The following is a 72,089-nucleotide window of genomic DNA, read 5'->3' as shown; positions in this document are numbered from 1 at the left end:
AACAGTCTTGGAGGGATCTATCCAATGTGGGTTAGTGTCAGACCAATAGCGGTGGTTTTGTTTGTTATCTTCACCATTCACATAAAAGTTTCCTCATCACTGAACAAAATCTTCTGTGTAAACTGAGGGTCCTGTTCCAATTTTTGTTGTGCCCATTCTGCAGCACCGGAAACTACAGATACTGGAAGCCTGTGCTAGCATTTCTCCTGCGGTGTATATAGTAGTATATAGCAGTGTATATGAATACTGGAAGCCTGTGCTAGCATTTCTCCTGCGGTGTATATAGTAGTGTATAGCAGTGTATACGGATACTGGAATCCTGTGCTAGCATTTCTCCTGCGGTGTTGCTATCAGTGTGTGAAGAGTGGGAGAAGAGGGTTGCATTGACAATCCAACACAATGGGCAGCACATTGAACACATTTTATAAGTGGTCAGAAACTTGTAAATAACTCATGAAAGAATAAAGTTACGTTAAAACCAAGCACATCATTGTTTTTCTTGTGAAATTCCCAATAAGTTTGATGTGTCACATGACCCTCTTCCTATTGAAAAAACTAAAGTTGGGTTCAAAATGGCCGACTTCAAAATGGCCGCCACGGTCACCACCCATCTTGAAAAGTTTCCCCCCTCACATATCCTAATGTACCACAAACAGGAAGTTAATATCACCAACCATTCCCATTTTATTAAGGTGTATCCATTTATATGGCCCACCCTGTACTTGCTTCTCAGCATAATTTCAAAAACTATCAGGTTGTTAGTATACATTTTGATCAAAAAGTACAAGCCCACTCGCCACATCAAGGCCACCTATTTAGAGTGGGTCCCTAATGTCCCTAGCATAAAATGGCGTAGCACTGGGCGGCGACCACCACCGCTGTAACACCAGTGCCCACAGGGGGAAAGGCCCACTGGCAGAGCGGCCCCAATGCCACTCAAACCAGTCCCTGGGCCGCGCCCCCCACAATCACGGTGCCACGGCAGCAACAGACGCCGCACAGCACCACACCAGTGTGAACAGGGTCTAAAAGCTCACTTACCATATGCTCCCAGTCATACTGGGAGACTGCTAGAAAAGAAAAGGCCCTTGTGTAGCTACCTGCTACTTTATAGAGGGTTGGGCTGAGGGGGTGGGGCGGAGTGCTGTATACTAACAACCTGTTAGGTTTTGAAATTATTCTGAGAAGCAAGTAGATCAAAATACAAATGGTGGATGTGCGGCTATGTTTCTCTATTTGTGTAGTACATTTGTAGTCTCTCCGTTCTTCCATGGCCTGCACTCCACTCCACCCATTCGGCCCAGGCGTTATTAATTAGCAGGAGACTGCATAAGGGTTTCCTCCTAACATTCTCCCAGCCCTCTGGCAGGGAGCACATGGTAAATGTTCACACAGGCAGGGCCGGACTGGGTGTGAAAACCAGCCCTGGAAAAAATTACATACCAGCCCCATAGTGTTGCGTCATTATACCAGCACGTCGTCATTTTCTTGCTCATAAAATGTAAAATCATGCCTTTTAAAGCATATTAGTTTCCCCACATTAGGTGCAGTATAGTTCCCCCCACATTAGGTGCAGTATAGTTCCCCCCCACATTAGGTGCAGTATAGTTCCCCACATTAGGTGCAGTATAGTTCCCCCACATTAGGTGCAGTATAGTTCCCCACACATTAGGTGCAGTATAGTTCCCCCCACATTAGGTGCAGTATAGTTCCCCACACATTAGGTGCAGTATAGTTCCCCCCACATTAGGTGCAGTATAGTTCCCCCCACATTAGGTGCAGTATAGTCTCCCACATTAGGTGCAGTATAGTTCCCCCCACATTAGGTGTAGGATAGTTCCCCCCACATTAGGTGCAGTATAGTTCCCCCCACATTAGGTGCAGTATAGTTCCCCCCACATTAGGTTGGCAGTATAGTTCCCCCACATTAGGCTGGCAGTATAGTTCCCCCACATTAGGCTGGCAGTACAGTTCCCCCACATTAGGTGCAGTATAGTTCCCCCACATTAGGTGCAGTATAGTTCCCCCACATTAGGTGCAGTATAGTTCCCCACATTAGGTGCAGTCACTGAGGACAAGCAGGGCTCTGTACACCGAGGACAAGCAGGGCTCTGTACACCGAGGACAAGCAGGGCTCCGTACACTGAGGACAAGCAGGGCTCTGTACACCGAGGACAAGCAGGGCTCTGTACACTGAGGACAAGCAGGGCTCTGTACACCGAGGACAAGCAGGGCTCTGTACACCGAGGACAAGCAGGGCTCTGTACACCGAGGACAAGCAGGGCTCTGTACACCGAGGACAAGCAGGGCTCTGTACACAGGGGACAAGCGGGGCTCTGTACACTGAGGACAAGCAGGGCTCTGTACACTGAGGACAAGCAGGGCTCTGTGCACTGAGGACAAGCAGGGCTCTGTACACTGAGGACAAGCGGGGCTCTGTACACTGAGGACAAGCAGGGCTCTGTACATCGAGGACAAGCGGGGCTCTTTACACCGAGGACAAGCAGGGCTCTGTACACCGAGGACAAGCAGGGCTCTGTACACCGAGGACAAGCAGGGCTCTGTACACCGAGGACAAGCGGGGCTCTGTACACAGGGGACAATCGGGGCTCTGTACACTGAGGACAAGCAGGGCTCTGTACACTGAGGACAAGCGGGGCTCTGTACATCGAGGACAAGCAGGGCTCTATACCAGAGGACAAGCAGGGCTCTGTACCTGAGGACAAGCAGGGCTCTGTACACTGAGGACAAGCGGGGCTCTGTGCACTGAGGACAAGCAGGGCTCTGTGCACTGAGGACAAGCGGGGCTCTGTACACTGAGGACAAGTGGGGTTCTGTACACTGAGGACAAGCAGGGCTCTGTACACTGAGGACAAGCGGAGCTCTGTACCTGAGGACCAGCGGGGCTCTGTACGAGAGAGAGAGCAGCCAGGGTGGCGGGCGCACTGATCGGTGGCACAGTGAACTCCGACGTTGCGCTGCTGCGCTTAGACGTGAGGTCACGTCAACCCCACGGTGACGTGACCTCACGTCTAAGCGCAGCAATGCGCCACGCCAGAGCTCAAAGTGCCTCTCCCTGGCAGCCGACCACCCAGGGCCGTAAGTAAGAAGCAGGGCCGGCCTGGGACAGTGCAGGGCCGGCCCTCTTTGTCTGCTAAGATTTTTATTGCCGGCACCAGGCGGCCTATGCGGGCCGCCTGTGTAGCCCGCTATGGGCTGGTGCAAGGATTTTTGCGGCCCTAGGCGAAAGTTAATTTTGCCGCCCCCTTGACCCCGCCCTTTTACTCGCCCCACCATACTACTGGGCTGACACACTGTAACAAACCCTTTCCTCATGTAATCTCCTTACTACTGGGGTTACACACTGTAACAAACATCCTCCTAATGTAATCTCCTTACTACTGGGGTGACACACTGTAACAAACCTCCTCCTCATGTAATCCCCTTACTACTGGGGTTACACACTGTAACAAACCTCCTCCACATGTAATCTCCTTACTACTGGGGTGACACACTGTAACAAACCTCCTCCTAATGTAATCTCCTTACTACTGGGGTGACACACTGTAACAAACCTCCTTCTCATGTAATCTCCTTACTACTGGGGTGACACACTGACAAACCCTCTCCTCATGTAATCTCCTTACTACTGGGGTGACACTGTAACAAACCTCCTCCTCATGTAATCTCCTTACTACTGGGGTGACACACTGACAAACCCTCTCCTCATGTAATCTCCTTACTACTGGGGTGACACTGTAACAAACCTCCTCCTAATGTAATCTCCTTAGAACTGGGGTGACACACTGTAACAAACCTCATCCTCATATAATCTCCTTACTACTGTAGTGACACACTGTAACAGACCCCCTCCTCATGTAATCTCCTTACACAAGCATAGCATACAGTATAAAGGGACTCAACAACCAGTATCTGTGTATCTATAGGGGGATTAGATACACAGCTCCGCAGACAATATCTCACATAGAGCGATTAGATAAGTGTTTACCAACCAGGGCGCCTCCAGCTGTTGCAAAACTACAACTCCCAGCATGCCCAGACATCTGGAGGCACCCTGGTTGGCAAAAACTAATATAGAGGTATATACCAGCTGTATACAGATCTGTATACCATATAAGTGATTACAGTTACATTTTGGGACTCACAATTACATCTCTTCTGATCAGCGTCGTCCTCTTTCCTTTTCTTCTCCATCCGGCTCAGACCGCCATGGCGTCTTCTTTCAGCCAAAACTTCATCTCTTCAGCATCTGCAGGACAAACCTGTTAGACTCTGCATTTTTCCAGCGCTCTCTATTGCCGATCCCCCCTCCTGCCCCCCTGTGCGATTTCATTAACTCCCCCCCTCCTCTCCCTTACATGAGGAGGTTTGTTACAGTGTGTCACCCCAGTACTAAGGAGATTACATGAGGAGGTTTGTTACAGTGTGTCATCCCAGTAGTAAGGTGATCACATGAGGAGGGGGTTTGTTACAGTGTGTCACCCCAGTAGTATGAAGATTACATGAGGAGTGGGTTTGTTACAGTGTGTCACCCCAGTAGTAAGGAAATTACATGAGGAGGTTTTTTTTTTTACAGTGTGTCACCCCAGTAGTAAGGAAATTACATGAGGAGGAGGTTTGTTACAGTGTGTCACCCCAGTAGTAAGGTAATTACATGAGGAGGAGGTTTTTTACAGTGTGTCACCCCAGTAGTAAGGTAATTACATGAGGGGAAGGTTTGTTACAGTGTGTCACCCCAGTAGTAAGGAAATTACATGAGGAGGGGGTCTGTTACAGTGTGTCACCCCAGTAGTAAGGAGATTACATGAGGAGGAGGTTTGTTACAGTGTTTCACCCCAGTAGTAAGGAGATTACATGAGAAGTGGGTTTGTTACAGTGTGTCACCCCAGTAGTAAGGAGATTACATGAGGAGGAGGTTTCTTACAGTGTGTCACCCAGTAGTAAGGAGATTACATGAGGAGGAGGTTTGTTACAGTGTTTCACCCCAGTAGTAAGGAGATTACATGAGAAGTGGGTTTGTTACAGTGTGTCACCCCAGTAGTAAGGAGATTACATGAGGAGGAGGTTTCTTACAGTGTGTCATCCCAGTAGTAAGGAGATTACATGAGGAGGCAGGGGAGGTTTAATGAAATTAACACTCCTCCACCCCTGTACAATTTCATTAACACACTCCCCTTCCTCCCCACCTCTGCATGATTTAATTGACCCCCCACCCCTGTACGATTTAATTAACCCCTCCACCCCACCCCTGTACGATTTAATTAACCCCCCACCCCACAACGACTTAATTAACTCCCCACTCCACTAATCCCCCCTCCCCAGCTGCCGTCTCACCTGCTCAGATCAGTCAGGGCAGCGGGCAGGCAGGAGGCAGCGTGTCTCCTCACCAGTGTGTCTCACAGCTGGGCGCGCACTCCGGTGATGACGAGTGACGTCCCCCTGTGCAGCATCAGGGGCGTCACTCGTCCTCCAGTGCCGGCCCACCGCAGGCCAATTAGAATGGTGAGCACGGCGGTAGGGTGATGCGGGGGGGATGGGTGGTTTCTCAGTCCTGCTCCATTCCTGTATTAACATGCGGGACGGGCAGGGCATGTTTTGAGCTGGAGCGTGCGGCTTTTCGCTTGCCGCGCTCCTCAAACATGGGACAGGGATATTATATGGGCTTTGCTGGGCAGTTGCAGCTACAGGCAGAGCGGCGCGCTATAGGCAAAACCGGCCCTGAGCCCGCTGGACCTATTTTCATGTAGGGGCATGGAGCCCCTACGTTAATCCGGCCCTAAAGCAGCCCCAGGCCCAGCGGCCCACTGGGATAATTCCCGGTATCCCGGTAGGCCAGTCCGGGCCTGCACACAGGTGAGGTGCTCTGTGTCGACCATTGTCGACCAGCTTTGTCTGTGGGGCTGCCTGGCCACTGGGTCGCTCCCCCTGTGGGCATGGTGTCTCGGAGGCGGTGGTCGCCGCCCCCATCGCTACTCCACTGTCAGGTTAGGGACCCACTCTGACTAGGTGGCCTTGACGTGGCGAGTGGACTTGTACTTTTTGATCAAAATGTATACTAAAAACCTGTTAGTTTTGAAATTTATGCTGAGAAGCAAGTAGATCAAAATACAAATGGTGGATGTGTGGCTGTGTTTCTCTTTGTGTTGTACGTTATATGGGAATGGTCCTAACCTTGGAAGTGGGAACTTAATGCAGATTCCATTTCTTTGGAGACAAAAGCAACACGAGTCGTGTCTCATTTTCCTCCTCCGCTGCTGCTGAAGCCTTCCTCATCTATGCCATCTCCAGAGTTTTTGTGATCTGGAGTATTGTTATTGGAAGTCTCCTTGGAAGCTCTGGAAGACGGATATCATGGTAGAGGCGTCTGTACCAAGAAACGAAGTTCCAGAAAAAACTTTTTGAAGGAGATTTATCATTCTTTTCAAAGTTGATCCCCCACTCTGCCCGCCCCTAGAAGTCGGGCAGAGCGGAGGAAGAGGATCCCGGGAGCTGCATGGGGACGGCGGAACATACCTGTGGGGGGTGGGCACGGCTGTAAGGACTGGGACCGGCGGCAGGCACACATGGAGGTGGCGGCAGGGAAGTGGAGGTGGCAGCAGGTGGCAGGCAAGTGGAAGCAACAGTGAAAATCGCCGGAAAGTGATATTCACTGCTGCTTCTAGGAGTTTCAAAACTACAACTCCCAACATGCTGGGAGTTGTAGTTTTGAAACATCTGGAGGGCCGCAGTTTGGAGACCACTGTGCAGTGGTCTCCAATCTGTGCTCTTCCAGATGTTGCAAAACTACAACTCTCAGCATGCCCAGACAGTCCAGGCAGGCTGTGAGTTTTAGTTCTGTAACATCTGGCCCTTCAGATGTTGCCGAACTACAGCTCCCAGCATGCCTGGGCAGTCTGGGCATGCTTGGAGTTTAAGTTTTGCAACATCTGGAGGGCTACAGTTTGGACACCACTACTTAGCGGTCTCCCAACTGTTCTCCTCCAGTTGTTGCAAAACTACAACTCCCAGCATTGCAAAAACTAGAGGCACACTGGTTGGATAACATTCTTTCCTAACTCAGTGTTTCCCAACCTGTGTGCCTCCAGCTGTTGCCAAACTTTAACTCCCAACATTCACTGACAGACCAAGCATGCTGAGAGTTGTAGTTTTACAACATCTGGAAGAGCACAGATTTAAGACCACTGCACAGTGGTCCCCAAACTGCAGCCCTCCAGATGTTGCAAAACTACAACTCTCAGCATGCACGGACAGCCAAAGGGCATGCTGGGAGTTGTAGTTGTGCAACAGCTCGAGGTTTGTCCCGCCCCCCCAACCCCATGTGAATGTACAGGGTACATTCACATGGGTGGGGGTTTACAGTAAGTTTCTCGCAAGTTTGAGGTGCAGAAAATTTTCCGCTGCAGCTCAAACTCCCAGCGGGAAAATTACTGTAAACCTCCGACCGTGTGAATGTACCCTAAAAACACTACACTATACAAAATAAAAAGTAAAACACTACATATACACATACCCCTTCACAGTCCCCCCCCCCCCAATAAAAATGAAAAACATCAGGCACTGCACTGTTTCCAAAACGTAGCCTCCAACTGTTGCAAAACAACAACTCCCAGTATTGCCGGACAGCCATAAACTGTCCAGGCTTGCTAGGAGTTTTGCAACAGCTGGAGGCACCGTGTTTGGGAATCACTGGCGTAGAATACCCCTATGTCCAAGCCTATGCAGATCACTAATTTAGGCCTCAAATACGCATGGTGCTCTCTCACTTCCGAGCCCTGTCGTATTTCAAGGCAACAGTTTAGGGCAACATATGGGGTATTTCCGTACTCGGGAGAAAATGCCTAACAAATTTTGCAGGGCTTTTTCTACTTTTACCCTCTAAAAGGTAAGGTTGTGGTCTATTCCAGCATATTATTGTAAGAAAAAAGAAAACAAAAATTTACAGTAACTTGCTGGTACTGACCCATACTTTTTATTTTCACAAAAGGTAAAAGGGAAAAAAGACCCCTAAAATTTGTAACACAATTTCTCCTGAGTACGGAAATACCTTATATGTGGATGTAAAGAGCTCTGCGGGCACACAACAAAGCTCAGGAGTGAGAGAGCGCCATGTAAATTTGTGGTGAATTGCACAGGTGTGGCTGATCGTTACAGTGGTTCTGACTTAAACGCAAAAAAAAAGGAAACACCCACATGTGACCCCATTTTGCAAACTACACCCCTTAAGGAATGTAACAAGGGGTATAGTGAGCATTAACTACCCACAGGTGTTTGAAGAATTTTCGCCGAAAATTAAAATTTTATATTTTTTCACTAAAATGCTGGTGTTATCCCAAAAGGGGTAATAGGAAAAAAGCCCCCCAAAATGTGTTATCCCATTTCTTCTGAGTATATTAATATCCCACATGTGGATGTAAAATGCTCTGCGGGCGAACTACAGGACTCAGAAGAGAAGGAGCGCCATTGGGCTTTTGGAGAAAGAATTTGGCTGGAATTGAAGGCCATGTGTGTTTACAAAACCCCCTTCGTGCCAGAATGGTGGAACCCCCCACAGTCACCCCATTTTGGAACTACACCCCTCACAGAATGTAATAAGGGGTGCAGTGAGCATTTACACCCCACAGGTGTCTGACAGATTTTTGGAACAGTGATCCATGAAAATGAAAAATGTAATTTTTCATTTGCACAGCCCACTGTTCCAAAAGTCTGTCAAACACCAGTGGGGTGTAAATGCTCACTGCCCCCGTTATTAAATTCTGTAAGGGGTGTAGTTTCCAAAATGGAGTCACATGTGGGGGGGTCCACTGTTCTGGCACCATGGGGGGCTTTGTAAACGCACATGGCCCCGACTTCCATTCCAAACAAATTCTCTCTCCAAAAGCTCCTTTTCTTCTGAGCATTGTAGTTCGTCCACAGAGCACTTGACGTCCACACATGGGGTATTTCCATACTCAGAAGTAATGGGGTTACAAATGTTGGGGGACATTTTCTCCTATAACCTCTTGTAAAAATAGTTAATATAGGAAAAAAACAACATTTTAGTGAAAACATTTTTTTTTCATTTACACATCCGAATTTAACGAAAAGTTGTCAAACACCTGTGGGGTGTTAAGGCTAACTGTACCACTTGTTACGTGCTTTGAGGGGTGTAGATTCCAAAATAGTATGCCATGTGTTTTTTTTCCTGTTATGGAAAACCATAGGGACTTCCTAAATGCGACATGCCCGCCTAAAACCATTTCAGCAAAATTCACTCTCCAAATCCCATTGTGCACCCACAGAGCACTTTACTTTCACATATAAGGTATTTCCTTACTCGAGAGAAATTGGGTTACACATTTTGGGGGGCATTTTCTCCTTTTACCCCTTGTAAAAATTCAAAAACTGGGTCTACAAGAACATGTTAGTGTAAAAAATTGAGATTTTGAATTTTCTCCTTCAATTTGCTGCTATTCCTGTGAAACCTAAACCTAAAGGGTTAACAAGCGTTCTGAATATAATTTTCTATACCTTGATGGGTGCAGTTTTTATAATGGTGTAATTTATGAGGTATTTCTAATTTGTAGACCCCTCAAATCCACTTCAAAACTGAACTCGTCCCTGAAAAATTCTGATTTTGAAAATTTTGTGAAAAATTGGAAAATTTCTGCTGAATTTTGAAGCCCTCTGATGTCTTCCAAAAGTAAAAACCTGTCAACTTCATGCTGCAAACATAAAGCAGACATATTGTATATGTGAATCAATATATAATTTATTTGGTATGTCTATTTTCCTCACAAGCAGAGAGCTTCAAAGTTAGAAAAATACTAAATTTACATGAAATTTGGGAATTTTTTACCAAGAAATGATGCCAGTATCGACAAAAATGTACAACTATGATAAAGTAGAATATGTCACAAAAAACAATCTCGGAATCAACTTCATAAGTAAAAGCATTCCAGAGTTATTAATGCTTAAAGTGATAGTGGTCAGATGTGCAAAAAATGCTCTGGTCCTTAAAGGGGTATTCCAGGCAAAACCTTTTTTTATATATATCAACTGGCTCCGGAAAGTTAAACAGATTTGTAAATTACTTCTATAAAAAAATCTTAATCCTTCCAATAGTTATTAGCTTCTGAAGTTTTCTGTCTAACTGCTCAATGATAATGTCACGTCCCGGGAGCTGTGCATGATGGGAGAATATCCCAATAGGAACTGCACAGCTCCCAGGACGTGAGTCATCAGAGAGCAGTTAGACAGAAAACAACAACTCAATTTCAGAAGCTAATAACTATTGGAAGGATTAAGATTTTTTAATAGAAGTAATTTATAAATCTGTTTAACTTTCTGGAGCCAGTTGATATATAAAAAAAAGTTTTTGCCTGGAATACCCCTTTAAGGCCAAAATGACCTTAAGGGTTTAAAGCAGAAAAGTTTTCCCCTATGTTATTATCCAAGTTCTTTATCTACCCTTTATGACCAGTAGCGTTGCTAGAGAGTGACGGAGGGGGGGGGGGGGGGGGGGGGGTGTACTGCATTGGGTGACACCCTGACGGGCCTGCCTGGCACTAAAAAGCTGCACTCCAACTATCCTGCAACAACCCATCCACCCTCCTCAGAAATTAAAAAAGTATTAGAAACATACTATTACCCACCCCAAAATGTGCATGAAGCTGCATTACAATGAAGGTTTCTCTTTTTTTTTTTTTTTTTTTTTTTTAAGGAACATTTTCGTGCTGCATATGGGTTATTTACCTAGTCTGTAAAAATTCTTACACAATTATATTGTACCTTATTCTATTTTAGCACCACATTAATTTAAAAATTTAGTTGGTACGTCAGCATTAGAGATGTAACGAATTTTCCGCCAGCGAATGGTTCCAGGCAAACATAGCATGTTCGATCCGCCCCCTATTCGTCATCATTGAGGAAACTTTGACCCTGTACCTCACAGTCAGCAGACATATTCCAGCCAATCAGCAGCAGACCCTCCCTCCCAGACCCTTCTACCTCCTGGACGGACTCCATTTTAGCTTCATTCTGAAGCTGCATTCATAGTGAGAAGAGGGATAGTGTAGTTGCTGCAGATTTAATAGGGAAATCAATAGCTAGGGTAGTGTATTCAGTGTCCACCACAGTCTTGAAGGACTAATCTGATCTCTGCTGTAAGGACAGCACCCCTAAAAAAGCCCTGCCTGCCTGCCAGCGTGTGTTTCAGGTTCACAGCGTACAGTGTGCCCACTTGCCCAGTGCCACCATTCATATCTGGTGTCACAATAGCTTGCATTTTAAATATATTTTAATATAATAGCAGTCAATTACCTTCACACGTGTGTTTTGCAACAGCTGGAGGCACCCTGGTTGGGAACCACTGGTTTAAAGGCCTACTTCGGTGGAAAACTTTTTTTCTTTCAATCAACTACAGTATTCAGTGTCCACTACAGTCCTGAAGGACTAATCTGATCTCTGCTGTTAGGACAGCACCCCATAAAGCCCTTTTTATGGCTAGAACATCAGTCTGCATTTTTTTCCCCGTGTGTAATCTAATAGCAGTTGCTTGCCTGCCAGCGTGTGTTTCAGGCTCACATCGTACAGTGTGCCCACTTTCCCAGTGCCACCACTCATATATGGTGTCAAAATAGCTTACATTTAAAAGAAAATAAACTTTTTTGACTGTGAAATAATATCAGTCAGTTTCCTTCACACGTGTGAGTTTTTGGGCCTGCCAGGGCACAGTGTCACACCAGTGCAACTCATATCTGGTGTAACAGTAGTGTACATAAAAAAAAATACAATTTTGACTGTAATAGATTGAATAGCAGTTAGTTGTCTACAAGCGTGTGTGTCAGGCCTACAGCGTCTACTCTGCCAACTTCTGCCAGTGCACAGTGCCTCTCATATCTGCTGTCACAGTAGCTTGCACGCATAGTACCACTAATTGAAAAAAAAATGACAGACAGGCCTCTTCTTCATCGATGTCCGGACGATCCAAGATAGAATAGTCTCTAAGCCGGCTGTGGACCAGCCTGCGGCAGTCCTGGACGGACATGTCCTCCCTGTTGTAGATGAGGCGATTCCTAGCCAGCCATATAGCATCCTTAAAACAGTTCATAAGGCACCAGGCCTCCCGGATGGCCTCCACATCGTGAACCCCAGGAAAAAGTCCATAAAGCACCGAATGGTACGATAGGTAGTTCCTGGGTACATTAAACTGATAAGAATAGAACTACTTAACACACCACTCCTATCTATATGGCACATTAGATTGCACGCGCAGTGCCCCAAATTTGAAGTAGGAGGACCGACCAAGCATCTTTTTGCATCTCCCGGTTCCTAAAATCAATGCCATATACATGTCTCCTGATAGGGGACATAACAGGGATTAAAGTGATAGGAATAGTACTACTTAACACACGTTATAATAACGCAGAGAGAGGAGTCTGAAGAAGAGGAGTCAGAGGAGGAAGGTGGCTTTGAGGAGGTGGAAGACCAAACACAGCAGGCGTCCCAGGGGGCTTGTTGTCACCTTTCGGGGACCCTTGGGGTTGTACGTGGCTGGATGGAGGAAGAGACATTCAATGACATCTGTGAGGACAAGGAATGGGACATGGCTAGCTTTATATCCAACCTTGAGCAAATGGGGAGTTTGCGGTTGTGCAAATCGTCTGTTTGCGGTGAATTAAACGCGGCGTTTGGTCTGTCACTGCGAAGCGGGTGTAACCCCTACACTACCTGATCGATACAACATCATACCTGATGTTTTAAAGCACGTTATTCCAAACAATTTAGGAACGTTAGGTGATTTATGCCCTTTATGGATTAAAACCAGACTCTGCATCAACTATGTAATTTTCCATGGGATTTTTGCCATGGATCCCCCTCCGGCATGCCACAGTCCAGGTGTTACTCCCCTTGAAACAACTTTTCCATCACTATCGTGTCAGAAAGAGTCCCTGTGGGTTTTAAAATTCGTCTGCCTATTGAAGTCTATGGCGGTTCGCCAGTTCGTGAAAATTTTCGGAAATTTGCGTTCGGCGTTCGCGAACGGAAAATTTTATGTTCGCGACATCACTAGGCAGCATGTATGTGTCCTAAAATTAACAAGGTGTCCAGTGTGTATTTTCAACCTTAAAATTAATAGTTACATATCAGACAGGAGACTCATATCTTGCATTAATCTTTCTTTATTTAATGCCCATAGCAGAAATAACTTTATCCAAAACGTATTTAATAAAACATTTTAAACTACATATCCCAGCAGTCCCTTGTGAACTCCTCCTCCTATCCCAGCATGCTGGCTGCTATATAAGGGACTGCTTGAAGATCCTCCTCCTCTTTCTTTCTGCTCATGGCAGACAGATAAGTATTCATGGTGTATATGTTTTCTATATCTTTCTATGTGTATGTTTCTCTGTATTTTGGGAGGTTTTGTCTATTCTTTAGTGGTTATATATACCACTAGTTCGTTTCTCTATATATTTTTCTTTCTGTTTCAATTAGTTTTCTTATCTATTATTATTGATTCTTACTTATTATTGTTTTGTTCTATGTTCAGCACATCAGCGCTCAAATCTTTTTCCTTTGTGCCTGGTGCGTTGCTCTGATCCTCCCCCCCCCCCTTTTACTTCCCCTCTCTTCCTTACCCAGCGCTATTTTGTGGCTCTTCGCGCGTCTTCTTTTCCATCCTTCCCGCCCCTGACTCGTCTGTTACGGGGAAGGAGGAGAGGAGGGCGTGTCTTCAACGATGCGCGCCTGTTGACGCGTGTTTGCTGACGCCACACACCCAATTACAGCGCTCCTAGCCGTAATCTCGTGGGATTTCGGCAGGCTTCGCTGTAACTGGTATACGCCTCCTCTCTCCGTCGCATTGTTGTGCGAGCGGTTAGAGGAGCGCCAACGGTTCTTAGGTTGCGGTCAGTGTTATTGCTAGTCAGCTCTGGTAGAATTTAATACCTCTCTGCCTTCCTCATCAGTCCTGCCTTCACACACTATTACTAATAGTTCTTAGCTGTGGGGCTCATAGCTGGGGCTCATTACTTTGATAGTCTTGCTGGATACCAGTAGCTACTTGATAGCTTTCAGATAGTCTATTATGGCAGGGGATAACACTAAGGCTCCTTTCCCTGGCATGTCTAGTACTGCTGGTGAGGCGATAGAGTTAGAAGCCTCCCACATAATGTCAGCATCTCAGATACAAGACCTCATTAATAGGTCCGTCCGGGCCACATTAGCTTCTGCTGTTCATCCCTCTACTTCGGGGGAGAAACCTACCAGAGGTAAAGCGCTGAGTAAGCGTAAAAATGTTACTGGACACTCCAACTCCCCGGCAGGGGAAGAAAACAATATGCCCCAGACAGGACCCACTCCGGCCTGTCACACCCTGCATGTTAAGGAATATGACCGACCCTTGGGCCTCAAGGAGAACAACCCTAAGAGGCATAAGTCCACTAATAGAGCAAAGCCGAACCCTTTTGACACATCCAATGATGAGTCTTCTGAAGCCTCTGAGGTGGCTGGGGCCACGGACTCAGAATCTGACATAGAAGATGCGGGGTTCATGGCTGAAAATTCTGACGCCACTCCTGACATACCATCTGAGACACTTTTAGATTCGCTTGGCCAGCCATTTTTTAGCCCGGAAGCAATCACACATCCTCGCTCCGGGGACTGGACACCGTTACCGCAAGTTGCGGACTATATAAAGTTTTGGACCAGAAGGTCCCTGGACCGATCCAATCGCAACAAATTGTGAGCCGAGTGCCCCAGACCTTACGTGGCCAGAAAGGTGGCTTTTACACCGGAAATAGACCCGGTCTTACTGAAGTATTTGACTCGCTCCGGCAAATATGCAAAAAAGGGAATTGAACGATCTTTTAAATTGATCCAAGATCGTGTCTTGGACCTTCTAGGTCCGTTGACCAAGATACTTAACCTTTCCGAACAGGCCGCTTCCACTGCCCAACCTGTGGATCTGGTGCAGCTGAGAGGCTGGGCCCAATGTGCAATCTGCATGTTGGGCAGTGCCAACACAACTTGTTCCATTGAGCGTAGAAGGTCCATTTTGATGAAATTGGAACCCCAGTTATGACACTTGGCAGAAACCGATCCAGGCCCCTCAGCGGAAGGTCTGTTATTCGGAGAGGACCTCATAAAAAACATAAATAAATTTGTAAGCCTTTTCACTAGCCTAGATAAGGCTCAGACCTCGTTGAAGAAGGTGGGTCCAAGCACAAAGGTTTTTGGCAAGGCCGGCAGGGGCAGAGGGCGACCTGCTGGCCGCTCTGCCCAATACAGGCCCTACGCTAGACCAGCTACCCAACCGTACGCATTACCTGTGGCACAACCTGCTCCCTTCTTCCCTCTCGTGGACGACCCTGGTGAGGATGTGGAGGCCGAGGATTTCCCAGGTCTCGCCCGGCAATCGGTGAGTACACTCCCAATTCCTCTTCCACACACATTGTTGGGAGGCAGACTGAGGTATTTTATCCACGTTTGGTCCACGATTACGGCAGACGCTTGGATCCTCAATACGGTAGCAGGGTACTAGATAGACTTTCAATCTCTTCCAGAATTGAACATTATTCCACATCCCATTCAGTTTTATTCCCTAAACATTGCTCTCATAGACAACGAGCTTCAAGAAGAGCTTGTATCGAAGCAGGCAGTGCAAGAGGTAGATCCTCTCTCTCCCGGGTTTGTCAGCAACGTATTCCTTGTCAAAAAGAAAGATGGCGGTTATCGCCCTGTGATCAACCTAAGGGATTTAAATTAACACGTGACTTACCGTCACTTCAAGATGGAAGGGATCCATCTGTTGCGCGACCTGCTATGGCCGGGCGACTGGCTAGTAAAGGTCGACTTGAAGGACGCATACCTCACCGTCCCCATGCACCCGTCCTCCCAACCATTCCTAAGGTTTCTGTGGAGGGACCGAATGTGGCAATTCACTTGCCTGCCATTCGGGTTGTCATCGGCCCCTTGGTGCTTCACCAAATTGCTCAAGCCAGTAGTGGCAGCTCTCCAGAGCAGAGGAGTACGTTTGTTTATCTATCTGGACGATTTGCTAATCATGGCACACTCCAGAACGCAGGCCTTGTTGCACAGCCAGTGGACGGTGTCTTTGTTGGAGGAACTAGGGTTCCTGATCAACAACAAGAAATCTGTGCTGATTCCTTCGCAGAAGATGTAGTTTCTAGGTTTGCAGGTGGATACTAGGCAAGCCGTACTGCGTTTGCCCAACGCCAAGCTGGCCCTGATTCGCAAAGAAATCCGGGCAGTATTGCGCAAGGGTCGGGTATCGCTAAGAATGATAGCTCGAATTGTCGGCTTGCTGGCAGCCTCCATTCAGGCGATTTTTCCGGCCACTCTCCACTATCGGGCCCTTCAGAGACTCAAAATTCTTCATCTTCGGCAGGGTTTACGCTATGCGGACGAAATTTCCCTTTGTCCGGAAGCGGTTGCAGAATTACACTGGTGGCTTCGCCATGCCGTCAAATGGAACGGCAAAACTATATTCAATTCCTGCCCAGATGTTATAATAGAGTCGAATGCGAGCCGCCACGGTTGGGGAGCTCGCTGTGGGCAGGCCACAACAGGAGGGAGTTGGTCCGAAGAAGAATCTCTTCTTCACATCAACGCGCTGGAACTCATGGCGGCATTTTTTGCCATCAGGAGTTTTCTTCCGCACAAGTCCAATTGTTGCGCTTTGTTACGCATGGACAATGTGGCGGCAGTGCAATATGTCAATCGTCTTGGGGGCACGAGATCCAGAGTTTTGGTGGACATTGCATCCGACTTCTGGCATTTCTGTCTATCCCAGGACATCATTCCAGTGGCGGAATACCTACCAGGTGTATCCAATTCAGTGGTGGATTGGAATTCCAGATACCTGTCCGATTCCAATGACTGGACTCTGGATCGCTCGGTGTTTCTGGCGATTCGAGATCTATGGGGTCCGTTGCATACGGACCTTTTTGCTTCTCGTCTCAACTGGCAGTTACCCTGCTTTTACAGCTGGAGGCCGGACCCGGAAGCGTCAGCAGTGGACGCTTTTCGCCAACTATAGCCGGAGGGGATTCACTATGCGTTTCCCCCCTTCCAGATGATTACCAGAGTGCTTCTCCAGGTAGTGACTCAGAGAGCGACGGTGGTGCTGATCCCCCCTTGGTGGCCGACGCAACCGTGGTTTCCCCTTCTGCTGGGAATGTCTGTCGATTACCCCAGATTGCTTCCCCAGTCGCCTCAACTTCTCACGAACCCGACCATGGGGCTCCATCTGTTGGTCGTGGAAGGCAACCTTCCGCTCCTCGTGTGGTTGGTTTCGGGGTGCCAGACACAGGTGAGGATCTTTCACAATCAGCTAGAGACCTCCTCGCCTTGGCCTGGGCCCCAGGGACTAGATCGGCATATCGATCAGCCTGGGCCTTATGGGTTCATTGGTGTGATCAACGACAAGTTGATCCCGTTCAGGCACCTGTTTCAGTCATAGTGAATTATCTAGCGGAATCATTTGAGGCTGGGAAGTCTTACAGTTCGCTTAATGTTTACAGATCCGCTATAGCGGCATATCATTGCCCGGTAGATTCTTTACCGGTAGGCAAGCATCCATTGGTGTGCCGATTGTTACGAGGAGTGAAATTTAAACGTCCTCCTCGTCCTAGGTATCAATCGACTTGAGATGTCTCCCGGGTCTTAGACATGTTTTCCTCTTGGGAAGACAATGACTCACTGGGGGACATGTATCATTATTTGTGTATGGTAGAAGCATTTTACCCCTTTTCCCGAATTCTAAATTATGTGCAGAAGCGCTAAATTTATCAATCAAGTGCAATGAGCTTCATAAATTGCGGGTAAATATAGTAATCTCCTAAATCCACTCTTTGGAAAATAGAATCAATGATTTAGAGCATCTTGCTACGTTAAGTCCAAGATGGCTTATATTTGCGCAAAAAAAAATGCTCTTGCGGCAAAATTTTGGGTGTAAAAAAAAAGTACGCAGTTAATAAATCCATGTGTACTATAGATGTCACTCCAAGGTACCCTGATTAAGCCACATCTGGAGGACTTGCTCTACCAAAACGTGCGCAAAAAAATTGCGCAAAAAAAGGGCTTGCGCAAAATTTTGCGCAAAAAAATACACACAAAACAGGGGTAAAATCTTTGATACATGTCCCCCACTGTCCTTAGTAACATAGTCAATTTGAATGACAGGATTTTTATGTCTGGTTTCCATTAAGAGGGTGTCGGATGTTAGAGCTCTCGACATTTCTAGACGACAGTTTTCACATGAAGGGGTCCGGTTTTCTGTTGTTCGCAGGACCAAGACGGGACTACAGTCGGTCTTTTACCCCTTTTTTCCGGCGCATCCCCGACTTTGTGTGGTACGTTGTCTTCAGGCATATGAGACACGCACAGCATCTTTGCTATCTCTTACTCATACTCAACTATTAGTATCTTATGTTCAACCTCATCTTCCTGTCACCTCGGCCACTTTGGCCAGGTGGGTGCGGTCGGCCATGGAGATGGCGGGGATTGACGTTTCCCTGTTTGGCGCCCACTCTTCGAGAGGGGCTATGGCCACTAAAGTAGTTACTTCTGGTGGTTCACTTTCAGATCTCTTATTAGCTGCTGACTGGTCGTCTGAATCGAATTTTCGGCAGTTCTATTTCAGACCAGAAGAACATTCTCTGTGTCGGTTCTCTGATTTGTCTCTTTGTTGTCTGTTATTTTAGTGGTAGCTTTAAACTTGCAAGATATGAGCCTCCTGTCTGATATATAAATCGAGATTTTCCTAGCTTGTGATGGAAAATATAAGTTATATGAAGACAGGAGGCGAGTATCTTCCCTCCCTACCCTCCCTATTATGGTGTTTTTTGTTTTCCTTCCAGGGTATTGACAGAAGAAGACAAAGACATCAGCGTTTCGGTGCAGCCTGATATGCTCTGTTGCAATTGTTCCTTAACAGTTTTGTTCCCGTTTTTCGGTCCTGTTGGCCGGAGGTTCGGAGGTGCCGAAGGGGAGCTGTCCTGGATTCCGGTGTTCCGTGGTTCTGTTGACGGTCAAGCAGTTCGCATAAAGAAAGAGGAGGAGGATCTTCAAGCAGTCCCTTATATAGCAGCCAGCATACTGGGATAGGAGGAGGAGTTCACAGGGGACTGCTGGGATGTGTAGTTAAAATTTTTTTATTAAATAAGTTTTGGACAAAGATATTTCTGCTATGGGCATTAATTAAAGAAAGATTAATGCAAGATACTCGCCTCCTGTCTTCATATAACTTATATTTTCCGTCACAAGCTAGGAAAATCTCGATTTATTAGTTAAATCATTTATTTTTTCTATAATTAACATTAACATTAATGTAGTAGCTTTGTTTCATGATGCAGAACAAGAACAGTTGGTAAAGTTGGTGTTACTGTCCTTTTCTGCAGACGGATGCACTTTGTTAAGCCAGGTTGGACCTGGAATACATAAGCGACTTTTAAATGCTGATGCAACTTTTTTTCTTCATAAATAGCAACTATTGCATTTGATAAATACATGATCAATGCAAAGTAAAAAAAATATATATATACATGGGGAGATTTCAGAAATGTGCTTTGGAATAAGCAAAAATCAAAAAGTCGCAGCATGTATAGAAAAGTCGCACGTGCGTAAGTACGTAAAGCTTAATAAATCTCCTTCCTTGTGTTTACCTTGTGCTTTCCTGTTTTTTTATGTGGCTGGCATGGGATAGGATCTCTTTTGGTTTATGAATGCACAGTGATGTGGGTTGTGTAATGCAACCTACATTTCCCATGAATCCTCTGGCTTTGGGTGGGATGTTTGATCACTGCAGCTAGTGCTGGAGGTCACCCAGGTAAACTCAGACTTACAAGTGGGTTGAGGTCAGTTTACCTTGGGTGAGATATTTAAATATTACTGTAATTTCTGTTCCAGCGATAGTAATCACACCATTTTTTTCTCCTCACATTTTTAAAGGTCTCTTGTGCTGCTTTGAAAATATGAAAACATATGAGAGTTCATTTTCGCGACACTTTTCTTTTTTTTTTTTCCGTCAAAATTGCAGAGTTTGGCACAGAATTTAGAATCATGGAAAATTCTGGCGGAAGCATCTCACACAATATTCCATGATTACCAGTGTCCATAGAACCAATAACTATATGAATAAAACATGTCCAGGGGTTAAATGTGAGTGCAAGTGCAGTGACCATGAAAACATAAAATGATTTATTTTTAAACCCCTTTAACCCCTCAAGGAACAAGCCCATTTTCACCTTAAGGACCAGGCCAATTTTATTTTAGTGTTTTCGTTTTTTCCTCCTCGCCTTCTAAAATCCATAACTCTTTTATATTTCCATCTACAGACCCATATAAGGGCTTGTTGTTTGCGTGACCAATTGTACTTTGTAATGAAACCTCTCAATTAACCATAAAATGTACGGCAACCCCCCAAAAATATTTTTTTAGGGAGGAAATTTTAATGTAAACCACAATTTTGCATATTTTGGAGGGCTTCATTTTCACACTGTACAATTTACGGTAAAAATGACATGTGTTCTTTATTCTGTGGGTCAATACGATTAAAAGGATACCCATGGCTAGATACTTTTATATTTTTGTATCGCTTAAAAAAAATCTAAAACTTTTTGTACAAAATCAGTAATCTAAAATCTATAACTTTCATTTTTCATTTCCCCTATAACTTTCATTTTTCCGTATATAGGACGGTTTTAGGGCTCATTTTTTGCGCTGTCATCTGTACTAAGATACCACATTTGCATATATAAATCTTTTAGATAATTTTTTGAGATTTTTGGGGGGAATAAAATGTGACAAAAAAGCAACATTTTTTGACTTTTAAAATGTTTTTTACGTTTACGATGTTCACCGTACGGGATCATTAACATAATATTTTTGGACACTTACGCACGTGGCGATACCATATATGTTTATAAAAAAATGTTTACGCTTTTTAGGGGTAAAAGGGAAAATCGGACAATTTTCATTTTTATTGGGGGGAGGGGATTTTTCACTTTTTTTTAACTTTAAATTTTTACATTTTTCAACTTCTTTTTTACACTTTTTATGTCCCAGTAGGGGACTTTCTATAGCAATCATTTGATTGCTAATACTGTTCAGTGCTATGCATAGGACATAGAACTGATCAGTATTATCGGCTATCTTCTGCTCTGGTCTGCTCGATCTCAGACCAGAGCAGAAGACCCCGGGAGATGGACGGAGGCAGGTGAGGGGACCTCTGTCCGCTATTACAGATGATCGGATCGCCGCGGCAGCACTGCAGGTGATCCGATCATCTATTTTAACATGCGCATTGCCACAGATGCCGTGATCTCTACTGATCATGGCATCTGAGGGGTTAATGGAGGAAATCCGTGCAATCTCAAACCTGCTATGAAGCGAGCACTGCTCCGATGTTTGCGGTCATACACAGGACATAAATGTACGTCCTGGTACCACCAAACCAGGACGTACATTTACGTCCGTGGTCGTTAAGGACAACTTTTTTTTTTTTTTTTTTCATTTTTGCACTTTCATTTTTTCCTCCTCACCTTCTAAAAATCATAACCCTTTCAATTGTCCCCCTACAGACCCATATGAGATCTTGTTTTTTGCGCAACCTATTGTACTTTGTAATACTATCGATCATTTCTGCACAAAATCAATGGTGAAACCAGAAAAAAAAAATATTTGTGGGGCAAAATAAATCACCATTTGAAAATTTTGGGGGCTTCTGATTCTACGCAGTGTAATTTTTGTTAAAAATTACACCATATCTTTATTCTGTAGAGCCATACGATTAAACTGGTACCTAATTTATATAGGTTTGATTTTGTTTTACTTCAGATAAAAAATTATAACTTTTTGCACCAAAATTAGTAGTCATATTTGACTCATTTTTTGGGGCATGGTCTGTAGTTTTTATCGGTACCATTTATGTTTTGATGGGACTTTTTGATCGCTTCTCATACATTGTTTTTAAGGGTACAAAGTGACGAAAAATACGCAATTTTGGACTTGCGCGGCCATACCACATGTTTATGTTTATTTTTGTTTACATTTTTTTAATCAGAAAAAGAGAGTGATCCTAACTTTAACCCCTTAAGGACCAGGCCATTTTACACCTTAGGACCAGAGCGTTTTTTGCACATCTGACCACTGTCACTTTAAACAATAACTCTGGAATGCTTTTAGTTATCATTCTGTTTCCGAGATAGTTTTTTCATGATATATTCTACTTTAACATAGTGGTAAAATTTTGTGGTAACTTGCATCCTTTCTTGGTGAAGAATCCCAAAATTTTATGAAAAATTTGAAAATTTTGCATTTTTCTAACTTTGAATCTCTCTGCTTGTAAGGAAAATGGATATTCAAAATAATTTTTTTTTATTCACATTTCCAATATGTCTACTTTATGTTTGAATCATACAATTGACGTGTTTTTACTTTTGGATGACATCAGAGGGCTTCAAAGTTCAGCAGCAATTTTCCAATTTTTCACAAAATTTTCAAACTCTATTTTTCAGGGACCAGTTCAGGTTTGAAGTGGATTTGAAGGGTCTTCATATTAGAAATATCGCACAAATGACCTAATTATAAAAACTGCATGCCCCAAAGTATTCAAAATGACATTTAGTAAGTGTTTTAACCCTTTAGGTGTTTCACAGGAATAGCAGCAAAGTGAAGGAGAAAATTCACAATCTTCATTTTTTACACTCGCATGTTCTTGTAAACCGAATTTTTGAATTTTTATAAGGGGTAAAAATGTATACTTATATTTGTAGCCCAATTTCTCTCGAGTAAGGACATACCTCATATGTCTATGTAAATTGTTCGGCGGGCGCAGTAGAGGGCTCAGAAGCGAAGGAGCGACAAGGGGATTTTGGAGAGTACGTTTTTCAGAAATGGTTTTGCATTTAGGAGGCCCCTATGGTGCCAGAACAGCAAAAAAAAAAAAACACATGGCATACCATTTTGGAAACTAGACCCCTTAGGGAATGTAACAAAGAATAAAGTGAGCCTTAATACCCCACAGGTGTTTCACAACTTTTGCATATGTAAAAAAAAAATAATAATTTTTTTCACTAAAATCGTGTTCCCCCCCCCCCCCAAATTTCACATTTTTGCAAGGGTTAATAGCAGAAAATACCCCCCAAAAATTGTAACCCCATCTCTTCTGAGTATGGAGGTACCCCATAAGTTGGCCTGAAGTGCACTATGGGCGAACTACAATGCTCAGAAGAGAAGGTGGGAAATTTGACTTTTTGAGAGCAAATTTTGCTCGGGGGGCATGTCGCATTTAGGAAGCCCCTATGGTGCCAGAACAGCAAAAAAAAAAAAACACATGGCATACCATTTTGGAAACTAGACCCCTTGAGGAACGTAACAAAGAATAAAGTGAGCCTTAATACCCCACAGGGGTTTCACGACTTTTGCATATGTAAAAAAAAATTATTTTTTTTTGGGTGCAGTGAGCATTTACACCCCACTGGCGTTTGACAGATCTTTGGAACAGTGGGCTGTGCAAATGGAAAATTACATTTTTCATTTTCACGGATCACTGTTCCAAAAATCTGTCAGACACCTCTGGGGCGTAAATGCTCACTGTAGCCCTTATTACATTATGTGAGGGGTGTAGTTTCCAAAATGGGGTCACAAGTGGGGGGGGGGGTGTCCATTGTTCTGATACCATGAGGGCTTTTTAAACACAAGTGGCCTTCAATTCCTGACAAATTTTCTCTTCAAAATCCCAATGGCGCTCCTTCTCATCTGAGTATTGTAGTGCACCCATAGAGCCCTTTACATCCACATATGGGGTATGTTCTTACTCAGAAGAAATGAGGTTACAAATTTTGGGGGGCTTTTTTTATTTTCCCTTGTGAAAAAGAAAAATTTAGGGTGACACCAGCATTTTAGTGAAAATTTTTTTTTTCAATTTCCTATCCAACTTTAATGAAAATTTGTCAAACATCTGTGAACAAAAACCCATTATTGGGGTGTTCAGGCTCACTATACCCCTTGTTACGTTCCGTGAGGGGTATCGTTTCCAAAATGGGGTCACATGTGGGTATTTATTTTTTTGGGTTTATGTCAGAACCGCTGTAAAATCAGCCACCCCTGTGCAAATCACCAATTTAGGCCTCAAATGTACATGGTGCGCTCTCACTCCTGAGCCTTGTTGTGCGTCCGCAGAGCATTTTACGCCCACATATGGGGTATTTCCGTACTCAGGAGAGCGTTACAAATTTTGGGGGTCTTTTTTTCCTTTTACCTCTCGTGAAAATAAAAAGTAAAGGACAACACCAGCATGTTAGTGTAAAAAACATTTTTTTTGTTACACTAACAGGCTGGTGTAGACCCCAACTTTTCTTTTTCATAAGGGGTAAAAGGAAAAAAAGCCCCCAAAATTTGTAGTGCAATTTCTCCCGAGTACCGCGAGGTTTACAGTGAATTTACCGCTAGGAGTTTACGCTGCGGCGAAAAATTTGCCGCAGCTCATACTTGAAGTAGTAAACTTACTGTAAACCCGTCAGTGTCAATGTACCCTGTACGTTCACATGGGGGGGCAAAGCTCCAGCTGTTTCAAAACTACAACTCCCAGCATGTACTGACAGACCGTGCATGCTGGGAGTTGTACTTTTGCAACAGCTGGAGGCACACTGGTTGGAAAACCTTCAGTTAGGTTCTGTTACCTAATTCAGTATTTTCCAACCAGTGTGCCTCCAGCTGTTGCAAAACTTCAACTCCCAGCATGTACTGATCGCCGAAAGGCATGCTGGGAGATGTAGTTATGCAACATCTGGAGAGCTATAGTTTAGAGACCACTGCACAGTGGTCTCCAAACTGTGGACCTCCAGATGTTGCAAAACTACAACTCCCAGCATCCCCAGACAGCAAACTGCTGTGTGGGCATGCTATCAGTTGTAGTTTTGCAAGATCTGGAGGTACACAGTATAGAGATCACTGTGCAGTGTTCTCAAACTGTAGACTTTCAGCTGTTGAAAAATGCAACTCCCAGCATGCCTAAACAGCTCTCTGGGCATGCTGGGAGTTGTAGTTTTGCAACATCTGGAGGGTTACAGTTTAGAGATCACTATAGTGGTCTCAGACTGTAGCCCTCCAGATGTTGCTAAGTAACTCACCGGCTTCATCGCCCGCTGCTGCCGCTGATCGTCGCCGATGGGTAAGTGAATCTTCGGCGCCGGTACCTGTCGGTTTCCCCGTCCTGCCCCGCATATTGTGGGTGGGCAGGACGGGGAAACCGAAAGTAAACCCCTCCGCCCCCGATCTGCTATTGGTGGTCGCGTCTAGACCACCAATAGCAGAGATAGGAGGGGTGGCACCTCTGCCACCTCACTCCTATTGCTTCAAGGGGATCGTGGGTGTCTAGGACATCCGCGATCCCCTTTATTTTCCGGGTCACCAGGTCACTATAGACCCATATGACCCGGAATAGCCGCAAATTGCAAGTGTGAATTCACTTGCGATTTGCGGCGATCGCCGACATGGGGGGTCTGATGACCCCCCTGGGCATTTGCGCGGGGTGCCTGCTGATAGATATCAGCAGTCACCCCGGCCTGGTCCCCGCCGCGCCTATAGGTACGCTCTTGGTCCTTAAGGGGTTATAACAAAAACACATAGTAAGCTTACACACAGTGGCAAATGCCAAAAATTTCCTTCTAGAAAAAAAATTGTTCCTGGCAGAAAAAAGTCCAGCACAGACGATCCACTGATACAGTAGACTTAAGTCTGCCGTCGGCCATCGTGATCAATCGTTTGCGAATAATTTACAGAGGATGGCCGGACCAAATGGCCAAAATGGGCCATATCAGCTGACCATTATATTAAAGGTGTCAACAGATATTACCATACCTGAGTGGGGAGCTATACTTGCCTAGTCTTGTTGGTTTTGGCTCTAATTCCTCCTCCTCAGTGTGATTGACAGTTCTTATCACCACTCAGCTCTCTAAGCAGACAGAGCAGAGCGATGACGCAAGCTGAGGCCGGGCTGTCACTCAAACTGAGAGGGCGTGATTACAGCCAGAGAAGATTGGACTAGGTGAGTATAGCTTCCGACCCAGGGGATTACTTAAAGGGGTACTCCGCCCCAGACATCTTATCCCCTATCCAAAGGATAGGGGATAAGATGTCTGCCGCTGGGAACCCCCGCGATCTCTCTGCAGCACCCCCTGTCATCTGGTGGACAGATCGAGAAGTAGACCAGAGAAGTAGATTGTCAATATTATTGATCAGTAATAAAAATCAAAAAGATAGATATTAACTGTTACAGTTTAATAATGGGAATAAGTAACCTCTTACAAAATCTTTTCCCATTTTACAAACAGAAAATTGTAAAAAATAAAAGAAATCAACATGACTAGGGTATCATCCACCTGCGCTGTGACCCTTCTTCTTACTTACTCCCCCCATAAAAGACACGGACCACATACTTTTTGGTATAAAGGCCACAGCGGCCATTTTATTCAAAAACATCATAACTTAATCCTCAAATATTAATTAACCTTTAAATAACATTAAACATACTCATGTAACATTACCTGACCACAAACAAACTAGTGCAAATATCCTTTAACTCGACTCTACCACCTAGCCAGAGAGAGGACTTGGAGGCATCCCAAATTTTCCTCGGGTCTCCTACTTTGCCCTGGGTCGTCCCTTCCCTTAACCCCAGGGCACCGCCTTCAGAGACCCCCGCCCCTTTGGGCCTCTCCCGCAGGGTTTCACCACACGAGGCTGGGTACCGCCCCCAGCCTCACCATCCCATTCAGTGCCAACTCTCTCCAATTGTCTCCAAGTCCCCCTCTAGCTCCTGCCACCAACGGCCTCTTGTGACTCCTTACAAGCGGCCGCTCCCCCACAACTGAACCGCCCTCTCCAACATGTCTCGTATTTCCCACGCCCAAAGATCCGTCCCAATGGGATTCAAATGGACCCCATCAGGCCCCAAGAACTCGGAAGAGGCAACCTCCAGTTCCCTGTGCCTGACCGCCAGGCCCCCGTTCCTAGCCACAAAAAGACTGACCACTCTATTAACTTTCGCCCGCGCCCTATTCAGGCTAGCCACCGACCTTGCCCGCCTCCATTTAAGCCTGGCCACAATGTCCGACCATATGATAAAAATCCCCGGAAATGACGACCAGATTCTCAACAGGTCCAGCTTAATGTCCCTCATCAAGGACCTGGCCGTCCTGCCCCCCAAGTCGTTGCCCCCCACGTGAAGGACTAACACATCAGGGGCCCTATCCAGTTCGACATATTTCTGTAAAAACGGCAGAACTCCCCCCCACAACAACCCCCCTTGCCCCAACCACCTCACCTGTGCCTTTTCCCTGGAAAAACCCAATTGCCGCCCATCCGGGCGCACCGCGGCCCTCGCCGCACCCCTCACCACATATGAGTGTCCCAGGATCCAGATTAGGCACGGCGCAGCACCTGAAAAACACAAACAACAAACAAAAAACCCCTTACAGCAACAAACCCACCGAAATTACATCAAATGAGGACGCACATATAAACGAAATCTATCAGATTCCCACCGGCCTATCCGCCGTATAGCATCTGGTCCCAGCCCCCACCTTGCAGCCTCTGTAGCAGCCCCAATCCTGAATGAATGGGAACTAAAATCCCCACTACCCCTACCCAGTTTTTTCAATGCCAGCTGAAAAACTCGAATGAACTGAAACCTAGATAAAAATTCACCACCTTCGTGCATCAGCAATGGCCCCCCCATTGCCGGGCGAATAGCCACGTATGCCCTAAAACAAGACACCGGGCACATGCCCGACCCAGCCAACGGCGCCAATCTCACCACAAAACCCCGACCCAACTGATCTGTCTTGGAGCGCCGGACCACACATGTCAAATAACCCCCGTCATCAGTCACATCAGACACCAACAACCCTCCCACCGAGACCTTACTCGGCGCCACCAATTCTGACACCCGAAACGCTCCAAAAAACGCTAATGAAAAAGCAAGCCGAAACAAAACCAGCTCAAAATTCGAAAGACACACCCGGGACAAAACACCACCTAACTCCACTAACAAAGAAAAGGACACCGGCCTCCTGGAGTCCCTAACCTGCAAGCCCCTCCGAAACCCCCTGGCCGCCTTTCTAACCAAAAACGCCTTAGTAGCGTCCTGCATTCCCCGTATCTGAAACCAAAACGCCAACGCCGACAGCCGCCGGCTAAGTCCGGACCCGGACACCCCGTCCTCATACAACCTCCCCACAAAAAACAAGACTGCCGCCTCCCAATCCCCCACAGACTGCAACACACCCATACCTGCCACCAATTCTTCCCACTCTTTCCAGCACTTACAATAGCCGGCCCAGGTGCTCGCACAGACCGACCGCCTGACAAGCCCAAAAGCCGCCGTTAAACCACTCTCCACAGCTCCTCCGGACATGCGATCCCTTCGACCTCCGCTTCCGGTGCCAACGCCCGAAATCGACCCCACTGGAAACGAGAAAGGGAGTCAGCAATTTCGTTCTGAACCCCAGGAACATGCAAGGCAACAAACTGCGCATTAAGACGCAACCCCCTCAACACCAGCTGCCGCAACAAACGCACAACCGGCGGCGAATTCGCCGTCTGCGCATTAATAGCTTGTACCACCCCCAGATTATCGCACCGAAAGCATACCTTCTTGTTCCGGAGCCTATCCCCCCAAATCTCAACCGCCACTAGAATAGGAAACAATTCCAATAGAGCCAAGTTCCGCACCAGCCCTGCCGACCTCCACTCATCCGGCCATGCACCAACGCACCATTCCCCCTGCCAATATGCTCCAAACCCATGGCTCCCCGACGCATCGGTAAACAACTCCAGATCCCAATTAGACACTTGCCCCCCCATGATTACCGACCTACCATTATAGACCTCCAAAAACTCCGCCCACACCGCCAAGTCAGCTCGCAGATCCGCAGTCAGGCGAACATAATGCCGCGGCCTGGTCACCCCCGCGGTCGCAGCCGCCAACCTGTGGCAGAAGACACGCCCCATCGGCATAATGCGACAGGCAAAATTCAGCCTACCCAACAACGACTGCAAGTCCCTAAGTTGCAACTTCCGCATCCCCGCCGCCGACTCCACCGCCTCCTTTAATTCACTCAGTTTATCTTCAGGCAGCCGGCATTCCATGGCCACCGTGTCTATTACCAAGCCCAAAAACTTCAATTGAGTGGACGGCCCCTCCGTCTTGTCGGGCGCCAAGGGCACCCCAAAGCCGGCCGCCACCCTCTCCATAGTCTGCAATAACACCGAACACAACGCCGAACCACCCGGACCCACGAACAAAAAATCGTCGAGGTAATGTAGCACCGAATCAACTTGAGACTCGGCCCGCACTACCCATTCCAGGAACCTGCTAAAACACTCAAACAGTGCGCACGACACCGAGCACCCCATAGGTAAACATTTATCCACAAAATACTCCCCCTCCCAACAACACCCCAACAACCCAAAACTATCCGGGTGCACCGGCAAAAGGCGAAACGCCGCCTCAATGTCTGTCTTAGCCAAGAGAGCCCCCCTCCCATATTTCCGGACCCAAGCCAGCGCCGCATCAAAAGAGGTATACGTCACTGCGCACACCTCCGGATCAATCCCGTCATTCACCGAACCCCCCACCGGATGTGAAAGGTGGTGAATAAGCCGGAATCTATTCGGTTCCTTCTTCGGAACGAGCCCCAAAGGGGACACCCGCAATTCCGGCAAAGGAACCTCCGGAAATGGGCCCGCCATGCGGCCCAACGCCACCTCCTTCAACAACTTCTCCCTAACCACCTCCGGGTGCCGCAGAGCCGACACCAAATTCCTAACCACCCCTTGCGGTTTAACATTGGCACACGGTATACAAAATCCTAACTCAAACCCCTCCCTCAACAGTCGCGCATCCCCCCTATTTGGGTACCTGTCTAAAAACGGCCCCATCCTTGCCACCCTCACCGGTGTTTCCCCCCTTGTGCTCAATCTCCGATCCCCCTCTCTTCCCCTTTTTAAAACATCTGGACAAACTGTGAGCACCTCCGCAACCGGAGCATTCATGCTTAAAACGGCAACCCTCCCCGAATCGGCATTGCCCCTCATTAAACTGCCAGCAGCACCCTTTACTCGTCCCCGCCGGCCGACCGGACCCAGATCCGGACGCACTGGCCCCGTCCCGAAAGGACTGGCCCACACCCTTCGGTGCCGCCATCAACCTCATCCAAAGCCCAATGTCTTTATGATCCCAGCGTAAAGAAGGCCTAACCGCCTTCCGCTGCCGGAACTGTTCATCATACCGCAACCAAGCGGTACCCCCATAAACCCTGTACGCCTCCCCCACTGAATCCATGTAACAAAAAAGGCCTGAACAATTCCCAGGCGCTCTCTCCCCAACAACACTGGCTAGGATGGCGAAGGCCTGCAACCAATTGGAAAACGTCCTGGGTATCAACCGATACCGCCGACGCTCCTCCTCTTCCTTCTTAGACTCATCCGGCTTCACCCTGTCTAAATTAAATTTTTCCAGAGGCAAGAGAGAAAATATCTCCACATACTCATCCTTCCATATCTTCTCCCTGACCTCCGCCTTCAAATGAGCCCCCAGCGGCCCTTCAAAACAGACATAAACCTCCCCCCTAGCCTCATCCGCCAATCTCACCTCATCCCCAGCCTTAGCCGCCGGCGCCGCGGGCGCCCCCACTATCGCACCCCTCCCTATCTCGACCTCAGTACCAACCGCAGCCGTCACCACTGCAGACCCCCCACTCCCCCCAGCTGCCTTGTCCGCCGCCACCAACCCCTGCGGACCCTGTCCTGCCTCCCACACAGCAACCGGAGACCCCCTGCTAGACGCGGCCCTGTCCTGCAAAAGGCTTCTAACATCACGCAGCAAAGACTGTAGCCCCTCCCACAAACCCCCCCCTCCCCCCACATTGAACAATGAAGCAGACTCACCAAGCCTCTCCGGCCCCAGGTGACCAGCGGCTGTAGCTCCCGAATCTCCAACATCACCCGATGCAGCAGCTCCCGTAGATCCAGACGGCACGCGGTGGGCAGACCCCGCTGTTGCAGCTCCACGAACATCCGCTCCATCAGCAGAAACACTGCCTCCAGCTGGTGCAGGCGGCTCCACCACACTCCCAGCCACAGACAGCCTGCGTCTTCCTCCTGCCCCGACTTCTCTTGTCTCCACTCTCCTGACAACAGAGGCAAGTCTCTCTCTTGTAGCACTCAAGGCAGGGGAGTCCTGGCCCCTCCCCTCCCCGTCACTGCTCAGTTCAGCTGAGCTCACCTCAGACGTGCCCAGGGCCAGACCATTCCCCGACCTCCCCCGTGTAGTATCTTGGCCTCTCCCGTCGTCATGGTGCCCAGACCTCCGGCCCCCATAGTTCCTGGGGGCCTCAGCGATACCGGAAGCCTCTTCCTGGCTCCCTCCAACAGCCAGCCGCGTGGTTCGTGCGCCCCTCCGGGCCACTGGAGAAACACTGCGCCTCCTCCCCGACCTCCGGGCCCCCCTCGCTCTCGGAACATCAGAGCGAGAAACAGCCGCATCCTTCAGGTTCGCGTTGCGGCCTCCTCTCCCAGCAGCCGCGACAGCGCCGCTCGTCTCCGCCACCCGCTGCACGCCCGGTGGATTCCTCCCCGCCCCCCTGCCCTCAGGAGTGGGATCGGATGGTGCAGGGGTAGCGGGAGGGTCGCGCAAGGGGCTCGCATGGCGGCGGCGGGTGCGTGGAATTATCTCCGGGCTCAGACGAGAAGGGGGCCTGGATCGGCGGGCACTGGACCTGGGGGCCCCGGATCCCTCTGCAGCGCTCCCGGCCTGAAGACCCTGCAGCTGTGGCACCAGCCAGTCAGCGCCCCTCGCCACTACCTCGTCCCGGACCCTCCGCATCAGATCTTCCAGCGCAGCGTCCATGGTAAGCCCAACTTTCTCCCTCGATGTCTCCTCGGCCAGTGGTCACCGTCCCCACTGCCCCCTTTATTTATAACTTACCCTAACTCTCCGCCCCTTGTCCCCCATCTGCCCTCCCTGAACTTTCCCTGACCCCGGACGCTCCAGAGCTGTCCCCTGTCATGGACCCCCTCCCTTCCCATACTGTCCGGTCCGGGGTTGTCTTATTTGGTATAGCCATGTACAGAATAGTCCAAATTATTAAAATATAATGTTAATGGTTCCATACGGTGAACGGCATAAATCACATATACGCAAATGTGGTGCTGATAAAAACAACAAATCACAGATTAAGTGCCCATACAAGCATAACCATATGAATAAAACATGTCCAGGGGGGAAATGTGAGTGCAGGTGGAGTGACCATGAAAAACATTTTTTTATTTTTTGTTAACCCCTTCAGGACCACAGGTTTTTTCATTTTTGCACCTTCGCTTTTTCCTCCTCACCTTCTTAGAATTATAACACTTAAAATTTTCTACCAACAGACTCCTATAAGGGCTGTTTTTTTTGCGCCACATACTGTACTTTGTAATGACATCAATCATTTCACCACAAAATCTACGGCAAAACTAGAAAAAAACTGTTTGTGGGGCAAAATTGAAAAAAACAAGCGCCATTTTGAATTTTTTTAGAGGCTTCCGATTCTACACAGTGCACTTTTTGGTAAAAATGACAACTGATATTTATTCAGTAGATTCATACGATTAAATTGATACCCAGCTTATTAATGTTTGATTTTGTTTTACTTCTGTTAAAAAAAATTATAACTTTTTGCACAAAAATTAGTAAGTTTAAAATTGTCCTCTTCTGACCTCTATAACTGTTTTATTTTTCTGTATACAGGGATGTATACGAAAAAGAAATAGCCCTCATACAGTGTAAAACATACTAAGGCTGGGTTCACATAACATGCAATACAGGACCGCATACGGCTGGACCACGGTTTTAGGTCCGGTGGGAAAACCAAATATGGGACAAAAATGAGCCGAACGGAGTCAGCGCTTCACTCCAGTCGGCTCACTGAGATACATTACATACGGGCCGCATACGGTAAGGATACGGGAGCGCCCGGTTTTAGCTTCCCCCCAGCCGTATGAGGTTCCGTATTGCACAAAACGTGATGTGAACCAGCCTTATAGTGTTCAAAAAGTTTGAGGTATTTTTTAGAAGCAGAACTGACTTTTTTTTTATCGTATTGACCCGCAATATAAAAAGAACATGTCAATGTTATCATACAGTTCACTGTGTAAAAACGAAAACTTTTCAATTTCCTGCTACAAAGTAGCAAAGGAAACAACAACTCATATGGGTCTGTTAGTGGAAAAGTAAAAAGGTTTATGGCTCTTAGAAGGGGAGGAGGAAAAAAATTAAAATGTAAAAATGAAAATTTCCTGTGTCCTCAAGCCCAAAAGGCTGTAACCCTGAAGGGGTTAAAACTGTAATCTTCAAATCCTTTGTAAACCCCCAGTATATAACTGTGCATAGTGTAAGTAAAGTACAGTACAGCCATTACAATGGATACACATACACGTGATGTCATCTGCTGTGACATCACACATCAAAGAGACTTTCTCCAGGATAGAATCCAATCCCTAACACTTATTTCCTCGGTTCGGCGGGTGAACACGTTCTCCTACTAGACTTGCGCTTATTTTGCAAATTGAAGAGAATTTTGTCTATTTAGGCAAAAGGATCCTGTAGGGACGGCGACCATGAAGCTAAGAGGTAGGAATAATGAAAACTTCCATAATTTCTGTTTAAAAATGGATTTAACATGAATGTATTAGTGTAAAGTTAATATAGTACAGTTCCGAACGCTTGTGGGGGGCGTGAGGTCACGGCCACGCCCCCTCAATATAAGTCTATGGGAGGGGGCGTGCTCTCCCATAGACTTGCATTGAGGGGGTGTGGCAGGACCTCACGAGGGGCGTGGCTGTGACGTTACGACCCCGTCACCCAGCGTTCTGAATGAAGGCTGGGTGCTGCACAGAGATCGCTGGGGTCCTAGCCGCGTGACCCCTGCGATCAGACATCTTATCCCCTATCCTTTACATAGGGAATAAGATGTCTAGGGGCAGAGTACCCCTTTAAGTATCTTACAGCAATTGGGTAGAGGTTTACTCCTGTGAGATAAATGATTTGTGAATCAATGTTTTACACATAATAGTCACACATAAATTTACAAAAAGCTTCCTACAGTGTTCAATGACCATACTTTGTGTGAATATATATATATACATAAATACATGAATGAATATAGATTTAATATATTGTATCCTGTCACTATTTTGCAGATATCCCAGTTCTCTCGGTGCCTGTCGTGTGTCTCATACATTACGTGACGAGTTTCCTTTGGCGGTATACTAACCTATATCATTATAAGGTCACTCCACCATATTATGAGATCCATAAAATACCTGGGAAGAAGATTAAGCACCGTGGTCAGCGAGCAGATGTGGCTATTGACATGGCTTTAGGTGACAATTCAGACCCACATGAATCCAGGCACAGCGATCATGTGACAGTCACCATGGCGGATAACCAGATGGATTTACCAACAACCTCTGAAGATGCCTCGGAGCCCAAAGTGTCCTGGCTGCAGCGGACTTGGCAATATGCTAAAAGCAAACTGAAGTGGCCCAATTATGTATCCAATGTTTGGGTTGGAGCATGGGCCATGGCCAAATGGACAGTAACCGGCATGATGACCACATTCAAGATGCCATTTTACTTCCTACATACAAAGCTAAGAAGTATTACAGCAAAGGCCATTGACGATCAATGTGAACCAATTTAACAAGACGCAGATTGGGTCACACAAGATCTACATATGGTTGGGGGTGGGGGTGGGGAGGAGCCCGAAATGCAGCCACCTCCACGTGGTGGGCTCTGGGTCACTTGACACATTAACAAGTGAGCGAGGAGCTGCATAATTCAAGGCACATTTCCCATATGAGACATACAGCTTGTAATGGAGACAGAAGATATTGTCCACCTAGAGATACATTTTGCACATAAGTGGGAAAACAAGCCCCCCTATTGGATGATTAAGGAATCAGAGATCTGTAGAAGGGGAGAGGTGGATTCCCAGGAATAGAGGATGACAATATATCTCTAGCATAATATCTCTGGATAAGTGGATATGGTAGAAACAGTATCATTATTATTATTACTATTATTAACCCCTTAAAATGAGAACTACGCTGCTCAACATTTGAAACAAACTGTTCCAAACACTGGAACTGGCGCCGGGAGCTAGTGACGTCATAGCCCCTCCCCCTCATGACTTCACCCCCGCTCCCTCAATGCAAGTCTATGGGAGGGAGCGTGGCGGCTGTCAGGCCACCTCAGTGGCGGATCCAGGGGGGGGGGCAACTATATATGTGCGGGACGCATGATGGGGGCATTATATGTGCGGGACGCATGATGGGGGCTTTATATATGGGGGCACATGATGGAGGCATTATATGTGAGGGGCAAAGAATGGGGGCATTATATGTGAAGGGCACAGCACAGGAGGCATTAAATGTGTGGGGCACATGACAGGAGCATTATATGTGAGGGGCACAGCACAGAGGGCATTATTATGTGGGGGGAACAGGACGGGTCATAATTATTATATGTAGGGGCACAAGATGGAGCACTATTACTATATGTGAAGGCACAGAGTGTTTTGCCTTTCAGAAGTATAGTGTATATTATGAGGAATTTCTGGGGTGGTACGTTTTTTAGGGGCCACAATACATTACAGTATTTTACTCAGAGGGTGCACTGCACAGCAAGTTATATTCAGAGAATGCACTGTGTGGTAGTATTAGATTTAGAGGGCACAGTGTGTGGTAGTATTATATTCAGTGGGTACAGTTTGTGATAGTATTATATTTAGAGGGTGCAGTGTGTGATAGTATTATATTTAGAGGGTGCAGTGTGTGATAGTATTATATTCAGAGGGTGCAGTGTTTGGTAGTATTAAATTTAGAGGGCATAGTGTGTGGCAGTATTATATTCAGAGGGTGCAGTGTGTGTTAGTATTATATTCAGAGAGTGCAGTGTGTGGTAGTATTATATTTAGAGGGCACAGTGTGTGATAGTATTATATTCAGAGGGTGCAGTGTGTGATAGTATTATATTCAGAGGGTACAGTGTATGGCGGTATTATATTCAGAGGGTACAGTGTGTTGTATATTCAGGGGGTACAGTGTGTCAGAATTATATTCAGAGGGTGTGTGCCAGTATTATATTCAAAGAATACAGTGTTTGGCAGTATTATAATAATTATTGTTTTCATATAGAGGATCAGAATGCGCTGACATAGTGAGGAGACGTCTGGGCATCAAGTTCTGCAGAGAGAAGATTTAGCTGGAACAAATCCTGGCGGTATGTACCAGCTGAATTAGATAAGGAAAGACTATAGAGAAGACGTCACCTGTAATCACTGATATCATTGTATATTCTCCTCACTATAGAGAAGACGTCACCTGTAGTCACTGATATCATTGTGTATTCTCCTCACTATAGAGAAGACGTCACCTGTAATCACTGATATCATTGTGTATTCTCCTCACTATAGAGAAGACATCACCCATAGTCACTGATATCATTGTGTATTCTCCTCACGATAGAGAAGACGTCACCTATAATCACTGATCTCTATAGTGAGGAGAATACACAATGATATCAGTGATTACAGGTGACGTCTTCTCTATAGTGAGGAGAATACACAATGATAAGACGTCACCTGTAGTCACTGATATTACTGTGTATTCTCCTCACTATAGAGGAGACGTCACCTGTAATCACTGATATCATTGTGTATTCTCCTCACTATAGAGAAGATGTCACCTGTAATCACTGATCTCTATAGTGAGGAGAATACACAATGATATCAGTGACTACAGGTGACGTCTTCTCTATAGTGAGGAGAATACACAATGATATCAGTGATTACAGGTGACGTCTTCTCTATAGTGAGAATACACAGTGATATCAGTGATTACAGGTGATGTCTTCTCTATAGTGAGGAGAATACACAATGATGAGACGTCACCTGTAGTCACTGATATCACTGTGTATTCTCCTCACTATAGAGGAGACGTCACCTGTAATCACTGATATCATTGTGTATTCTCCCCACTATGGAGAAGATGTCACCTGTAATCACTGATCTCTATAGTGAGGAGAATACACAATGATATCAGTGACTACAGGTGACGTCTTCTCTATAGTGAGGAGAATACACAATGATATCAGTGATTACAGGTGACGTCTTCTCTATAGTGAGGAGAATACACAATGATAAGACGTCACCTGTAGTCACTGATATCACTGTGTATTCTCCTCACTATAGAGGAGACGTCACCTGTAATCCCTGATATCATTGTGTATTCTCCTCACTATAGAGAAGAGGTCATCTGTAATCACTGATATCATTCTGTATTCTCCTCACTATGTCCCATCAGAGCTGGAGTTACTTGTAAGTTCTGCAGTTATGATGGGTGAAACAACAACTCCCAGCATCCCCTTACCACTGCTTAGGTCATACTGGGAGCTGTAGTTTTAAATGGTAAAAATTTCTTTAGCATTTTCCCATTCTGTGGCAATTGGTATATTTGATTATTATTCTGACATATGAGCACGGCCTAAGAGTCTTAAACAAGGTTAGGACTGTATGATACATTTAATAATATTGTAAGTTCCGTAATCTTATTTTCTGTCCGCCAACACAAAATACTCTAATAGTGCCCCTCCCGAGACTCGACTCTGGATCCGCCCCTGGGCCACCTCCCATAGACTTGCATTGAGGGGTGGGGTGTGACATCATGAGGGGCGGGGCTATGACATCAGGAGCTCCCAGCACCAGCTCCAGTGTTCGGAACAGTTTGTATCAAACGCTGAGCAGCAGAGTACCCCTTTAAGGACCTGTGACGTAAATGTACATTACGGTGCCGTCTTCTGGGATCACCACATCTCTGGACGTGGTGATTGGGCCGGGATGGCTGCTGTTATCTAACAGCAGCAACCTCGGCATACCACCCAGGGGGGTCCCGAGACCCCCCTTGTCGGCGATCGCTGTGATTCATCAGTCAATTCTGACCGGTGAATCACGGCTTTTCCAGGCCAATTGGGTCACTGATGACCGAGGAAATATGGGTGATTGGTGCTGACCGAGACAGCACCAATCACCATTGTACAGCTGGAGGGCAAGAGCGGGTACCGACCGTGTAGTGTGCAGCGGCGAGTATCGCTTACTGGCACAGCAGGAAATGACTGGCGAGGTGAGGCATTGTGTGCCTCCTACTGTTTCCTAACTACAACTCCCAGCATGCACAGCCAAAGGGCATGCTGGGAGTTGTAGTTATGTAACAGGTGGATGCACACGACTACAACTCCCAGCATGCCCTTCGGCTGGCCAGGCATGCTGGGAGTTTTAGTTCGGCAACAGCTGGAGACACCCTGGTGGGGAAACACTGTGCTATACAGATGCAGGGGGGCCGGTATGAGAATAGCTCTTAGTGTAAGATTATATGGGAATGGGAATTCAAGTAGAGAAAGACATGGTCGCACATCCACAATATGGATTTTTATCTACAGGGTGGGCCATTTCTATGGACACACCTTAATAAAATGGGAATGGTTGGTGATATTAATTTCCTGTTTGTGGCACATTAGTATATGTGAGGGGGGAAACTTTTCAAGATGGGTGGTGACTATGGCGCCATTTTGAATCCCACTTTTGTTTTTTCAATAGGAAGAGGGTCATGTGACACATCAAACTTATTGGGAATTTCCCAAGAAAAACAATGACGTGCTTGGTTTTAATGTAACTTTATTCTTTCATGAGTTATTTACAAGTTTCTGACCACTTATAAAATGTGTTCAATGTGCTGCCCATTGTGTTGGATTGTCAATGCAACCCTCTTCTCCCACTCTTCACACACTGATATCAACACCGCAGGAGAAATGCTAGCACAGGCTTCCAGTATCCGTATACACTGCTATATACTACTATATACACCGCAGGAGAAATGCTAGCACAGGCTTCCAGTATCTGTATACACTGCTATATACTACTATATACACCGCAGGAGAAATGCTAGCACAGGCTTCCAATATCCATATACACTGCTATATACTACTACATACACCGCAGGAGAAATGCTAGCACAGGCTTCCAGTATCCGTATACACTGCTATATACTACTACATACACCGCATGAGAAATGCTAGCACAGGCTTCCAGTATCCGTATACACTGCTATATACTACTATATACACCGCAGGAGAAATGCTAGCACAGGCTTCCAGTATCTGTATACACTGCTATATACACCGCAGGAGAAATGCTAGCACAGGCTTTCCGGATCCGTAGTTTCAGGTGCTGCACATCTCGTATCTTCACAGCATAGACAATTGCCTTCAGATGACCCCAAAGATAAAAGTCTAAGGGGGTCAGATTGGGAGACCTTGGGGGCCATTCAACTGGCCCTCGACGACCAATCCACTTTCCAGGAAACTGTTCATCTAGGTATGTTCGGACCTGACACCCATAATGTGGTGGTCACCATCTTGCTGGAAAAACTCAGGGAACGTGCCAGCTTCAGTGCATAAAGAGGGAAACACATCAATATGTAGCAATTTCGCATATCCAGTTGCCTTGAGGTTTCCATTGATGAAGAATGGCCCCACTATCTTTGTACCCCATATACCACACCATACCATCAATTTTTGTGTTCCAACAGTCTTGGAGGGATCTATCCAATGTGGGTTAGTGTCAGACCAATAGCAGTGGTTTTGTTTGTTATCTTCACCATTCACATAAAAGTTTCCTCATCACTGAACAAAATCTTCCGCGTAAACTGAGGGTCCTATTCCAATTTTTGTTTTGCCCATTCTGCAGCACCTGAAACTACAGATACTGGAAGCCTGTGCTAGCATTTCTCCTGTGGTGTATATAGCAGTGTATACGGATACTGGAAGCCTGTGCTAGCCTTTCTCCTGCGGTGTATATAGTAGTATATAGCAGTGTATACGGATACTGGAAGCCTGTGCTAGCATTTCTCCTGCGGTGTTGCTATCAGTGTGTGTAGAGTGGGAGAAGAGGGTTGCATTGACAATCCAACACAATGGGCAGCACATTGAACACATTTTGTAAGTGGTCAGAAACTTGTAAATAACTCATGAAAGAATAGAGTTACGTTAAAACCAAGTACACATCATTGTTTTTCTTGTGAAATTCCCAATAAGTTAGATGTGTCACATGACCCTCTTCCTATTGAAAAAAACAAAAGTGGGATTCAAAATGGCCAACTTCAAAATGGCCGCCACGGTCACCACCCATCTTGAAAAGTTTCCCCCCTCCCATATCCTAATGTGCCACAAACAGGAAGTTAATATCACCAACCATTCCCATTTAATTAAGGTGAATCCATATAAATGGCCCACCCTGTACTTGCTTCTCAGCATAAATTCAAAAACTATCAGGTTGTTAGTATATATTTTGATCAAAAAGTACAAGCCCACTCGCCACGTAAAGGCCACCTATTTAGAGTGGGTCCCTAATGTCCCTAGCATAAAATGGCGTAGCACTGGGCGGCGACCACCACTGCCGTAACACCAGTGCCCAGAGGGGGAATGACCCATTGCAGAGCGGCCTCAATGCCACTCAAACCAGTCCCTGGGCCGCGCCCCCCACAATCACGGTGCCACGGCAGCAACAGATGCCGCACAGCACCACACCAGTGTGAACAGGGTCTAAAAGCTCACTTACCATATGCTCCCAGTCATACTGGGAGACTGCTAGAAAAGAAAAGGCCCTTGTGTAGCTACCTGCTACTTTATATAGGGTTGGGCTGAGGGGGTGGGGCGGAGTGCTGTATACTAACAACCTGTTAGGTTTTGAAATTAGATCAAAATACAAATGGTGGATGTGCGGCTATGTTTCTCTATTTGTGTAGTACATTTGTAGTCTCTCCGTTCTTCCATGGCCTCCACTCCACCCATTCGGCCCAGGCGTTATTAATTAGCAGGAGACTGCATAAGGGTTTCCTCCTAACATTCTCCCAGCCCTCTGGCAAGGAGCACATGGTAAGTGTTCACACAGGTGTGGTGCTCTGTGTCGACCATTGTTTCTGTGATGCTTTGTCTGTGGGGCTGCCTGGCCACTGGGTTGCTCCCCCTGTGGGCATGGTGTCTCGGAGGCGGTGGTCGCCGCCCCCGGCGCTACTCCACTGTCAGGTTAGGAACCCACTCTGACTAGGTGGCCTTGACGTGGCGAGTGGACTTGTACTTTTTGATCAAAATGTATACTAACAACCTGTTAGTTTTTAAATTATGCTGAGAAGCAAGTAGATCAAAATACAGATGGTGGATGTGCGGTTGTGTTTCTCTTTGTGTTGTACGTTATATGGGAATGGTCCTAACCTTTGAAGTGGGAACTTAATGCAGATTCCATTTCTATGGAGACAAAAGCAACACGAGTCGTGTCTCATTTTCCTCCTCTGCTGCTGCTGAAGCCTTCCTCATCTATGCCATCTCCAGAGTTTTTGTGATCTGGAGTATTGTTATTGGAAGTCTCCTTGGAAGCTCTGGAAGACGGATATCATGGTAGAGGCGTCTGTACCGAGAAACAAAGTTCCCGGAAAAACTTTTTGAAGGAGATTTATCATTCTTATCAAACGTATGGCTTTTATGTGACAATTTTTTTATACTTTTGCTTACATGCGACCTATTTATCAAATAGTCGCACGACCTTGATAAATAAATCGCACGTAAGCAAAACCCAGGAAACCCGCTTACAAAAGCATTTTTTAAAACCCCTTTCTGCAGAATGACTTATGATGCGCGAACTACCTCCACATCATGATGTTTATGAAAGTCATTCAGTTAACCCGGTGATGCGCGGCATTACACGGTTTAACTGGCAGAAGTCTCGCTGTTACCAGCTGGGGACAACTTCTGCAAGCCCCCCCAGGACCATCTGTGGATGGTCCTGGTCAGCGATCACTGTGATTGGTCCCTGTGGACCAATCACAGTGATCACTGACTGGGGGGGTTAAAGTTCAGATCCCCAACTCTGCCCGCCCCTAGAAGTCGGGCAGAGCAGAGGAAGAGAATCCTGGGAGCTGCATGGGGACCGCGGAACATACCTGCGGGGGGTGGGCGCGGCAGTAAGGACTGGGACCGGCGGCAGGCACACATGGAGGTGGCGGCAGGGAAGTGGAGGCGGCAGCAGGAAGCAGGCAAGTGGAGGCCACAGTGAAAATCGACGGAAAGTGATATTCACTGCTGCTTCTAGGAGTTTCAAAACTACAACTCCCAGCATGCTGGGAGTTGTAGTTTTGAAACATCTGGAGGGCCGCAGTTTGGAGACCACTGTGCAGTGGTCTCCAATATGTGCTCTTCCAGATGTTGCAAAACTACAACTCTCAGCATGCCCAGACAGTCCAGGCATGCTGTGAGTTTTAGTTCTGTAACATATGGCCCTTCAGATGTTGCCGAACTACAGCTCCCAGCATGCCTGGGCAGTCTGGGCATGCTTGGAGTTTAAGTTTTACAACATCTGGAGGGCTACAGTTTGGACACCACTACTTAGCAGTCTCCCAACTGTTCTCCTCCAGTTATTGCAAAACTACAACTCCCAGCATGCCCCTTGGCTGTCTGGGCATGCTGGGAGTTGTTGTTTTGCAACAACTGGAGGTACACTGGTTGGATAATATTTTTTCCTAACTCAGTGTTTCCCAACCCGTGTGCCTCCAGCTGATGCCAAACTTTAATTCCCAGGATGCACTGACAGACCAAGCATGCTGAGAGTTGTAGTTTTGCAACATCTGGAAGAGCACAGATTGAAGACCACTGCACAGTGGTCCCCAAACTGCAGCCCTCCAGATGTTGCAAAACTACAAATCCCAGCTTGCACGGACAGCCAAAGGGCATGCTGGGAGTTGTCGTTTTGCAACAGCTCGAGGTTTGTCCAGCCCCCCCCCCAACCCCATGTGAATGTACAGGGTACATTCACATGGGTGGGGGTTTACAGCGAGTTTCTCGCAAGTTTGAGATGCAGCAAATTTTCCGCTGCAGCTCAAACTCCCAGCGGGAAACTCACTGTAAACCTCCGCCCATGTGAATGTACCCTAAAAACACTACACTACACAAAATAAAAAGTAAAACACTACATATACACATACCCCTTCACAGTCCGTCCCCCCCCCCCCCAATAAAAATGAAAAACATCAGGCACTGCACTGTTTCCAAAACAGAGCCTTCAACTGTTGCAAAACAACAACTCCCAGTATTGCTGGACAGCCATAAACTGTCCAGGCATGCTGGAAGTTTTGCAACAGCTGGAGGCACTGTGTTTGGGAATCACTGGCGTAGAATTCCCCTATGTCCAAGCCTATGCAAATCCCTAATTTAGGCCTCAAATACGCATGGTGCTCTCTCACTTCCGAGCCCTGTCGTATTTCAAGGCAACAGTTTAGGGCAACATATGGGGTATTTCCGTACTTGGGAGAAAATGCCTAACAAATTTTGCAGGGCTTTTTCTACTTTTACCCTTATGAAAAGGTAAAGTTGTGGTCTATTCCAGCATGTTATTGTAAAAAAAAAAAAAATTTTTTACAGTAACTTGCTGGTACTGACCCATATTTTTATTTTCACAAAAGGTAAAAGGAAAAAAGACCCCTAAAATTTGTAACACAATTTCTCCTGAGTATGGAAATACCTTACATGTGGATGTAAAAAGCTCTGCGGGCACACAACAAAGCTCAGGAGTGAGAGAGCGCCATGTAAATTTGTGGCTGATCGCTACAGCGGTTCTGACATAAACGCATAAAAAAAAAGAAAACACCCACATGGGACCCCGTTTTGCAAACTACACCCCTTAAGGAATGTAACATGGGGTATAGTGAGCATTAACTACCCACAGGTGTTTGAAGAATTTTCGCTGAAAATGAAAATTTTTTATTTTTTCACAAAAATACTGGTGTTATCCCAAAAGGGGTAATAGGAAAAATGCCCCCCAAAATTTGTTATCCCATTTCTTCTGAGTATATAAATACCCCACATGGGGATGTAAAGTGCTCTGCGGGCGAACTACAGGACTCAGAAGAGAAGGAGCGCCATTGAGCTTTTGGAGAAAGAATTTGGCTGGAATTGAACGCTATGCGCGTTTACAAAGCCCCCCTGGTGCCAGAATGGTGGAACCCCCCACAGTCACCCCATTTTGGAACTACACCCCTCACAGAATGTAATAAGGGGTGCAGTGAGCATTTACACACCACAGGTGTCTGACAGGTTTTTGGAACAGTGGTCCATGAAAATTAAAAATTAAATTTTTCATTTGCACAGCCCACTGTTCCAAAAGTCTGTCAAACACCAGTGGGGTGTAAATGCTCCCTGCACCCCTTATTAAATTCTGTAAGGGGTGTAGTTTCCAAAATGGAGTCACATGTGGGGGGTCCACTGTTCTGGCACCATGGGGGGCTTTGTAAACGCACATGGCCCCGACTTCCATTCCAAACAAATTCTCTCTCCAAAAGCTCCTTTTCTTCTGAGCATTGTAGTTCGTCCGCAGAGCACTTGACGTCCACACATGGGGTATTTCCATACTCAGAAGTAATGGCGTTACAAATGTTGGGGGACATTTTCTCCTATAACCTCTTGTAAAAATAGTTAATATAGGAAAAAAACGACATTTTAGTGAAAATTAAGGCTAACTATACCCCTTCTTACGTGCTTTGAGGGGTATAGATTCCTAAATAGTATGCCATGTGTTTTTTTTCCTTTTATGGAAAACCATAGGGACTTCCTAAATGTGACATGCCCCCCTAAAATCATTTCAGCAAAATTCACTCTCCAAAATCCCATTGTCGCTCCTTCGCTTCTGAGCCCTCTAGTGCACCCACAGAGCACTTTACTTTCACATATGAGGTATTTCCTTACTCGAGAGAAATTGGGTTTCACATTTTGGGGGGCATTTTCTCCTTTTACCCCATGTAAAAATTCTAAAACTGGGTCTACAAGAACATATTAGTGTAAAAAATTGATATTTTGAATTTTCTCCTTCAATTTGCTGCTATTCCTGTGAAACCTAAACCTAAAGGGTTAACAAGCATTCTGAATATCATTTTCTATACTTTGATGGGTGCAGTTTTTATAATGGGGTAATTTATGAGGTACTTCTAATTTGCAGACCCCTCAAATCCACTTCAAAACTGAACTGGTCCCTGAAAAATTCTGATTTTGAAAATTTTGTGAAAAATTGGAAAATTGCTGCTGAACTTTGAAGCCCTCTGATGTCTTCCAAAAGTAAAAACATGTCAACTTCATGCTGCAAACATAAAGCAGACATATTGTATATGTGAACCAATATATAATTTATTTGGTATGTCTATTTTCCTCACAAGCAGTGAGAAAAATACTAAATTTTACATGAAATTTGGGAATTTTTCACCAAGAAATGATGCCAGTATCGACAAAAATTTACAACTATGATGAAGTAGAATATGTCATGAAAAAAACAATCGTGGAATCAACTTCATGAGTAAAAGCATCCCAGAGTTATTAATGCTTAAAGTGATAGTGGTCAGATGTGCAAAAAATGCTCTGGTCCTTAAAGGGGTATTCCAGGCAAAACCATTTTTTATATATATCAACTGGCTCTGGAAAGTTAAACAGATTTGTAAATTACTTCTATTAAAAAATCTTAATCCTTCCAATAGTTATTAGCTTCTGAAGTTTTCTGTCTAACTGCTCAATGATAATGTCACGGGAGCTGTGCATGATGGGAGAATATCCCCATAGGAACTGCACAGCTCCTCGGACGTGAGTCATCAGAGAGCAGTTAGACAGAAAACAACCACCCAACTTCAGAAGCTAATAACTATTGGAAGGATTAAGATTTTTTAATAGAAGTAATTTACAAATCTGTTTAACTTTCAGGAGCCAGTTGATATATAACGAAAAAGTTTTTGCCTGGATGATTATGCCAAAATGACCTTAATCCCTTAACGACGAAGGACGTATATTTACGTCCTGCGCCGGTTCCCGCGATATGAAGCGGGATCGCGACGCGATCCCGCATCATATCGCGTCGGTCCCGGCGCTCATCAACGGCCGGGACCCGCGGCTAATACCACACATCGCGGCGATGTGCGGTATTAACCCTTTAGAAGCGGCGGTCAAAGCTGACCGCCACTTCTAAAGTGAAAGTGAAAGTGACCCGGCTGCTCAGTCGGGCTGTTCGGGACCGCCGCGGTGAAATCGTGGCGTCCCGAACAGCTGACAGGACACCGGGAGGGCCCTTACCTGCCTCCTCGGTGTCCGATCGGCGAATGACTGCTCCGTGCCTGAGATCCAGGCAGGAGCAATCAAGCGCCGATAACACTGATCACAGCCGTGTTAATACACGCCTGTGATCTGTGTAAAAGATCAATGTGTGCAGTGTTATGGGTCCCTATGGGACCTATAACACTGCAAAAAAAAATGTAAAAAAAAAGTGTTAATAAAGGTCATTTAACCCCTTCCCTAATAAAAGTTTGAATCACCCCCCTTTCCCATAAAAAAAATAAAACAGTGTAAAAAAAAATATATATATATATATATATATATATATATATATATGTGGTATCACCGCGTGCGTAAATGTCCGAACTATAAAAATATATCATTAATTAAACTGCATGGTCAATGGCGTACGCGCAAAAAAATTCCAAAGTCAAAAAAGCGTATTTTGGTCACTTTTTATACCATTAAAAAATGAATAAAAAGTGATCAAAAAGTCTGATCAAAACAAAAATCATACCAATAAAAACTTCAGATCACGGCACAAAAAATGAGCCTCATACCGCCCTGTACGTGGAAAAATAAAAAAGTTATAGGGGTCAGAAGATGACATTTTTAAACGTATACATTTTCCTGCATGTAGTTATGATTTTTTCCAGAAGTGCGACAAAATCAAACCTATATAAGTAGGGGATCATTTTAACCGTATGGACCTACAGAATAATGATAAGGTGTAATTTTTACCGAAATATGCACTGCGTAGAAACGGAAGCCCCCAAAAGTTACAAAATGGCGTTTTTTCTTCGATTTTGTCGCACAATGATTTTTTTTCCGTTTCGCCCTGCATTTTTGGGTAAAAGGACTAATGTCACTGCAAAGTAAAATTGGCGACGCAAAAAATAAGCCATAATATGGATTTTTAGGTGGAAAATTGAAAGGGTTATGATTTCTAAAAGGTAAGGAGGAAAAAACGAAAGTGCAAGAACTGAAAAACCCTGAGTCCTTAAGGGGTTAAGGGTTTAAAGCAGAAAAGTTTTCCCTTATGTTATTATCCAAGTTCTTTATCTACCCTTTATTACCAGTAGTTCGCAGCGGCGGGCGAACATATGCGATGTTCCATCCGCCCCCTATTCGTCATCATTGAGGAAACTTTGACCCTGTACCTCACAGTCAGCAGACATATTCCAGCCAATCAGCAGCAGACCCTCCCTCCCAGACCCTTCTACCTCCTGGACGGACTCCATTTTAGCTTCATTCTGAAGCTGCATTCATAGTGAGAAGAGGGATAGTGTAGTTGCTGCAGATTTAATAGGGAAATCAATAGCTAGGGTAGTGTATTCAGTGTCCACCACAGTCCTGAAGGACTAATCTAATCTCTGCTGTAAGGACAGCACCCCTAAAAAAGCCCTGCCTGCCTGCCAGCGTGTGTTTCAGGCTCACAGCGTATAGTGTGCCCACTTGCCCAGTGCCACCACTCATATCTGGTGTCACAATAGCTTGCATTTAAAAAAAAACTTTTTTGACTGTAATATAATAGGAGTCAGTCACCTTCACACGTGTGTTTTGCAACAGCTGGAGGCACCCTGGTTGGGAAGCACTGGTTTAAAGGCGTACTTCGGTGGAAAACATTTTTTCTTTCAATCAACTACAATATTCAGTGTCCACTACAGTCCTGAAGGACTAATCTGATCTCTGCTGTTAGGACAGCACCCCATAAAGCCCTTTTTATGGCTAGAACATCAGTCTGCATTTTTTCCCCGTGTGTAATCTAATAGCAGTTGCTTGCCTGCCAGCGTGTGTTTCAGGCTCACATCGTACAGTGTGCCCACTTTCCCAGTGCCACCACTCATATCTGGTGTCAAAATAGCTTACATTTAAAACAAAATAAACTTTTTTGACTGAAATAATATCAGCCAGTTTCCTTCACACGTGTGAGTTTTTGGGCCTGCCAGGGCACAGTGTCACACCAGTGCAACTCATATCTGGTGTAACAGTAGTGTACATAAAAAAAAATACAATTTTGACTGTAATAGATTGAATAGCAGTTAGTTGTCTACAAGCGTGTGTGTCAGGCCTACAGCGTCTACTCTGCCAACTTCTGCCAGTGCACAGTGCCTCTCATATCTGCTGTCACAGTAGCTTGCACGCATAGTACCTCTAATCGAAAAAAAAAATGACAGACAGGCCTCTTCTTCATCGATGTCCGGACGATCCAAGATAGAATAGTCTCTAAGCCGGCTGTGGACCAGCCTGCGGCAGTCCTGGACGGACATGTCCTCCCTGTTGTAGATGAGGCGACTCCTGGCCAGCCATATAGCATCCTTAAAACAGTTCATAAGGCACCAGGCCTCCCGGATGGCCTCCACATCGTGAACCCCAGGAAAAAGACCATAAAGCACCGAATGGTACGATAGGTAGTTCCTGGGTAGATTAAACTGATAAGAATAGAACTCCTTAACACACCACTCCTATCTATATGGCACATTAGATTGCACGCGTAGTGCCCCAAATTTGAAGTAGGAGGACCGACCAAGCATCTTTTTGCATCTCCCGGTTCCTAAAATCAATGCCATATACATGTCTCCTGATAGAGGACATAACAGGGATTAAAGTGATAGGAATAGTACTACTTAACACACGTTATAATAACGCAGAGAGAGGAGTCTGAAGAAGAGGAGTCAGAGGAGGAAGGTGGCTTTGAGGAGGTGGAAGACCAAACACAGCAGGCGTCCCAGGGGGCTTGGTGTCACCTTTCGGGGACCCTTGGTGTTGTACGTGGCTGGATGGAGGAAGAGACATTCAATGACATCTGTGAGGACAAGGAATGGGACATGGCTAGCTTTATATCCAACCTTGTGCAAATGGGGGTTTTGCGATTGTGCAAATCGTCTGTTTGCGGTGAATTAAACGCGGCGTTTGGTCTGTCACTGCGAAGCGGGTGTAACCCTTACACTACCTGATCGATACAACATCATACCTGATGTTTTAAAGCACGTTATTCCAAACAATTTAGGAATGTTAGGTGATTTATGCCTTTTATGGATTAAAACCAGACTCTGCATCAACTATGTAATTTTCCATGGGAGTTTTGCCATGGATCCCCCTCCGGCATGCCACAGTCCAGGTGTTAGTCCCCTTGAAACAACTTTTCCATCACTATCGTGTCAGAAATAGTCCCTGTGGGTTTTAAAATTCATCTGCCTATTGAAGTCTATGGCGGTTCGCCCGTTCGCGAACATTTGCGGAAATTTGCATTCGCCATTCGCGAACAGAAAATTATATGTTCGCAACATCACTAGTCAGCATGTATGTGTCCTAAAATTAACAAGGTGTGCAGTGTGTATTTTCAACCTTAAAATTAATAGTTATTAGTTATATAATTTATTTTTTCTATAATTAACATTAACATTAATGTAGTAGCTTTGTTTCATGATGCAGAACAAGAACAGTTGGTAAAGTTGGTGTTACTGTCCTTTTCTGCAGACGGATGCACTTTGTTAAGCCAGGTTGGACCTGGAATACATAAGCGACTTTTAAATGCTGATGCAACTTTTTTTCTTCATAAATAGCAACTATTGCATTTGATAAATACATGACCAATGCAAAGTAAAAAATATATATATATATACATGGGGAGATTTCAGAAATGTGCTTTGGAATAAGCAAAAATCAAAAAAGTCGCAGCATGTATAGAAAAGTCGCACGTGCGTAAGTACGTAAAGCTTAATAAATCTCCTTCCTTGTGTTTACCTTGTGCTTTCCTGTTTTTTTATGTGGCTGGCATGGGATAGGATCTCTTTTGGTTTATGAATGCACAGTGATGTGGGTTGTGTAATGCAACCTACATTTCCCATGAATCCTCTGGCTTTGGGTGGGATGTTTGATCACTGCAGCTAGTGCTGGAGGTCACCCAGGTAAACTCTGACTTACAAGTGGGTTGAGGTCAGTTCACCTTGGGTGAGATATTTAAATATTACTGTAATTTCTGTTCCAGCGATAGTAATCACACCATTGTTTTTCTCCTCACATTTTTAAAGGTCTCTTGTGCTGCTTTGAAAATATGAAAACATATGAGAGTTCATTTTCGCGACACTTTTCTTTTTTTTCTTTTTTTGCGTCAAAATTGCAGAGTTTGGCACAGAATTTAGAATCATGGAAAATTCTGGCAGAAGCATCTCACACAATATTCCATGATTACCAGTGCCCATAGAACCAATAACTATATGAATAAAACATGTCCAGGGGTTAAATGTGAGTGCAAGTGCAGTGACCATGAAAAAAATAAAATTATTTATTTTTAAACCCCTTTAACCCCTCAAGAACCAGGCCCATTTTCACCCTAGGGACCAGGCCAATTTTATTTTAGCGTTTTCGTTTTTTCCTCCTCACCTTCTAAAATCCATAACTCTTTTATATTTCCGTCTACAGACCCATATAAGGGCTTGTTGTTTGCGTGACCAATTGTACTTTATAATGAAACCTCTCAATTAACCATAAAATGTACAAAAATATTTTTTAGGGAGGAAATTTAAATGTAAACCCCAATTTTGCACATTTTGGAGGGCTTCATTTTCACACTGTACAATTTACGGTAAAAATGACATGTGTTCTTTATTCTGTGGGTCAATACAATTAAAATTATACCCATGGCTAGTTACTTTTATATTTTTGTATCGCTTAAAAAAAAATCTATAACTTTTTGTACAAAATCAGTAATCTAAATTGCCCTATTTTGACCACCTATAACTTTTTCATTTTTCAGTATATAGGGCGGTTTTAGGGCTCATTTTTTGCGCCGTCATCTGTACTTTTTATCGATACCACATTTGCATATAAAAATCTTTTAGATCATTTTTTACAGATTTTTTGGGGGGGGAATAAAATGTGACAAAAAAGCAGCATTTTTGGATTTTTAATTTCTTTTTTAACGTTTACGCTGTTCACCGTACGGGATCATTAACATTATATTTTCATAAACTTACGCGCGTGGCGATACCATATATGTTTATAAAAAAAGTTACGCTTTTTAGGGGTAAAAGGGAAAAACTGACAATTTTCATTTTTATTGGGGGAGGGGATTTTTCAATTTTTTTTTACTTTTTATTTTTAAATTTTTCAACTTGGAAAGCCGAAAGCAGCAGACATGTGGACGTTACGCAATTTGCATAACTCCCATTGACTTTAATGGAAGTTACGCAAACAGCGTAGCCCCGCCAGCTACTCTGTTTGCGTAACTCCGGAGTTACTCAAACAGAGTAACCTGTGGGGCTACGCCGTTAGCGTAACTCCCATTAAAGTCAATTGGAGTTACGCAAATTGCGTAACTTTCCCACGTCTGCTGCTTTATAACACAGTGTTTTGCAACCAGGATCTTGCAAAACTACAAGTCCCAGAATGCCCAGACAGCTAAAAGCTGTCTGGGCATGCTGGGACTTGTAGTTTTGCAACATCCTAGTTGGGAAACACTGCTTTACACAATGTCGCCCCTCCATGCCAGTGTTTCTCTAATCAGGGTGCCTCCAAATGTTGCAAAACTACAACTCCCAGCATGCTTTAGCTGTCTGGGAGTTGTAGTTTAGAAACAGGGTGTCTCCAGCTGTTGCTAAACAACGACTCGTGATTGGAGTAGTAGTTGAGGAACAGCGAGACTGCTAAAGTGGAGGCTCGCTGTTGCTAAATTGCAACTCCCATCATTCCCAGAAAGCCAAAGGCTGTCTGGAAATGATAGGGGTGTAGTTTAGCAACAGCTGGAGGCTCCCTGTTTGGAAAACCTGATTTATGGGTGTTCTCCCCAGGGGAGAACACCATAAATGTACTAACCAATTTTTTGTGTTTTTTTTTCTTCTTCTACTTTCAGATCGCTGTATGCAGAGGACTACTTCGGATTCGGTGGACTACAGCGATGAGCGGCATTTTTTTATTAATAAAATGGTTAACGAGGGCTTGAGGGGGAGTTGTTTATTTTTAATCTACTTTACAGGCTTAGTAGTGGAAGCTGTCTGATAGACAGAATCCATTTCTAAACCAGGGCTTAGCGTTAGCCCCAAAAACAGCTAGCGCTAACCCCCAATTATTACCCCGTTACCCACCGCTACAGGGGTGCCGGGAAGAGCTGGTATCAACAGGCCCAGAGCGTCAAAAATGGCGCTCCTGGGCCTAGGCGGTAACAGGCTGGCATTATTTAGGCTGGGGAGTTCCAGTAACAATGGTCCTCGCCCACCCTGGTAACGTCAGGCTGTTGCTGCTTGGTTGGTATTTGGCTGATACTGAAAATAGGAGGAACCCTATGTGTTTTTATTTTTATTTTGTTTTTATGCAAAAAACGTGTGCGGTTCCCCCTATTTTCAGTATCAGACAAATACCAACCAAGCAGCAACAGCCTGACATTACCAGGGTGGGCGAGGACCATTGTTACTAGCCCTCCCCAGCCTAAATAACGCCAGCATGTTACCACCTAGGCCCAGTAGTGCCTTTTTTGACGCTCTGGGCCTGTTGGTATCGGCTCTTCCCGGCACCCCTGTGGCGGTGGGTACCAGGGTAATAATTGGGGGTTAGCGCTAGCTGTTAAGCCGAATTTCCGCCTGCAATTTCATAGCGATATTGCAGATGGAAATTCCGTAGTCTGAACCTAGCCTCACACTCAGCATTCCAATAGCTTCTGAATGGCAGTGAATGTGTCAGTGGTAGTCAGATCAGGTGCCATTCAGAAGCTTGGAAAAGCTGTGTCTGAGAATTCAAACTGTCTAATTATTCATTGCCCTGTAATAATTGCAACCAGGGTGCCTACAGCTGTTGCAAAACTACAACTCCCAGCATGCCTGGACAGCCATTTGCTGTCCTGGCATGCTGGGAGTTGTAGTTTTGCAGCATCAAAAGTGTTTCCCAACCAGGGTGGTATACTGTATTGTGTATGCACGGTATTGTGTAGGCAGAATATAGTATTGTATGGATATGGTGGTATTGTGTATGTACAATATAGTAGTGAGGAGCAGGCAGTGAGGAGTACAGGAGCGGGCAGTGAGGAGTACAGGAGCGGGCAGTGAGGAGCGGAGGAGGGGGCAGTGAGGAGCGGAGGAGCAGGCAGTGAGGAGCGGGTAGTGAGGAGCGGAGGTGCAGGCAGTGAGGAGCCGAGGAGCGGGCAGTGAGGAGCCGAGGAGCAGGCAGTGAGGAGCCGAGGAGCAGGCAGTGAGGAGCGGAGGAGGGGGCAGTGAGGAGCGGGCAGTAATGGAGCGGAGGAGCAGGAAGTGAGGAGCGGGCAGAAAGGAGTGGAGGAGAGGGCAGTGAGGAGCAGGCAGTGAGGAGTGCAGGAGCAGGCAGTGAGGAGTACAGGAGCGGGCAGTGAGGAGTACAGGAGCGGGCAGTGAGGAGCGGAGGAGCAGGCATTGAGGAGCGGCAGTGAGGAGCGCAGGAGCAGGCAGTGAGGAGGGGGCAGTGAGGAGCCTAGGAGCCCCTCAGTGTGATTGACAGTTCTTATCACCACTCAGCTCTCTAAGCAGACAGAGCAGAGCGATGACGCAAGCTGAGGCTGGGCTGTCACTCAAACTGAGAGGGCGTGATTACAGCCAGAGAAAATTGGACTAGGTGAGTATAGCTTCCGACCCAGGGGACTACTTAAAGGGGTACTCCGCCCCTAGACATCTTATCCCCTATCCAAAGGATAGGGGATAAGATGTCTGATCGTGGGGGTCCCGCTGCTGGGAACCCCCGCGATCTCTCCTGCAGCACCCCCTGTCATCTGGTGCACAGAGCGAGCTTTGCTCCATGCCTGATGACTGGCGATGCAGGGGCCGGAGGATCGTGACATCAGGAGGGGGCGGGGCAGTGATGTCACGATCCTCCTCTCTTCACCTGCCTCCTGACCGGCTGCCATCCGGCAGACCAGAGAAGTAGATTGTCAATATTATTGATCAGTAATAAAAATCAAAAAGATAGATATTAACTGTTACAGTTTAATAATGGGAATAAGTAACCTCTTACAAAATCTTTTCCCATTTTACAAACAGAAAATTGTAAAAAATAAAATAAATCAACATATTTGGTATAGCCATGTACAGAATAGTCCAAATTATTAAAATATAATGTTAATGGTTCCATACGGTGAACGGCATGAATCACATATACGCAAATGTGGTGCCGATAAAAACAACAAATCACAGATTAAGTGCCCATACAAGCATAACCATATGAATAAAACATGTCCAGGGGGGAAAGGTGAGTGCAGGTGCAGTGACCATGAAAAATATTTTTTACATTTTTTGTTAACCCCTTCAGGACCACAGGTTTTTTCATTTTTGCACTTTCGTTTTTTCCTCCTCACCTTATTAGAATTATAACACTTTAAATTTTCTACCAACAGACTCCTACAAGGGCTGTTTTTTTTGCGCCCCATACTGTACTTTGTAATGACATCAACCATTTCACAACGAAATCTACGGCAAAACTAGAAAAAAACTGTTTGTGGGGCAAAATTGAAAAAAACAAGCGCCATTTTGAATATTTTTAGAGGCTTCCGATTCTACACAGTGCACTTTTTGGTAAAAATGACACCTTATATTTATTCTGTAGATCCATACGATTAAATTGATACCCAGCTTATTAAGGTTTGATTTTGTTTTACTTCTGTTAAAAAAAATTATATCTTTTTACACTAAAATTATTACGTTTAAAATTGTCCTCTTCTGACCTCTATAACAGTTTTATTTTTCTGTATACAGGGATGTATACGAAAAAGAAATAGCCCTCATACAGTGTAAAACATACTAAGGTTGGGTTCACATAACATGCAATACAGGACCACATACGGCTGGACCACGGTTTTAGGTCCGGTGGGAAAACCAAATATGGGACAAAAATGAGCCAAACGGAGTCAGCGCTTCACTCCAGTTGGCTCACTGAGATACATTACATACGGGCCGCATACGGTAAGGATACGGGAGCGCCCGGCTTTAGCTTCCCCCCAGCCGTATGAGGTTCCGTATTGCACAAAACGTGATGTGAACCAGCCTTATAGTGTTCAAAAAGTTTGAGGTATTTTTTAGAAGCAGCACTGACTTTTTTTTTTATCGTATTGACCCGAAATATAAAACAAACATGTCAATGTTATCGTACAGTTCACTGTGTAAAAACGAAAACTATCAAAAGTTGTAAAATTGGTTTTCTTTTCAATTTCCTGCTACAAATATATATATATTGTTGATAGTACCGTACATTTTATGTTAAAATGAAAGGCTTCATTACAAAGTACAGTTGGTCGCAAAAGAAGCAACAACTCATATGGGTCTGTGGGTGGAAAAGTAAAAAGATTTATGGCTCTTAGAAGGGGAGGAGGAAAAAAATAAAGATGTAAAAATGAAAATTTCCTGTGTCCTCAAGACCCAAAAGGGCTGTAACCCTGAAGGGGTTAAAACTGTAATCTTCAAATCCTTTGTAAACCCCAGTATATAACTGTGCATAGTGTAAGTAAAGTACAGTACAGCCATTACAATGGATACACATACACGTGATGTCATCTGCTGTGACATCACACATCAAAGAGACTTTCTCCAGGGTAGAATCCAATCCCTAACACTTATTTCCTCGGTTCGGCGGGTGAACACGTTCTCCTACTAGACCTGCGCTTATTTTGCAAATTGAAGAGAATTTTGTCTATTTAGGCAAAAGGATCCTGTAGGGACGGCGACCATGAAGCTAAGAGGTAGGAATAATGAAAAATTCCATAATTTCTGTTTAAAAATGGATTTAACATGAATGTATTAGTGTAAAGTTAATATAGTACAGTTCCGAACGCTTGTGGGGGGCGTGAGGTCACGGCCACGCCCCCTCAATATAAGTCTATGGGAGGGGGCGTGCTCTCCCATAGACTTGCATTGAGGGGGTGTGGCAGGACCTCACGAGGGGCGTGGCTGTGACATTACGACCCCGTCACCCAGCGTTCTGAATGAAGGCTGGGTGCTGCACAGAGATCGCTGGGGTCCTAGCCGCGGGACCCCTGCGATCAGACATCTTATCCCCTATCCTTTACATAGGGGATAAGATGTCTAGGGGCAGAGTACCCCTTTAAGGCTCTTACAGCAATTGGGTAGAGGTTTACTCCTGTGAGATAAATGATTTGTGAATCAATGTTTTACACATAATAGTCACACATAAATTTACAAAAAGCTTCCTACAGTGTTCAATGACCATACTTTGTGTGAATATATATATATACATAAATACATGAATGAATATAGATTTAATATATTGTATCCTGTCACTATTTTGCAGATATCCCAGTTCTCTCGGTGCCTGTCGTGTGTCTCATACATTACGTGACGAGTTTCCTTTGGCGGTATACTAACCTATATCATTATAAGGTCACTCCACCATATTATGAGATCCATAAAATACCTGGGAAGAAGATTAAGCACCGTGGTCAGCGAGCAGATGTGGCTATTGACATGGCTTTAGGTGACAATTCAGACCCACATGAATCCAGGCACAGCGATCATGTGACAGTCACCATGGCGGATAACCAGATGGATTTACCAACAACCTCTGAAGATGCCTCGGAGCCCAAAGTGTCTTGGCTGCAGCAGACTTGGCAATATGCTAAAAGCAAACTGAAGTGGCCCAATTATGTATCCAATGTTTGGGTTGGAGCATGGGCCATGGCCAAATGGACAGTAACCGGCATGATGACCACATTCAAGATGCCATTTTACTTCCTACATACACAGCTAAGAAGTATTACAGCAAAGGCCATTGACGATCAGTGTGAACCAATTTAACTAGACGGCTGATTGGGTCACACAAGATCTACATATGGTTGGGGGTGGGGGTGGGGAGGAGCCCGAAATGCAGCCACCTCCACGTGGTGGGCTCTGGGTCACTTGATACATTAACAAGTGAGCGAGGAGCTGCATAATTCAAGGCACATTTCCCATATAGGACATACAGCTTGTAATGGAGACAGAAGATAACGGGGGAGATTTATCAAAACCTGTGCAAAGGAAAAGTTGCCCAGTTTCCCATAGCAACCAATCAGATTTCTTATTTCATTTTGCAAAGGCCTTGTTAAAATTGAAAGAAGCGAGCTGATTGGTGGCTATGGGCCACAGGTTTTGATAAATCTCCCCCATTGTCCACCTAGAAACAAATTTTGCACATAAGTGGGAATCAAGCCCCCCTATTGGATGATTAAGGAACCAGAGATCTGTAGAAGGGGAGAGGTGGATTCCCAGGAATGGAGAATGACAATATATCTCTAGCATAATATCTCTGGATAAGTGGACATGGTAGAAACAGTATCATTATTACTATTATTATTATTAACCCCTTAAGGACCAGTGGCGTAGCTATAGAGGTCGCAAAGGTCGCCATTGTGACCTGGCCCCTTACCACAGGGGGCCCGCAGGGCCCCCCTGCCACTATACTATACTACGGCCGCAGGTCGGGCCCCCAGGCACAGCCCCAGGTCTTGGGCCTGAAGGGGAGGCTTATAGCAGTGGCGCTGCCAGTGCCAGGCCCGGCGCGGCGCTAGCCTCAACACCCCCCCCCCTCGACATACACCCCCCTCCTCCCCTCACCGTATGCTGCGCAGGCACTGCAGACATGCTCCTAATGTCTGCAGCAACAGCCTAGGAGTTAGCGCAGAGGAGGGACCGGATCACCAGCAGGTCTCCTCACAGAACTTCATGGCGGCCGCAGGTGAGTGAGGAGGGGTTAATGGAAGAGCAGCGGGGGGCTTAATTTGTGGTCCGGAGGAGCGGCAGGAGTGGGAAGGTGGTCGGGGTGCTGGGACTTAATTTTGGGTCCGGTGAGGGGTGTTAATTTCGGGTCTGGAAGGCGGGGGGGTTGGGGTTGTTAATTTCGGGTCCGGAGGGGGAGGTTATTTTTGGGGTCCAGAGGCAGAGTGTGTATGTATGATGTGTGTATGTACTGTATGTATGATGTGTGTGTATGTATGATGTGTGTATGTACTGTATGTATGATGTGTGTGTATGTACTGTATGTATGGTGTATGTATGATGTGCATATATGTAATGCATGTATGGTGTATGTATGATGTGCATATATGTACTGTATGTATGGTGTATGTATGATGTGCATATATGTAATGCATGTATGGTGTATGTATGATGTACATATATGTACTGCATGTATGGTGTATGTATGATGTGCATATATGTACTGCATGTATGGTGTATGTATGATGTGCATATATGTACTGTATGTATGGTGTATGTATGATGTGGTTATATGTACTGTATGTATGGTGTATGTATGATGTGGTTATATGTACTGTATGTATGGTGTATGTATGATGTGTGTATGTACTGTATGTATGGTGTATGTATGATGTGTGTATGTACTGTATGTATGGTGTATGTATGATGTGTGTAAGTACTGTATGCATGGTGTATGTATGATGAGTGTATGTACTGTATGTATGATGTATGTGTATGTACTGTATGTATGGTGTATGTATGATGTGTGTATGTACTGTATGTATGATGTGTGTGTAAGTAATGTATGGTGTATGTGTGATGTGTGTGTATGTACTGTATGTATGGTGTATGTATGATGTGTGTATGTACTGTATGTATGGTGTATGTATGATGTGTGTATGGTGTATGAATGATGTGTGTAAGCAACATGTATGTATGATGTGTGGAGATGTGTGTAAGCTAGAAGGATGTATATATGATGTGTGGAGATGTATTATGCGGGGGGATTTGGAGGCGGCGGGTGTGTATATGATGTGCTTATGTATGATGTGTGTGTATGTATGCATTATGCATGTGGGGGGAGGCGGCATGTGTATAATTGATGTGTGTATGTACTGTATGTAGGATGTATGAATGATGTGTGTGTATGAATGATGTGTGTATGAATGATAGATGTGTGTAAGCAAGATGTATGTATGGAGATATTTGTAAGGTAGAAGGATGTATGTATGATGTGTGGAGATGTATTATGCGGGGAGATCTTGAGGCGGCAGGTGTATGCATGATATGTGTCTATGTATAATGTATGTGTGTGTATGATGTGCGTGTATATGTATGTATTATGCATATGTGTGTGGGAGGGGCGGAGGGTGGTGTGTGTAGGAGGCGCCGGGCGTGTGTTTGTATGATGTGTGTATGTTTCATAGATGTGTGTAAGCTAGATGTGTGCGTGTATGTGTGTGTATTTTTGATGTGCGTATGTATGATAGATGTGTGTAAGCTGGATGGATGTATCTATGATGTGTGGATGTATGATGGATGTGTGGATGATAGATGTATGTATGAATGATAGGTGTGTGTATGTATGATAGATGGGTGTATGCTGTGTATATGTATCATACATCTATCATACACGCAAATATCATAACCATGCACCTACCATACATACACCAGTCTATCATACATAAATACATATACTGTTCATCAATGTGGGGGGACAGGAGGTGATTGGGTATGGATCAGACTTTGGGGTCTGAAGAGTTTGGCAGGGGAGCCTAGAGCAGAATTCTGGGGCTGGGGAGGTGTCAGAGGAGCCTGGAGAGGACTTAGTGGTCTAGGGAGGGGGGAAGAGGAGCATGTAGGAGGACTTATGGGTCTGGGAGGAAAGGGGGATTGGAACAGAGGAGCCAGGAGGAGGACAGAGGGGTCTGGAGGAGGACAGGTGTGATTCAGCTAAACCGAGAAGAAACAGTGTGTAACAGTATTATTATTATGGAGGGATTATTATATTTGGAAGGTAGTGTGTGGCAGGGTTATTTTCAGAGGGTACCGCGTATAGCATGGTTATTTTTGAGGGTTTATATTCAGGAGTACAGTGTGTGGAAGTATTATATTCAGGGGTACAGTAGGTTGCAGTATTACGTTCATGGGCACTGTGTGGCAGTATTATATTCAGAGGGTATGGTGTGTGGTAGTATTATATTCAGAGAGCACAGTGTATGGTATTTTTATATTCAGGGGATACAGTATGTGGTAGTAATATATTCAGGAGGTACAGTGTATGGTAGTTTTATATTCAGGGGATACAGTATGTGGTAGTATTATATTCAGCAGGTACAGTGTATGGTAGTTTCATATTCAGGGGATACAGTATGTGGTAGTATTATATTCAGGGGGTGCAGTAGTTGGCAGTATTATATTCAGGTGGTACAGTGTGTGGCAGTACAGTGATCCCCCGACTTATGATGGCACCGACATATGATCATTTCAACATATGATGGCCTCTCAGAGCCCATCGTATGTTGAAGGCAGCCTCGACATATGATGCTGCTGTGTGTCAGGGCCATCGTACAAACAGCTATCTGACAGCGCTGACAACTTCAGCAACTGACAGATAGTTGTTTAATGTGCCCCGTGTGCCCCGTTCTGCCTCCTGTTACTCACATGCTGTCCTGCTATCTCATACTGGCTTCCACTGTGAGCTCCGTGTAAGCCCCCCCCCCCCCCCCCAGTGCAGCCATAGCCAATAGCCTGCAGCATCTTGCTGCAGGCATCCAATGAGCTGTTCCCTTTCCTTTCCTATAGAGCTGTAGTCGGCAGGATCGTAATGGAGGACATTCTGTCCCCCCTGAAGGTATTTAAAGAACTGTAGAGTACTGTATGCGATGTCACACATCACATACAATACATATACACACAATACACCCCATACATCAATGTTTCCCTATCAGTGTGCCTCCAGCTGTTGCAAAACTATAACTCCCAGCATGCCCAGACAGTCAATGGCTGTACATGCATGCTGGGAGTTGTAGTTGTGCAACAGCTGGAGGCACCCTGGTTTGTTAAACACTCCCCATACACTCCACATACAATGGTCATCCCAGAACCAATTAGCAGTTTCCCATAGAGATATGTATTCAACATACAATGGTTCCGAGGCCCCAGAACCAATTACCATTTTTACATAGACTTATGTACTCAACATTTGATGGTTTCAACATATGATGGTTCTCCTGGAACCAATTAATATCATATGTTGAGGGACCACTGTATTATATTGAGGGGGTAAAGTACTTGGCAGTATTATATTCATGGGGTACAGTGTGGCAGGATTATATTCAGGGGATGCAGTGTGTGGCAGTATTATATTCAGGGGGTACAGTATTTAGCAGAATTATAATGATTATTGTCTTCATACAGAGGATGAGGATCTACTGACAAAGTGAGAACCTATGATGTCCGAGCGTCAGACTCTGCAGAGAAGATGGAGCTGGAAGACGTCCTGACGTCTGGACCAGATGAAGAAGAAAAGAAAAGACAACCGAGAAGACGTCATTCAGCTGGAGTCACTTGTCAGTTCTGCAGTGATGATGGGTGATGTTGTACCCTAATCCGTGGCTCTCCATCTGTTGCAAAACTACAACTCGCATAATGCCTAGGTTCTCCAGATATGATGGGAGTTATAGCTTTATAACAGCCTGAGAGTAACTGGAACCAAGGTGATAGGCTGCTTATTCTTAAATGCCTGGGCCTATGTTTTGTCTGTCCGGCCTTTCCTGTCAGTCACGTATATCGTTGTGTATTCTCCTGACTGTGTCTCATCAGTGCTGTAGTCATTGATATCTTGATATCGAGTAAGGGGTCGCCCGGGATTGGGGAAGCGGGTTGTCAGGTGATAGGGGGGCCCTGGGCCAATTTTTGCACCGGGGCCCAGTGATTTCTAGCTACGCCCCTGTTAAGAACCCAGGGAGTATCCATACGCCCGTGGGAATTCTGGTCCCCGCCGTGTGCCGGGCGGGGACCGGACTGGGAAGCCTGCTGAAATCATTCAGCAGGCATCTCGTGCAACATGGCGGCATACGGGTCTATGGTGACCCGGAATATAAGGGGGATCGCGGTTGTCCAAGACACCCACGATCCCCCTGAAGGGATAGGAGTGAGGTGGCAGGGCTGCCACCCCTCCTATCCCTGCTATTGGTTGTCAAGAAGTGACGACCAATAGCAGATCGGGGGCAGGGGGGTTAACTTTCGGTTTTCCCATTCTGCCCACCCACAGTAGGCTGGGCAGAATGGGGAAACCGACAGGGACTGGCGCCGAAGTCCAAGTATCCATCGGCGGCGGCAGCAGGCGGCGATCGGCGGGGGTGATCGGCGGCAGAAAAGGACGGCGATGCGGCTCCTTGGATCCTACGGAAACCGGTGAGTTGCCTAGCAACATCTGGAGGGCTACAGTCTGAGACCACTATACAGTGGTCTCTAAACTGTCACTGTGCAGTGGTCTCTAAACTGTAGCCCTCCAAATGTTGCAAAACTGCAAATCCCAGCATTCCCAAACAGCAAACAGCTGTCTCGGCATGCTGGGAGTTGTAGTTGGGTACCTCCAGCTGTTGCATAACTACATCTCCCAGCATGCCCTTCGGCGTTCAGTACATGCTGGGAGTTGTAGTTTTGCAACAGCTGGAAGCACACTGGTTAGAAAATACTGAGTTAGGTAACAGAACCTAACTGAAGGTTTTCCAACCAGTGTGCATCCAGCTGTTGCAAAAGTACAACTCCCAGCATGCACGGTCTGTCAGTGCATGCTGGGAGTTGTAGTTTTGAAACAGCTGGAGGTTTGCCCTCCCTTGTGAATATACAGGGTACATTCACATGGGTGAGTTTACAGTGAGTTTTCTGCTTCAAGTTTGAGCTGCAGCCCAAACTCCTAGCGGGAAACTCACCATAAACCCCCGCCAGTGTGAATGTACCCTAAAAACATTACACTAACAGTGTTTCCAAAACGGAGCCTCCAGCTGTTGCAAAACAACAACTCCCAGCATTTCCGGACAGCCACCAACTGTCCAGGCATGCTGGTAGTTTAGCAACAGCTGGAGGCACCCTGTTTGGGAATCACTGATGTAGAATACCCCCATGTCCACCCCTATGCAATCCCTAATGTAGTCCTCAAATGCGCATGGCGCTCTCTCACTTCGGAGCCCTGTTGTTTTTCAAGGAAACAGTTTAAGGCCACATATGGGGTATTTCCGTACTCGGGAGGAATTGTGTTACAATTTTTTTTGGGGGTGGAGGGGGTGGGGAGTTCTCCTTTTACCCCTTATGAAAAGGAAAAGTTGGGGTCTACACCAGCCTGTTAGTGTAAAAAAATAAAAATGTTTACACTAACATGCTGGTGTTGCCCCATACTTTTTATTTTCAAAAGCGGTAAAAAGGAAAAAAAAGACCCCAAAATTTGTAACGCAATTTCTCCTGAGCACGGAAGTACCCCATATGTGGGCATAAAATTCTCTGAGGACGCACAGCAGGGCTCAGGAGTGAGAGCGCAATGTACATTTGAGGCCTAAATTGGTGATTTGCACAGGGGTGGCAAATTTTACAGCGGTTCTGACATAAACAAAAAAATAAATACCCACATGTGACCCCATTATGGATACTACACCCCTCACGGAATTTAAGAAGGGGTATAGTGAGCCTTAACACCTCACAGGTGTTTCAAGAATTTTCATTAAAGTTGGATGGGAAAATGAAAAAAAAAACTACATTTTTTTCACTAAAATGCTGGTGTTACCCCAATTTTCACAAGGGAAAATAGAAAAAAAAATCTCAAAATTTGTAACCCCATATGTGGATGTAAATTGCTCTGCGGGTGCACTACAATGCTCAGAAGAGAGGGAGCGCCATTGGGCTTTTGAAGAGAAATTTTGTCAGAAATTGAATTGTAATTTTTCATTTGCACAGCCCACCGTTCCAAGACCTGTCAAACGCCAGTGGGGTGTAAATACTCACTGCACCCCTTATTAAATTCTGTGAGGGGTATAGTTTCCAAAATGGGGTCACATGTGGGGGTCCACTGTTCTGGCACCACGGGTGGGCTTTGTAAATGCACATGGCCCCTAACCTCCACTCCAAACAAATTTTCTCTCCAAAAGCACTATGGCGCTCCTTCTCTTCTGAGCATTGTAGTGCACCAGCAGAGCACTTGACGTCCACACATGGGGTGTTTCCATATCAGAAAAAATGGGGTTACAAATTTTGGGGGTTATTTTCTCCTATTTCCCCTTGCAAAAATGTAACATTTGGGGAAAAAACAGCATTTTTGTGAAAAAAAATGTTTTCATTTACACATCAGACTTTAACAAAACGTCGTCAAACACCTGTTAGGTGTTAAGGCTCACTGTACCCCTTGTTAAGTTCCTTGAGGGATGGAGTTTCCAAAATAGTATGCCATGTGTTATTTTTCTCTGTTCTGGCACCATAGGGGCTTCCTAAATGCGACATTCCCCCCAAAAACCATTTCAGCTAAATTTACTTTCCAAAAGTCAAATGTGACTCCTTCTCTACTGAGCACTGTTGATGTTTTTTTGAATTGCGAAAATTTCGCTATTGGGAATTCGAAATTAATAGCGAAATTTCACTCGTCTGCGCATGCGCGCTGTAACATCATGCGAGGGACGTTGCTAAGCTCTGACAGCTGTGCTTACAGAACTCTCATTGGCTCACAGGCATAACTAGGGCGGAATTTCCACGAATATTCACAATGCGAATATTCTCATGCATAAACCTTTCGCCTCACAGTCTCATCCCTGGGTCTTTAATGAAATGAGACAAGCTTTGCATTTATCAGTTGAAGGAGATCCCTACAATGTGCTCAGTTTTTAAAACAGTTTGAAAAAAGACGAATATTCGTAATAGCGAATTTTAATCGCAAAATTCGTAATATTTGCGAATTCGCAAATATGCGATATTCGTGAGCAACACAAGTTAACACACTTACTGAATGTCATTTTGAATACTTTGAGGGGTGCAGATTTTATAATGCGGTCATTTGTGGGGTATTTCTAATATAAAGGCCCTTCAAATCCACTTCAAAACTGAACTGGTCCCTGAAAAATTCAAACTTTGAAAATTTTGTGAAAAATTGGAAAATTGCTGCTGAACTTTGAAGCCCTCTGATATCTTCCATAACTAAAAACATGTCAACTTTATGATGCAAACATAAAGTAGACATATTGTACATGTTAATCAATATATAATTGATTTGATATGTCTATTTTCCTTACAAGCAGAGAGCTTCGAAGTTAGAAAAATGCTAAATTTTCTATTTTTTCATCAAGTTTTGGAATTTATTACCAAGAAATGATGCAAGTATCGACAAAAATTTACCACTAAAATGAAGTAGAATATGTCACGAAAAAACAATCTCGGAATCAGAATGAAAGGTTAAAAGCATCCCAGAGTTATTAGTGCTTAAAGCGACAGTGATCAGATGTGCAAAAAATGGCCGGGTCCTTAAAGGAGAACTCCAGAATACAAAAATTGTCCCCCATACTGCCGGCAGTAAAAAGAAATAAATAGATACATACCTTTCTTCACTCCCCGGTGCCTCCGGTAACCGGCTCCGGTCTCCGCCGCGATCCTCTTCCTGGTTGCCGGTGGTCGGCGAGTCATACTGCACTCAGCCAATTACCGGCCGCAGCGAAGTCCTGACTCGGCTGGCGATAGGCTGAGCGGCAGTGTGAAGTTTTCGGCCCCGGCAGCAGGTGGCGGTGTAGTGAAGAATTTTGTGTCTTGAAGCGTTCTCACACTGCCACTCAGCCTATCGCCGACCGAGTCGGAACTTCGCTCCGGCCGGTGATTGGCTGAGTGCAGTATGACTCGCCGACCACCGGCAACCAGTAAGAGGATCGTGGCGGTTACCAGTCGGTTACCGGAGGCCCCGGGGGAACGAAGGAAGGTATGTACAGTACCTTTTTTTTTTATTATCAGCAGTATGGAGGATAACTTTTGTATTCTGGAGTTCTCCTTTAACCCGTTAAGGACCCGGGGTTTTTCCGTCTTTGCACTTTCGTTTTTTCCTCCTTACCTTTAAAAATTCATAACTCTTTCAATTTTGCACCTAAAAATCCATATGATGGCTTAAATTTTGCACCACCAATTCTACTGTGTAATGACATCAGTCATTTTACCCAAAAATCTACGGCGAAGTGGAAAAAATCATTGTGAGCAAAAATTGAAAAAAAAAAACAACGAAAACACCATTTTATAAATTTTGGGGGTTTCTGTTTCTACACCGTACATTTTTCGGTAAAAATGACACCTTCCCTTTATTCTGTAGGTCCATACGATTAAAATGATACCCTGCTTTTATAGGTTTGATTTTGTCGTACTTCTGGAAAAAAATCATAACTACATGCAGGAAAATTTATATGTTTAAAATTGTCATCTTCTGACCCGTATAACTTTTTTAGTTTTCTGCGTATGGGGTGGTATGAGGGCTAATTTTTTGCGCCGTGATCTGAAGTTTTTAGCTGTACCATTTTTGTATTTATATGACTTTTTGATCACTGTTTATTCATTGTTTCATGATATAAAAAGTGACCAAAAATACGCTATCTTGGACTTTGGAATTTTTTTGCTCACACGCCATTGACCGTACGGTTTAATTAACAATATATTTTTCTAATTTGGACATTTCCACATGCGGTGATACCACATATGTTTTTTTTTTTATTTTCACAGTTTTTATTTTAATGGAAAAAGGGGGGTGATTCAAACTTTTATTAGGGAAGGGGTTAAATGATCTTTATTCACTTTTTTCCCCCCTTTTTTTGCACTGTTATAGCTCCCATAGGGGGCTATAACACTGCACACACTGATTTCTCATAGGAAACCATTGATCAATGATTCTGCCGCTTGAGTGCTCATGCCTGGATCTCACTGAGCAGTCATTCGGCGATTGGACACCAGAAGGCAAGGTAAGAGACCTTCCTGCTGGGTCACAGCTGTTCGGGATGCCGCGGCGATCCCGAACAGTCCCCGCGGCAACTTTGAACGCCGCGTCAAAAGGATTAATAGCGCGCGGCACCACGATCAGTGCTGCGCGCTATTAGCCATGAGTTCTAGAACGTGAGCCGACTTAGGACGTACCGGCACGTCCTTGGTCCTTAACAGGTTAAGGTGAAAATGGGCTGGGTCCTTAACCTCTTAAGGACCCATGACGTATGCGTACGGCATGAGTCCGCTCCCGATCTATAACGTGGGGCCACATAGCGGGTCGGGCCCGACCTCTAACAACGGCCGGGACCATTGGCTAATAGCACGCGGAATTGATCGCGGTGCCGCACGCTATTAACCCTTTAGACGTGGTGTTCAAAGTTGAACGCCGCGTCTAAAGTGAAAGTGAAACCATGCCGGTTAGCTCAGGGAGCTGTTCGGGATTGCCACAGCGAAATCGTGGCATCCCGAACAGCTTACATGACAGCCAGAGGATCCCTACCTGCCTCCTCGCTGTCCGATCGCGGAATGACTGCTCGGTGCCTGAGATCCAGGCATGAGCTGTCAAGTGGCAGAATCATCAATCAGTGGTTTATCATGAGAAGCCACTGATCAATGTAAAAGATCAGTGTGTGCAGTGTTATAGGCCCCTATGGGAGCTATAAGGCTAGGACTCCACTGAGATTTTTGCCCTGCGATTTTTGTGGCATAAAAACGCCAGAAAAAACGCCAGAAAAACTGCCACAGTTTTTCCCTGTGTTTTGGCGTTTTTTTCTTGCCCCTTTTGCTTTTTTTTTTTACAAAATAGTTGGGTACCAAAAAAAAAAAAAAAAAAAATAAGGATGCAGTAGGGATGAAAAAATGTATTTAACTAAATGTTTATTTTTTATAACAAAATTTTAATACATTTTTTTATAAAGTGTGTGTGTGTGTTTAACTTTTTTTAAAATCTTTTTTCCCCACATTTTTTATGTAGTACTACTACTCCCAGCATGGAACAAGACTGTTCCATGATGGGAGTAGTAGTACCTGTACTATAGACATATCGCCCCGGGTGTCAGTCTGATACCCGATGCGATCGTCCATAATACAGCAGTGATGTGGCTCTATACAGCGCTCACATCTTTGCTCTATTCACATCACTGGCCATTCATATTTCCCACCCAGAGCTGTGATTGGCCGGATGGTTTCAGCCAATCACAGCTCTGAGGAAAAGATGAATGAATGAGTGGCCGGCCCGGAGTATAGAGCAGAGCAGAGATGCGAGCGATGTATACATCCGCTCTGCATCTCTGCTATAGACAGGACGGTCACAGCGGGTGTCAGTAGTGACATCCACTGTGATGTGTCCTTTAGCAGGCACTACTACTCCCAACATGGAGCACACTCTGCTCCATGCTGGGAGCTGTAGTACCTGCATTAATAGACAGATCGCAGCAAGTGTAACTTCTGACACCCGCTGCGATCTGTTTATTAATGCAGGTACTACAGCTCCCAGCATGGAGCAGAGTGTACTCCATGTTGGGAGTAGTAGTACTTGTATTTAAGGAAAGATCACTGCGGGTGTCACTCCTGACACCCGCTGTGATGCTCCTGTATAATATATAGATGCGGCGGCCGCTCTTCTATGGTCCCATGCACGCCGTATATATACACATTCTGATTTCTCACAGAGAGCTGTGATTGGCTGGAACCATCTGGCCAATCACAGCTCTCTGCGGGAAATATGAATATGTGTATATATACACGTCAGTGCAGGGGACCAGAGAAGAGCGGCCGCCCGCATCTATACATTATACAAGAGGATCGCAACGGGCGATCTGTCAATAAGTACAGGTAACTACTACTCCCATCATGGAACAGTGTATTCCATGCTGGGAGCAGTAGTACTACCTAAAAAAATGTAAAAAAAAAAAATTAATGGGAAAAGCACACACACTACATTTTTATTATTGTCGGCTACATTTTTAGCGCTTTACCCGCTCACATAAATTGATCCCTGTTTAAAAATTAATAAACATTTCATAATAAAAAATATATATTTCGTTAGGTACAATTTTTTCCATCACTACTGTATCTTTTTTATTAATTTTTTTTATGGTACCCTACGAAATTTTAATTAAAAGGTATCTCCTTAATTTTTTTGGATCGCTAAAGTCCAAAAAAGAATAAAAAACGCCTGCAAAAACCCAACATTTAAAACCAAATTTAAAACCTTCTATGGGAGGAAAACACCATGATTTCAGGGCAAAAAACACCAAACTAGGTTTTTGCAGGGCGTTTTGAAAATCCAACCTCTGAGCCCGAAATTGCTGAAAAACGCCAAAAGGATTTAAAAAACGTCAAACTGAAAAACGCCAAGTGAATCTGGCATTTTGCAGTTTACCATTGACTTGCAGCTAACATCTGGACGGGGCGTTTTTTCACTGAAAAAACGCCGTGCGGAAAAATTGGCGTTTTTGACAGCGTTTTTGCAAAAAAAAAACCTCAGTGGAGTTCCAGCCTAACACTGCAAAAAAATATAAATAAGTGAAAAAAAAAGTGAATAAAGATAATTTAACACCTCCCCTAATAAAAATTTTACTCACCCCCCTTTTCGCATAAAAATAAAAAAAAAACTGTGTAAGTGAAACTAAAAATAAACATGTGTGGTATCGCCGTGTGCGGAAATGTCCGAATTATAAATAATATCATTAATTAAACCGCACGGTCAATGGCGTATGTGCAAAAAAATTCCAAAGTCCAAAATTGTGCATTTTTGGTAACTTTTTATATCATGAAAAAATGTTATAAAAAGCGTTCTATGTCCTATCAATGCAAAAATGGTACCGCTAAAAATTTCAGATCACGGTGCAAAAAATGAGCAATCCATACGCGGAAAAATAAAAAAGTTATAGGGGTCAGAATATGACAATTTTAAACGTATACATTTTCCGCCATGTACTTATGATTTTTTCCAGAAGTACGACAAAATCAAACCTAGATAAGTAGGGTATAATTTTAATTGAATGGACCTACAGAATAAGGATAAGGTGTCATTTTTACCGAAAAATGTACTGCGTAGAAACGAAAGCCCCCAAAAGTCACAAAATGGCGTTTTTTTTATTTTTTATTTTGTCTCACAATAAATTTTTTTCCCGTTTCGCTGTAGATTTTTGGGTAAAATGACTGACGTCATTACAAAGTAGAATTGGTGGTGCAAAAAATAAGCCATCATATGGATTTTTAGGTGCCCAATTGAAAGAGTTATGATTTTTTAAAGGTAATGAGGAAAAAACGAAAATGTAAAAATGGAAAAACACTGGGTCCTTAAGGGGTTAAAGGGTACTCCGCTGCTTAGCATTTGAAACAGTTTCGAACACTGGAGCTGGTGCCGGGAGCTTTTGATGTCATAGCACCGCCCCCTCATGACGTCATGGCCTGCCTCCTCAATGCAAATCTATGGGAGGGGGCGTGATGGTTGTCACGCCCCCTCCCATAGACTTGCATTGAGGGGTGGGGTGTGAAGTCATGAGGGGGCGGGGCTATGACGTCAGGAGCTCCCGGCGCCAGCTCCAGCGTTCGGAACAGTTTGTTTGCAAATGTATATTCTACTTTAACACAGTGCTAAATTTTCGTCGTTACTTGCATCCTTTCTTGGTGAAAATTGTTTCAATTTAGCATTTTTCTAACTTTGAAACTCTCTGCTTGTAAGGAAAATGGATATTCCAAATAAATTATATATTGATTCACATATGCAATATGTCTACTGTCAGGATCCGGACTGGCAGGAGCTAGCAGTAGCTGGAGGTGGATCCGCTGTCCCAGAGAGGTGATAACGTGGGCCGTACCAGGGGAACGGAGTCTAAGGAGTTACTGGTTTTCACCAGAGCGCGCCGCAAAGCGGGATGGTCTTGCTGCGGCAGGTAACCCCCAGGTCGTTCCACCCAGTAGCGACTCAACCTCTCTGGCTGCTGAGATGAGGCAAGGTACAAGAGGATCAGGCAGAGGCGAGGTCAGACGTAGCAAAAGGTCAGGGCAGGCAGCAACGGTTCTCAGGTGGTAGTCAATAGCAACAGGTTCAGCAACAGGCAGGGAATATACACAAACGCTTTCTCTAGGGCACTAAGGCAACAAAGATCCGGCAGGAAGCTGTGGGAGGAGAGGTTACTTATAGGCAGTGCACAGGTGCAGGCCTAATTAAGTCAAAGCAGAACCTTTAACCCTAGATTAACCACTTTGGACCAGGCACCAATCACTGGTGCACTGGCCCTTTAAATTTAAGAGTCCCGGCACGCGCGCGCCCTATAGAGCGGGGATGCGCATGCCGAGACCGGGTGACCGGAGCGCTGCCTGAGGACACACGATGTGAGCGCACCGAGGTAAGCAGGGTGCCCGGAGCGCTCAGCGTAATATCTACTTTATTTTGGCATCATAAAGTTGACATGCTTTTACTTTTGGAAGACATCAGAGGGCTTCAAAGTTCAGCAGCAATTTTCCAATTTTTAACAACATTTTCTAAAATCTGAATTTTTCAGAGACCAGTTCAGTTTTGAAGTGGATTTGAGGGGTCTTCATATTAGAAATACCCCATTATAACCCCCCCCCCCCCCCCCCCAAGTATTTAAAATGACATTCAGAAAGTGTGTTAACCCTTTAGGTGTTTCACAGGAATAGCGGCAAGGTAAAGGAGAAAATTCAAAATCTTCGCTTTTTGAAATTTTACAAGTGATAAAAGGAGAAAAAGCCACCCAAAACTTGTAACCCAATTTCTCTCAAGTAAGGAAATACCTCATATATGTATGTCAAGTGCTCTGTGGGTGCACTAGAGGCCTCAGAAGGGAAGGAGCGACAATGGGATTTTGGAGAGTAAGTTTTTCTGAAATGGCTTTTTGAGGGCACATCCCATTTAGGAAGACCCTATGGTGCAAGAACAGCAAAAAAAAAAAACAAATAATAAAAAAAAAACAACATGGCATACCATTTTGGAAACTACACCCCTCAAGGAACGTAACAAGGGGTCCGCTGAGCCTTAACACCACCACAGGTGTTTGATGACTTTTCGTTAAAGTTGGATGTGTAAATGAAATTTTTTTTTCACTAAAATGCTGGTTTTTCCCCCGACTTTTACAAGGGGTTATAGGAGAAAATGTCCC

This window comes from Hyla sarda, chromosome 2 (genome assembly GCF_029499605.1).
Source record: "Hyla sarda isolate aHylSar1 chromosome 2, aHylSar1.hap1, whole genome shotgun sequence".
In the NCBI taxonomy this organism is placed as follows: domain Eukaryota; kingdom Metazoa; phylum Chordata; class Amphibia; order Anura; family Hylidae; genus Hyla; species Hyla sarda.
The sequence above is the reverse complement of the archived record's forward strand: the minus strand, read 5'-3'. Positions refer to the sequence as shown.